Genomic DNA, 71,311 nt, shown 5'->3' with positions numbered 1-71,311 from the left:
GGTTAGGAGAGCTACGGGTCACACTGGGTAATTTCCAATGCACCTCATGGCACAACGATGCCAGCGGAGACCTTCAAGGAAGCATGCTTGTGACGATCTCTCTGAAATTACTACTGTAACTGGCGGCACTAAGTGAATATCGAATTGCAATAATGAATGTGCTCTGCATCCGGAAACTAGGACCAGGAGTGCGCCAATTTGCCAGAAAGGCCACCACTATGCGCACGAGTAATTCGTAAATCTTGCCGCCTTGGTCTAGATATTTGCCTTGCATGGTCTTGGCGCTTGCGTAGCAATAATTTAAGGTTGCCCAGGACTGTGTATATGCCTGGATCGTTATCCCCCATTGTTTTGCTCCAGAGATCCAGGGCTTTTCGATACAGGCTCTCTGCCTCATCATGCTTTCCTCGGGTTTCCAACACGACTGCAAGGTTATTCATGCTCTGCAGTGTTTCTGGGTCTTCCTCACCAAATGCGACAGTCCTTCGTCGCAGCGTCTCCACGTGCATTTCCTCGGCGTCGTCGAGCTTCCCTCGGGCATTGAGCAAGCAACCGAGATTATTCCTCACAGTTAATGTCCGGCGATCATTTCTCCCAGCCATTCTTTCCACCATCTCGAGTGCATTCCGATAGATGACTTCAGCATCGGCATATTGCCCTTTGTTGTCAAGCACGCAGCCAAGATTGTTCAGACTGATCAACGTCGGCCCAGTCATGCCGAAAATTTTCTGACGTCGGCTCAGGGTGGTTCGGTGCATGATCTCAGCCCTATTCAGGTGGCCCAGGTTATCCAGAGTGCAGGCATAGTTATTCATGACATCCAGCGTCTCAGGGTCTTCCTTGCCCATAAGCTTCTCCATGCCTAGAAGGACGGCCTCATACACCTGCGCTGCCTCCTGCTGCTTCCCGCTGCTGTCCAACAAATATGCAAGGCTGTGCAAAATGGTAAGCGTTAGATGGGCATCTGCGCCGACAATCCTGGTTGCTAATTCGGCAGCCTCTCGGTAAACTTGTTCTGCCGCAGACCATAGCTTTTCGCGGTCCAACGAAATTGCGTATTTGTATAGCTCGCTTACCGCCTCCGGTTGTTGCTTCCTTATCGCGTCGTCTCTGAGTGAGACAAAGTCTTGCACCCAACTTCCCGCATGGGACCGAGACTTAGAGTCACTCATTGGGGGCGTACGTGGAACCGCTCCCTGAATGTGAGCGGTGTAGTACAATGAGCGATAGGGAGTGGCCCTGGATCACAAGAATGATGTATTTTATAGTGTACTGCACAGTACCTGTGTGAACGCTATGCCACAGGATGGAACTGTAGAGCACAATGCAGAAAAGTGCCGTCGGGCGGGCTCGGAGCCAAGACGGTACTGAAGCCGTCTGCAAGACTTATCGACTCACCTTGTGTGGATGAGCCTGATACATGAAGTCAGAATTTGGCTTTCAGCATAGTACGTGTTCAGTCAAAGGTGGCGCTGCAGTACTACGCTATATAAAAGGGTACCAGCCAATCTGAACATTGCCCGCGAAGTTCCTTGGACGACTCAAAATGAGTAGATTTGGGAAAAACGAAGTTGTAGCCGTGCTTCATGTCATTCTGGCTGTTGTCATCCTTGTTATATCGTCCAAAATGCTAGCCAAATCTCAAACCAGGGAAGGAATATTCAAGCTTTCGGTATGATCGCCGCCACGCCCCTAACTTGTCAGCGACTTACAGAGCATGTCAAAAGCTCGACACGAAACAGATTCCACGGGATATACCTGATCCCATAAAAAGCGTCGGAGCACAAGTGACGAAGGCCGGCGCCACGCTAGCGGCGGAAGCGAGCGGTGTCAAATCTGCTGGAGCAGATCTGGCAAGTTCTGCTGTCGCCGCCGGTGCTACCTTGATCAGCAAACTAGGCCCGAAAGGCGCCGCAGCTGGTACGAAAGAGGCGTGCGGGAACTTCAGCGGTACCTGGGAGTGCATATCCTTTCCAATGATGATGGCGGTCATCCCATTCACTATGGTTTTCGCCACACTGTCGGCTGGGTTTTGCATTCTGTCTGTAAAGGTGGTTGCAGTTCCCTTCGTTGTTCCTCTGTTCAGTGTTGTGTCCTGGATGGCGTCTGCAATTTGTATGTCTATTGCCTTGGCTATTTTCATTGTTGCCTGGAGACTGCAAGATCGACTCCAAGAACATCTGCCCACGACCTTTAGCACTGGTTTCGCGCTGAAAGGAGCCATCACAAACTTCGTAGTCGCCACTTGTCAATTTCTAATCTCTTGCGTCGGTCCTTGAAGAAATGGTCTAGATAGTTTACAAAGTAATATGCCGAGATCAAAACTGCCTTGTCCTCGCTTGAGCATTTGTGGAGCCAAAAAGTGTGTCAAGGCAAAGGTTGCTGTTCACTGCTGTCGATAGCCGACGATGTGCCATTCGACAAGACCCGCCGCAATTCCACCACAGCCACGCAGGCTTATCGTAGATCTTCTTTCCATCCGTTCTCTCGCAACCTGGGATCAAAAGACTGCGTTCAGATAAAATTCAATAAGACGGATGCGGTTCTATTGCACAGTCATCAAACACCTGGGGAGTGAATAATGGATAATTGCTGCACAGTTGCCGCAAGAACCTGGGACCCTGATCACGATCGGTGTGGACTGTAAATACTGATGACCTAGGTTACGGCTTTCCTGGGTGACACTTCCACTAATACTCCAGAAATGATTATGCTTCGCTCCCGAAGACTTGGTACAGACATCCTGGGTGCAGTGGCAACCACCAGCGTGTCCAATCCTGGGTGTCTCGCTTTCCCGACTACATACGAGGTCCTGGGCTCCAGCCACAACACCTAGGCTTCGTCAATTGACACTGGAGCCAGTCATTGACCCAGGTCCACGACACCTAGGTTTCGACAGAGCATGAATTGACACATGTGCCCAGGACAATGCATATGCCCAGGATCTTTGACCCAGGTCCACCACACCTAGGTTTCGGGAGAGCGTGAAGTTGATTCCGGAGCCCAGGACAATGCATATGCCCAGGATTCTTGACCCAGGTTCACCACACCTAGGTTTCGGCAGAGCATGAATTGACACATGTGCCCAGGATCTTTCACCCAGGTCCACCACACCTAGGTTTCGGAGCCCAGGACAATGCATATCCGAGGACCTTTGACCCAGGTCCACCACACCTAGGTTTCGGCAGAGCATGAACTTGACACTGGACCCCAGGACAATGCATGTGCCCAGGATTCTTGACCCAGGTCCACCACACCTAGGTTTCGGCAGAGCATGAACTTGACACTGGACCCCAGGACAATGCATGTGCCCAGGATTCTTGACCCAGGTTCACCACACCTAGGTTTCGGCAGAGCATGAAGTTGACACTGGAGCCAAGGACAAAGCATTTGCCCAGGATCGTTGAACCCAGGTCCACAACACTGGAGCGCAGGACTATTGCGGAAATCCAGGATCGAGGCCCCCAGGGTCTGGCAAAGCGCAGACTGCCAGTTGAGCCCAGGACCGTCGCGGGCACCCAGGATCATGGGCACTGGGCTCCAGTAACTTCACGCTATGCCGAATTAAGTACCGCAGTCCTGGGCTCGACCGACAGCTTGTGGGCGTCATGATCCTGGGTATTAGTTGGTGTTCTGGAATCAGTGACAGCTTTGCTGCTTTTTGCCCAGGTACACGATTCTGGGTGTATGGTCCGTTACTTTGTCGGTGAAGGGCCCCGCCGGTACCCAGGACCTAAAAGCACTACCAATTCGGTGCTGACAAGGCTGAGTTTTAGACGGCCAAAGCCCAGGACCAGCATTAGCCAGCGACTAGAAAGGAGGCTGGACTACATATTGTACTGTGTACTGTACTGTACTGTACAGTACTGTAACGCAAGGCGAGACAAGTCTACACAATGCCCCGCTGTAGCATCACTTTACATCTGTGTAACGTGCATATATGTCCTGGTTTTGAGATGGTTCCTCCAGTAGGCTCCTGGATATTTTGTATTAATCTGTAAATACTTCCCCACTACATTGGCGGCGTTCAACAACCGTAGATGCCATGGCACCGTATCCTGTCCATTTCGCGCATCGGCCGCAATAGAAGAGGTTATGGCCTATTTGTACATACCCAGGCCAGGATATATCGTCCGTTGACATCAGCTTGGCCCAGGCGCCGCATCGTAAACACCTAATCCACCTCAAGATCGCCACGCCTTTCATTTGGTTTACCGATGAGAGTCTGTCACAATGAACTGATCTTCTGAGGATCTATGCCGGGTTGATCTTGCCAGAGTTGCACTTAGAAGGTGTGGTACGGTGGAACCTGTGTGCAGAAAATGTCAGCTTGCAAAGATACGGTACGGTACGGTGTCATCTGCCGCCACGGATCGTCGGATAATTCCACATCCAACAGGAAAAGCCAAAAGTTGACTATTAGCTGAAGTCTGCAGTCCACCCTGGCCAGGCGACGCATCGATGCAGCCTGACAACGATGGTGGCATCGATGGCTTAAGAAAACACTGTAAAACTCGCTACATGATGAGTTCGCGTTTGGCATTTTGCATACCGACGATACTATCTGCATTCGGCATTCTGTACAGTCCTCAAAGTATACGGCGGTGCATATTTACTCAACACCAGCTTCAACATCTTGCATCTGTGCCATGGAGCGAAAGAAGCCCTGGAAGAATGGCCTCTTGGAATGTGCTTCTTGCGGCATCTGCCTTTTGGGATGCTGTGGTCCCTGCGTCCGTATGCTGTGCTATGATCTCATCGATCGTGTAGTTGCTAATAATGGCCTTGTTCTAGTGCATGGGAAGACAATAGGTCTTATGGAAGCTTCCAGCACACGCACAGGTTTTGCTTGGTGCGAGTGTATGATGTTCCTTGGGGCGCAATGCCTCGGTGCAGCATGGCTGTATGTCAGTTCTTCAGACCTAATACGGACGACTCGCTAAGTTTCAAGGTACAACACGCTCAAGCGCCGTACGATCCGGAAGGAATATCGTATCGAAGGTGGCGCGTGCGGTGACTGCTGTGCGAGCTTCTGGTGTCCATGCTGCGCACTCATTCAGCAGCACCGAGAAGTCTTGAGCCACGATATCGTTATGGAGGAGTACCACGCACCAACTCCGATGGGCATGGAGACTCAGGCAGCAAAGCCGTAGCATGGTCGTACTGGTGTGCCTGCCGCACAAGCATACACTACCTTGGACACGGCAAAAATGGACTCCACCGACTTCTGTACCTATGGCGGCGGATCTCGTTCGCCTTTACCCAGGTGTCGTACCGTACTGTCACTGTTTCTCCTACGGCGGCGGCTTGTGGCAGTAGATATCTGTCCTAAGACCTACATCATGTCTTGTAGTGCCAAAATTTCGAGTGACAGCAATCCAATAGCACCGCGAGATAGGCGAATATTAATTTCGACAGCTGTCGACGATCACCACGATCCAACACGTTCAGATGAGGGGCGAACATTTGACGACCATTCCCGAAAGCCTTGACAGGCGCAGTCCTGGTGTTACCAATTTCACTAGAAGAGTGCACAATGATGTAGTTCGCGGTATGGCTCATGTGGACCACTCGTTCGCCCTACGTCGGCTGCGCGGTACCCATAACGAACGACATTGTAGATTTCGACGAGCGAGCGTGGCTAGTTGAAGAGCGAGCCCAGGTCCCTTTGCGCTTGTCATAGCGTGCGAGATACTTCGATATTGCGGACGCCTCGCAAGGCTGGAGCACCACGTGATTTTCGTCAGGCTTACAGTACCGTATCCCCTACGTGTGTCCAGCCGACCGGCCAGGTTGGCAGGGAAGCTGGATTTAGCTGCGCACTTTGCGCGTCGAAAGTGGCCAAAGGCACAATGGAGTCGTGCGTTCAGGGAAGAGGGTGTGCTGGTTCTTAGAAGTGGGTGTGGCCATGGCACGAGAGGGTGGTGCCGAAAAATGGATGTGAACAAGGGTCGATGAGGTGGTGTTGTCATGAGAGGGTGCCGCCAACAGAAGAGGGTGTCATCCCGAGAGAAGAGGGTGCCGTCTTGAGAGGGTGTTAACAGGGATGAGAAGTGGGTGCCATCATGAGAGGGTGTTAACAGGGATGAGAAGAAGGTGCCGTCTTGAGAGGGTACCGCCAGGGGTGAAAAGAGGGTGTCGTCTTGAGAGGGTGTTAACAAGGGGGGGAAAGAGGGTGTCGTCGTGACAGGGGTGTTTACAGGGATAAAAAGATGGCGTCGTCTTAGAAGGGTGTCAACAGGGACGAGAAGAGGGTGCCATCTTGAGAAGGTGCTAACAGGGATGAGAAGAGGGTGCCGTCTTGAGAGGGTGCCGCCAGGGGATGAAAAGAGGGTGCCGTCTTGGGAGGGTGGACTCCGTCTTGAGAAGGTGTTGACGGGGATAAAAAGAGGGTGTCATCGTGACGGGGTGCTGCCAGGGGGTCAGAAGCGGGTGCCGCCTTGAGAGGGTGTCAGCAGGGATGAGGGCCTTCCCAGGGGATGGGAAGGGTGTCTAGCGGCAGGTGCGACAAAACGGCGCACTCAGAATCAGAAGGTGGTGTCGTCAGAAACGTGCATCGCAAGAGGGCAGAGGGTGTCGCCAGAAGTGGAGGTTGTCCCCGAAAAGATGGTGTCCTACAGAATAGGAGGAGACCTCGATCCCTGACAGGACAATCCAGAAAGGGCTCCAAGTCTCCTACACTTGCTACCCCAGTTCCCCCCGACCGTCTGAAGGGTTTAATCATTCAGACCCAAATCACAGGCTACTGACAGAAGCCATGGGATGACGACATCCCAGCGCAAGTGAATCCTGCATCAACTAAAGAACGTTTTCACCCGGGCCGACTACCAACTGCTGATGCCAACAATCCATACGTTAACGGCTTCACTACATCTGCGGCCACGTACGATGGCAATTGTGGAAATCTAAATCCAATACATTACATTCTGAGTCCCTGTTTCAAGTAGGTGAGGCATCAGGTGAAAACAAAGCGTTCCCGCTCATTTTAAGTCTACTCGGCCTGACTCCAAAAACGCGGATAACTTGAACGTGACCTGCCTGCCTCAGTCATTTCCATTATCTACTTGTCGCTGGGACTCTCCTCAAATCCCGTGCTCACTGCCCCCGGTCCTCCGTTCACGTACGTCTCCATGTCCTCGAACGCTTTAGCGTCCAGACTGTAGTCAAAGAACTCCTCCATCTGCTTCTCGAAACCGTCATCGAGACCTTGACCTAGGTCAGTTTCGACTGAGAGAACAGCTGGTTCGTAGCTTTGTGGCCTTACAAGAATGGGCATCTACTCTTGCGTCGGCTTCGTTCAACTCACCCGTAGTACTCTTGTCAGTGTCGTGCGTCATAATGGCTCTGTTCGATGACCTCAAAGTTGCCGTGCCCTGCGGGTGACGATACATGTACACAAGTCTAGGTGCTGGTGCGGACAAGATTGACGGAGGGGTTGCGTTATATACGTAGCACATAAATGCCGCTGTACCCATTTCCAGACCACGACTTAATTCGGCCTCAGAAGCTGTTTCCAGGGACAAGCCTCCGACGAACTTCGATGCCCATCTTTCCGCCCCACTCTTCGTCCTCTAGCTGGAGAAGCTGGAAACAATTCCCATCACGAACACCCCAACAAAGAAGGAGATTGTCCTAGGGCATCCGGCGCCATACGACAAATGCCCAAAATCAACAACTCGCAGGAAGCCGTACCTTTCGGTGATAGAATTTGTTCCGCAAGACGCGTCCACTACCACACAAGACCGAATTTGTCGGTCGTGACGCTATATGTGACGGAATGAAAGCCTCGCATGTGCAAATCCTCCAAGGTCCGATGTAAACTGACGAATATGGAGAACCCTCGGCGTGTTTTTCGTCCTGCAAAGAGAGCAAAGCGTATTTCTATCGCGAGATGTCGGTCACAGAGCCAGCTGTTGGGGCAGTTCATGTCCTACCAGACGTTCCAGAGCGTACCAGATGCCAACATCCTTGACCTTGCGCTTCGCAAAGGTCTTCGAATATGGAGCACAGCCACGGGTTAGTGCATCCGGGCGTTTGAGGGCCATGACGACTCGGTCATGTTGGTGGCGAGCAACTCGTGCAAAGGCTTTGGTTGATGGAGGGGGACGTTTCCATTGACACACGGGAGGTAGCCCACACTGACGCGGCCGCCGTGGTTCAGATCAGCCATGACAGTGTACGTTACCGCCCAGTCGTCGGGCAGTCGTCCGGCGCTTGTTGCAAAGCAAAGTGCGGCCGGGGGTTTAAAGTGTTTGTAAGGGTGGTGGACCAGAGATGAGATGAGCGCAGGCCGCAGCAACGAGTCTTGTCCGCCAAGATACTGAAGTTGAACTTCAAAGGTCAAATCCGGTGCTATTCCATCGGTTGCGCGAAGCTAGCAAGTTTGAGCTTTTCGTCCGAGTCCAAGGAGCTAGCATACGATTCTTTATGGGGGCATCGGCGTGCCGTAGCATACAGCACGTCGACGTGGAGGTGTAGTTGCTTCGCGAGTTGAAGGCAAGGTTGCGGCAACCCCTCTCTGGGTAGCCTTTGAAAGCCATCGTTACTCGGTGGCTCAATTGTGACCGATTGCGGATGGTGCTCTCCCTCGCTTGGTATGAATCGTCAGTAAGGCTTCGAGTAAATGCTATACATTGAAAGACATGGCGAGTGGCAAGCTTAACACTTCAATCGCAGCTTGGCCGGCATTCTATGTGCGCTGCGACGGGGTTTCAAGAATCGATGAACGGCCCAATTGACGGCGCTTTGTTTAGAATGTGGCGGTATCGGACCAGATCGCGGTGCCTTGAGCGCAGGACGATGCGAACAGCGAATGTTCGTGGTAGATGCTGTCGTGGCTGGCCAATTACTTATTGTTGAACGTTGCTTCTTCGCAGACTGAGGTGAAGTACAGTGCAGGTGCGCAACGGGAGAGGTAAGAGAACAACTGGACACAGAGGGTCTGGGGCGTCGGTCCTAGACCCTTCCGCGGCCGTTTCTACCTAATTCTCATGTGACGCGAGTTTCGGCTCCTCGACACACTGCAGCGCCTTCCACGATGGAGGATGGACGGCCAAGTTGCGGATTGACTCTCCCGTCGACTCCAGGACCTCCCCCAGAATGAGCCATTGTCGGCGCTCAGACGAGGCTGTCAGCGTCGCAGGCAAGCGTGGACAGGGGTGTCTAGTACGATGGTGTGGAGAAAAGGGGGGTGAACGTTGATGGTGTGAAGCAAAGAAGCTGGTGGTGAGCTGAATGACAGGGGACATAGACCCTTGTCGACACCCCTGTACTACCCTGGTCTTACCCCTTGTCCTGGGCGTGCGACAAGTCACCGTTGCGGCGATCCAGAAACGGCTGCAATCCTTCTTTGCCTCCTCCCGCATTCCTCTGCCCCCATTCGCGTCCCATGCTTCACACCACACGTCCTGCAAGCCTTCATGCTTCACACCACTCGTCCTGGAAGCCGATTTTGCTTCACACCACGCTTCCTGCAAGCCGACTTTGCTTCACACCACACGTCCAGCGAGCTTCACACCACACATCCTCGAAGCCGATTTTGCTTTACCACCACTGTCCTGCAAGCCGATTTTGCTTCACACCACTCGTCCTGCGAGCTTCACACCACACGTCACGCAAGCCTGCGCAGGGGATGAGAAGAGGGTGTCGTTCAAACCGATACCTCGATACATGCGCGAGTGATCCGTGAATGGCTCCAGTGCTCCGTAGCTGCTGCCTAATTCCCCGATACGTCTCTAAGCGTTTCGTTGCTCCAGCTTCGGATCACACGCAGGCCTCTACGAGCCTTCGGCCCATCAGGTTCGTTCTACCATGCAGGAGGCTTTTCGTAGCCGTGACATTCCTTCCACCGATAGGGGTGAGATCTGGTATGAATGAAGCAATTGTCACGCCACTGGGTACAAATTGAAGTGCCCAGGTGAGTGGTAGCCAGGATTGTATGAAGCTATCGCGACTGCCTTGCGGAGGACATAAGTGAACTTCACGAGTGTTGTGATGATCTCGAATAGTGTGGACCCCTTCACCGCCACCTTTTCTGCTCACGTCGCCCTGGCTCAGTCATTTCCCCATGCGGTTCACCAAGTGCTCTCACTTCATTGACCAGCTTACAGTATTGTCCTGTCATTTGTAGATCCTGTTGGCGACGCCATTATGTGGATGCTGCTGCCCTGTAGGCTTCAGTGCCGAGCCAGTAGTCGTCTTCTGAGAGTGTCTCCTTTGTAAACGTTAGCGGAGCGCCGTGCCACTGTGTCTAACTGGCGGTTACCCCCTGTGATCATCAACTTCCGTGTACAGTATGGTAAGCATAGGGGCCATACAGAAGCTTACAAGGAGCTATCCAAGACACATACACTTCTAAGTTGTGCCTCATGAGCCGAGATTTGGCCACAGATGTTTGGAGGCATAGTATGTGGAGAGCTATCGAGTGCGAGTGCAGAGGAGACTCTTCTGGCTTTGTATATAAGTCTCCATGACTATCCATCATAGTAAAGGGCGCACGTCAGCAGTTGAACCTTGCGACTACAGACACAACTGCTCTCAGCTGGCACAATATGATGATTATAGCCTCCGTTCTTGCATTACTCATCGCCAGTGCTTACGCAGTTAGTAAAGCTCGTGTGCACAACAACTGCAGCTTTCCTATTTTCTTATCACCCGTCCAAGTAGAAGCCAATCTTCCCATTACAACTCTGCAACCTGGGAAAACCTACCAAGAAAATTATCGCCTGAAGATGGCCATGGCCGGCCGGCCTCCGACGGGCGTATCTATCAAGGTTTCGTCTGATCCTAGAATGGGCGATCGAAAGGACGGGAATGACCTCAGTGGCATTCCGTTGACGCAGCTGGAATATACATACGACCCTGCTATGTGGCCGGATTTGTTCTATGATATTTCGGATATCAACGACCACGAACCTCGGCAATTTTGTCATTCCGGGCTTAGACTTATCCCTGACAGAAAGACCTGTCCGACAATTACGTGTCATCCCGGGTGTGGCTCATTCTGTAGTCAGGCATACAATAAGCCAGACGATCTGGGAACGAAGGCTTGCAGCAGTGACACAGGAATAACTTTGCTACTGTGTAGTGGCCCTGGATGATCGTGGAACCCTCTATGGACAAGTCGGATTGAGTAGGCACAGGACAGCAGATAAGTGAACAGCCTACTGGGATTCAGGCAGCCTCGGCAAGGATGAGACTACGCGTCGTTTTCTTGCAGACCAAAATTCGATTAACGCTCTTTCGGCATAATTGAACTTGGCTGCGTATCGTGCTTGCTAGGAGTCCTGTATGGAGACGCTTTTACAACTAGTGGTGCTTGGCACAGGCCGCTGAAAGACGCGGATCGTTAATGTATGTAAAATCTGCTCACTTGGTCTTTGCTGTAATGCCATTTTACTAGCCGATAGGCCTTCACCCACACGCAGGTAGCGTGCTGTATCACATTTAGCGGCTGCAGACCGACATTCGGCGTGTCTGTCCAGGAGTGGGGCGGATTGCTCCCCTTGCACGTGACAGTGTCATCCTCCACGGACACGTAAGACACGAAGGCTGGTTTTCTTTGGAGTTAGAAACCCTCTCCGCTTCATTTTTTTGGTTGACAAAGATGAAGCCATCGCACCAGCTCCGCCGGCGAAGTTGTTCTTATCCCACTCACGCGACATAGAGGCACCATTCACCGAAAGGCAAACAGTCTTTTCTCGGAAATACCAAGTCTACAACTCTCACGTGGATGCATGTGAGTACCCCGATACGAGGTTAGCCAGCGACGAAAGGACCAACGACCAAAACACGACAGTGTGTTTGCGTTCCTGGGGCATGCTGATAGCATTGTGCTGACTCGAGCAGAGTTCAAACGGAGTGCACGATATGGGATTGAAACGAAAGGTTTCTTTTGTCGACCCCCCAACTCCAGGAGAGTCGGCCACAGCAGCATGCAGAGGTAGTTCGTGCTGCACGCACCCTGCTTGCTTTCCCTTGAAGGAACATGCTCTTTGCCAGAGATGGTTCTTCCTACGCTGGGTCCCTGTGACATCGCTCATGGGCTCAGAGGTGCTGCAGGAATTGCGACAGCGGATGGGGAAACGCAAGTTCCGTTATTGTGGTGCTGTGACACCCATGGGAGTCTACGAGGTGCTGGTGAACGTAGAACCCAGTGAGTTGCCGCTGTGGGCCGGTAACTTGGTTCCCGACACACTCTCCACGCTTTTTGACGCCGGCAATTGTGCAGCGTGGCAGTTGCAATGCTGCTGGGATGCACTCGAAGTGGACGTCGAGATTTGGCAGAAGTCATTGCGTGACGGAGATGGCCAGATCAACTTTGGTGATCTGGGCTTGGTCCATGATTTAGCCGCCGATGTAAGAGCAGCCGGTTTACCAGATGGGGAGATATGAGAGACGAAAGGATGAACGACAACAATTCCTGTCGCTGGTGCTCCATTTTTCCATTTTGGATGATCTCGATCCTCTCCCCTGACACTTCTGCCCACACAATGATCTTGTCATCCACCAGCACCTAAGCCGCTATTCCTAGGCTTACGCTCCTCCTGATCGCCCCCGAGGGCCGTTTCAAAGTTATAGTCGAGGCGACACTGTGGGTATGCGGATCCAAGATAGAGGCAAATCGCCTTAACAGAGCCTCTACATGATAGACTTTACTGTAGTAGAAAATCGCGTTCTACACGAGAGGGCCACCACGTGTAGATTTGAGCTAAGAGCGAAGCGGGAATTCAAGTGGTCGCTGGCGGGGTTTGCACAAATGAAGTGGGGCGACTGGACTTCAATTCGACCGCGTCGGCTGCCCGCCAGACCCCGCACCCCGCATGGCTGCGGTTACAGTAAATTAGCCGCCCGAGCAGGAATACAGTTCAGTTCCGGTCAGCTCAGCCCTTGGTGACTACAAGTCACCCGTCAGCGTAGCATGGCCATGTTGGGATATTGGACCTTTTTCTCTATTTTGTCCCCTGGACCCAAGAACCAGCCATCACTGGTGACACTAAGGGGCGTGATTGGAGCGGCAGCGACTGTTCGTGATCGGTCATAGCCTCAATCGAACAAAGTGAGGCTGGTGGTGTTCAAGCACCCGATGGAGCGAGTGGCGGAATGGATGGAGCCCTTGCAAGCGCCCAGCGAGTGACACGAGCGAATGAGCATGAAGAGCGTACGCGCGCCGGATGCAGCTTGTCCCTTACTGCCATCTGGTTGGACTGTGGAACCTGCACGGCCAACTGTGGAGACACAGAACTGGGATGGTACAAAGACACGCCATCGCCCACGTTGCTCTTTGACTTTATGCAATGGCAATCTCACACTCCTTCCTCTCTTGCGGACAAAACGTTGCTTGTTGCACACTTCAATCTCGCACGAACGTTGGACGATGGTAGCTGACTCCGCACTGGGGCGCATCCAGACGTTTGTCATCTTGACCCACCGCGATCGGCTTTGACAACATTGATGAACTGAGTGCGAGGCCATTTCCCTTTTGCCGGGACTTCCCTCCACTCCAGCCTACCATTTGGCAAAGGTCAGGTCAATGGAAACCACCGAGGCAGGGACGCCGATGGTTGTGGAATCTTCCGCATCCACCAATCCTACTTCTGCGGGCGACTCGGACGACGAGTTTTGTTGTTGCAACCACACTGGGTGTCGTACGTTTTGTCACAACCGTTGGTGTGGCAGGCTTTTGACTCTGGAGGGGTCCACGACCTCGCCTGTTGACGTTAGAGCTCTTGAGGCCGTGCTCAACGAGTTTTTGCCCGAGAGACATTTTCTCTACCTGGTGTCACAGCGACAGCGCGACAGCGTTCATCTTCACACCGTTTTGCTTTGCGTCGAGCCGGGCGAGTTGGCTCTGAATGGCGCAGAAAGATCTCAGCTGCAGGCGCGACTGAGTGCGGTATGTGCGGAAGCAACCTCTGCCGTTGATACGGCTCATGATATTTTTTCGAATTCCTTGTGGAGCTGTTGTGGTACAAAGGCCACGGAGACCTTGGATCTGTGGGCCGAGAGACTTGCGGACAGTCGTGTAGCCGGACGGCGCGATCTTTTTCTTCAACTTGTTCATGAGCTGTGTGCTTCAGGCTTCTCTATGAGCGAGAAGATACTCTGCACGGAGCGAGCCTTACGGGAGCCGGTGCCCTTGAAAGTGTCTCGCATTCCTTGGCGCCGTTCAGGTAGATTGGTCCGAAGGATCCGTGGAAAACGACGTTGGATAGAGGCTCTGCCGTAGAGAATGAAACCTCTGAAGCTGGCGCTTATCATTGTACTGCAATGGCGGGCACATGACCTGTTAGTAGAACTAGAAGTGGACCGGAGTACAGTACTGCTGTAGTTCACGGAAGCGGCAGTTGGGCGCGATAGTAGTTGGTAACAGCGTCCACCCATTCTATCGACAGTTTATTTGGTGCGTCAATGCCTAGAGATTCGTCGTAGCGGTAAGCTTGTCAAGACGCCCTCAGCGCGCCGAGAGATTGCCAATTTGCCAGTGATTGTAGTATTAATCTTTGGCGACTAGCGAGGAGCCTACCGTCCGCCTCTACCAACTAAAAAGCAATGGCTCGAGCTACAAATCCAAGACCACTCTCTGTGGGATACAGTCTATCAGATGCGCGATTTGATGGACATCCCATTTCAGAACCTCCTACGAGAAGCCGTATCTACTCCGAGGGACGGTCTATCGCCCCGGGAGCACCGTAGAACCAGCCGGAGGGGGGATTGTTCCCAGGCAAAGCATTCATGACGCCACTAATGGTTTCTATGACCGGGCTCTGGATCGTACACGTGTTATCGTGATTAATCCCGTAGGTTAAGCCGGAACACTTGTCCATACCGCTGGTACCCGCATCACATGTGTCTATGATGTGCTGTAGCAGCTTCTCGTCCCACCCTGACAGGAAATCACCGTGCAGACTGTAGCCTGTCGCATCGCCGTTGGAGAGGACGAAAGGTTGCCTGCCCTTACCAGGCTCCCACCGGTCCCTGAATGGCGGTGTGTTCCAGTAAACCTCGAAAAGTAGGTGTGGCAGATGGATCCAACCATCTGGACAGTCCAGCTTCCCATTCCTGGCGCTAGACGGATATACCATATTGTTCCTGAAGTCGGTCAAACCCGCGTCCGGGTTATAACAAGAGGGGAAATGGATGTCGGCTCGCAATGGAGAAGCATATTCGTCACAATTCGCATCAGGGAACCCCACCCCTTCAGCTTTGTTGTGCTTATTGGGCATTCCTCCGCTGGTACCATCAGAGTCGGCCTGCCACGATGGGGGAACATAGCTTTTGCGTGGACAAACCCACTTGACTGTGTTGAGAGGCCCCCTGGACGGGTCGAGATTACCGGTAGCGCCGCCGGCAGGGGGAGAGCGTGTATTCGCGTCGCCAACGACCATGTTAAGTCCGAGCGGAAACGCCTTGATGTCGTCATTGGTGGGCTCGAAGAAGTAGTATACCTGGGCGTAGTAAATCTCTACATCCTCATACTTGCCAGACTTGGGGTCCCTAAAGAAGAGCGAGGGAAACCAGTAGTTGCTGTTGTCTCCCTTGATATTTGCCGTGGAGCACTTGGACCTTGCGAGATCTGTGCCTGTGACGTTGAAGTTGAACGCGCTGCCGCCCAACACATGGTGCAGATGGGGTGAGGGCCGGCCCGGAGTGACGATGGGATCGGCACGACCAATGGTGAGCTGTTTGTTGGTGAAGCGGAGGACGGCAAAAGTACGCGTATCCTTCGCGACAGCAGCGGTATTGCTTGCGAGGGACGCAATCAAGGCGGCAAATCCGAGTCTCATGGCATGAGGAGAAGACAAGTCCCGGTCTTGCAAGGGCAGGCCTGGATTCACGGACAACTTTTGCAGGGGAGAAATACATAACGTCCAAGACTGCGGCAGAGAGGACATGCAGCGCATGCCGGCGACATCGCGCAGTGCCCTCCGAGCTTGCTCTAGGTGGGAAATGTACTGTAGTGGCTCCTCTAAGAGAGTGCTTCAACATGAACGTCGTGGTCCGAAACGTGATGCAATACAATACAGCATCGCAATAGAGGGGGAGTTTGCCCCCCTCGCCCGGGGGGGTGGGGGAGGGGGTGTTGCATGAGGAAGGTGGGTGTGCTCAAACCGTGGCGTTTTAGGAATGCGGTGTCCTCAGAAAGTGGCGATCGAGAAGGTGGTGCTGCCAGAATATGGCGTGTAGAAGGTGGTGTTCTCACAGAAAGTGGTCTGCTCGGAAAGTGGTGTGCTCAGAAAGTCGCGCTCGCCCAGGGGTGGTGCGCTCAGGGATAATGGCGACAGGGCTATTGCGCGTCCTGCATACCCCTGTCAGAGTCTTTCATCTCGCATGGGAGGATCAAAATCTGCTCTCACTCGCCCACACAAACCGGCCTGAGGCCATGCAGAGCCATTCGACTCCCAGTTGTCCTGACAGCCCACAGAGAAGCCTAGCAAGCGTACATACGTACATGCGTTATGTACATTGAATGGCTGCTAGGAGGCCTTCAGGAGCATAGCGAGACGCTCACCCGTGCTGCAATTAACTTTGCGGCTACGACCACGTACTTGTCGGCCACATTGTTTACGGTCTTAGTTTTGGGTTAATGTACTGCAATAGCGTTGCGTGAGTGCGTCGACTTCCACGTCTTGTCGGGCCGCGTCGGAAACGAGGTGTCGGATATTGCTGTAAGTAGAGACCCTGGTTGCTACGGTAGCGATTGCTGTTGGTGGGCTCGCAGTCTTGCAGCCAAGTCCAGTCACCGCCACTAAAGAAAGACGTTTACATTTGGGTACGGAGGGTACAGTAGAGTACTACAAAGTTACAGAGCGACCATTTGGCGGCCGCTGTAGCTGTGAAGTCGGTGCCAGCCAATCAGCGGAAGACTCCGTGTCAGCAAACGGCCAGGGCTGCGTGGTCCATGATATAGCTTCTGCGGATTTACATCTTCAAATGTCCCTTGCGTGGACTCGGTGCGGCTGGGTACGCATCGGCTAACCGATGTGCACTGATTCTGTTTATCCCTGCATCTGTGTGCGCTTTGCAATAAACGCACTTCTATTTCCCTCTCGGCGTTCTCATAGCAACCTGCCAGTAGTTTTCAAACACGCCAGCCAAATCCGTGCCCATTCACACCGGCTTTGCTCGCAAGACTGCAGGTCTCAAGTGCCGCCAATGGGCCGCTCGGTCCCTACTTCGGCATCCCATTGAGCATTGGCCTCGCCAATCCGGTCGTTTGCGAGGCGTATCGCCGAGTTGAGCTCGTCGACGTGGTATTGGATGACAGGCAGCAATGGTTGGAGCGCATCTGCTAACCCGCGGAAAAAGGCAATCTCCTGGCGCATGGACCCGTTCTCCCGGGTCAGCTCAATAATGCGCTCCTCCATAGAAATGGGGGCTTTCTTCGCTTGTGTTTCTTCTGGTGTCAAGTCGCACGCGGTTGAGAACCCCCGCAAGGCTTGAATCTGGATGTCCATCGACCCAGGCGAAGGGGGATGGCCGTCGGGGGAGCGCTTCTTACGAAGCTTCTGCCAGGCCCAGTCCATGTACGAGCGGGCAGGAGGGAATTGCTGGTGGTGAGTCCGGCGAACTGACAACCGCATCGCCACACGAGCATCCAACGTTGGGACTTATAATTATAATGTATTTGTGCGAGCCGACAACCAGCGTAGTCTAGGGTAAAAGCTAAAAGAGGGCAATCGGCGAGGTGAGAGTGGCGAGTCCGGGCGTGTATTTATGCTCCGCCTGCTACGACTCCCCGCTGTCCTCCCATCCGCTGCCCTCCGCCGCTTCCTTGACAGGCTCTAAGCCTAACTCGCTGTAAGACTGCTCAACGGCGGGTGCATAGTTGCTCTCCGTCTGCGTCGATGTTGATGTTTGTGTAGGTGTGTCACTCCTCGCCTCAGCTAGGTCATGCTCGAGACTAGCTACGAGCTGTCGCTGTGCGTCGATAATCTGCTGCTGCGTACGATTCCACGCAGATGCTTGCTGTGCATCTCGTTCGTAGTCAAAGATCCTGCTGCGTAGCTGCTGGATATCATTGTGCAATTGTGAGATTGTTCCCCGCAATGCTTGATTCTCCAGCCGCAGCTGATCGTTTCCTCGCGCCTGCGAGTCCAAGTACGACCTTAACTGACCAATCTGGGCACTGTACTGACCGATGACAGCGGCGCAGACTTGAATGATGTGGGGATTCTGGGGGAACGTAAGTGGTGGGCTCGCCATCGTCAACGTTCATGTCCAAGCAAGCCAGCGGCACTTTTGATTCGAGGACTACGCGGACTATTTATCCCCCCTGGGGACCCCTCCACAATGCATCGAAAGCAGCTTTCGGCGCCTACCTACACCCCTTGCCAGGCCCCCAAGGGAGTGTGGTGCCCTGGGGTAGCATTTCTTGACTGGTCCCATTCAAGCGAGTAGGGCGCCAGACGGACGCAGAGAAGGGAGAAATCTCTTGCAGGGTATTTATGGGCGCCGGATCGCGACACCGCAGCCATCTTAGCCGTGCCTCGCCCGCAGTTCTCACAATGGCTGGCGCCCATGCGTACCAGGGACCACAGACTAGCTTCATTGCCGGGTACACGAATGGCAGCAGCTCTTCGTCACAGCAGCCCCAGGCGCAGCTATATCATCATTCCCATCCGAACGCTCAGCTACAGCAGCACGCCCTGAATCACGCTGCACAGCAGGGACCGGGCTCGACGTCCCACCAACCACATCCTGGAGGCATCTCGCAACCACAACAGCCGAACCAATTATTGCAACAATACTCTGGTCCCTCGCAGCGGCAATCGCACACGGCGCAGCAACCCACCACAGATCCTTATCAGCATCCCCATTTCGGCCCACAACAGCCTCGCACTATCACGCAGCCATCCACTGCTGGACAAGAACAGCGGCCTGCCTTTGCTCTGCAGCAGCAATTGAACCTCTCTGAGCAGTCAGGCCTTAGGCAAGGACAAACTTCCTATCCCCAGCAGCGCACGGGCTTCGCACCACAGCAGCAACATCCCAACATCGCGGACCACCAAGGTGACAACTTCGTCTCACATCAGCACGGGGCTGCTCTTCAACAATCATCCGGCCTCATCTCCCAGCAACATCCCGCCTCTGGTTTTGCCGCACAGCCATCCCATGGCACAACGCAGCAACTCACTGACACCACCATCCAGCAACAACCCTATATCGGACGGCTGCAGCAGGATGCACCTCAGTCACAGTCCTTCGGCCTGCAGCCGAATCGCCAGCCTGAGGCTCAGTTGTCCAGCTTCGCACCGTCTCTTGTGACAGTGCCACAGTAGGTCATGGGCATCCCGATACCCAATGAGGGTGCTAAATGGTCTACGCAGAGGCCAAGTTTCAGATCCGTCCGGCCGGCCACAGGCTATGTACCAGTCCGATCTTATGTTACGGGCGCAGGGAGAACTTCAACGTGGGCAAGAGGTACATCCTACCCTCGGGAGCAATGAGCACGCAGGGGGGCCCCAACGCTCTTACGATGCCGAGGCGAACCCATCGGGAGGCCAGAGCATAGGCAGCCACCAACAACATGCGCCACCCAGTCATGCCGCTGCCGCGCAAGGAGGCCAACAGACTAATGTCTTGGGTCAGCGAGAGCGTGCTGATGCTTTGAGTGCGGAAGTCCAATCACTAGACCGCAACGAGCCGATAGACCACCTCCTCGCGAATCTACAAGGAGACAACCGCCCTCGGAAGCGCCAACAGCCTGCGTACGGGCAGGAGTACGAGCCTGACAACGGACAATCCACACAGTAAGATGGCGAAACTGTCATCCGGTCGGGTGCGAGCTAACTATTCGGAGCGAGCTGATAGCAAGCGTGAAGGAGTTGTGCAATCGCTTCACTGCCATGGAGCAGAACCTCGAGAGCCGTCTCAAGTTGCTTGAGGAGGCGAGCCAAAAGAATTGTGACAGCAACGAACGGCTTGAGAAGAAACAGGACGACTTGGCCAATCATGTCCAGGAGATGTTCAATGACATGGCCAGCCGAGTTCAGGAAAAAATCAACGACACAGTTCATACGGTTTTGGAGAAGCTTTCCGGGCTCCAGAACTTCTGCGACCTGGCTAAGGACTAGTGAGAGAGTTAGTTCCAATCATGTTACATGAACGCTGCTAACCTGCTTTACAGTACAAATAGCGGTTTCAGGATGTAAGTCTTCCGCAATGGCGTAAAGTACCGAGGACATGAGCGACTAATCGCCGCTTCAGTATGGAAGATATGAGAAGCACGTGCGTTTGTCAGCCCAGGCGAGCGAGTTTCCACTAAACGTAAACGAGCAGGCTCCGCAACCTTTTCCATCTGAACGAACCAAATCAGGCGGCAGACGAATCGTTACAGTCGGTCGATCAGACCCTGGACACCGGAGGCAGCCTGGATCCGAGTCTGCTTAATTTGCAACAACAGTGAAAGTTTTCCCAGCGCATCACCGCTGGTCTATTGTATTGTAGAGGAGCATCAGTCGTGAACGTTCGGCTTTCCGACCCGTCTCAGTCAACAACGCAGGCCAATACAATGGTGCATGCTTTAATGATGGACGCAAGACTATTCGGCAAGATTTGTGCGATGGTGCGTATGCATATGCGTAGCTAAGCCATACGCCCTGTGGCTGCCAGGCACCCAAGGGGAGCAGAGCAGGATCCCTGCAATGCGCTAGGTGTGAGGAGTTGCGGGATGGGGCGTTCGGTCGGGGTTGGCCGGGGTATCCAGGGCGAAAACAAAGGGCGACAAGGGCGCTCGTAACTTTAAATAGACATGGCGCCCCATTTAGTTGGTACCGTGTACTACTGCTATTGCCCTCTGTTTATGTTGCATTGAGCCTGGCCCACCCCACCAGCAGTAGGCGAGAGCGACTTCAAACCGAGAAAGCGGCGACCAATTTTACACGGCAACATGTTTCTCAGGCGGAAAAACGCATTTCGAACCACTCAGGTCGAACTAACCACAGAGTCCCAACTGGTGTGCTACTTGGACCGAGATCCTGACAGTGACTATATGGAACTTGCCACTATGCACACGACGCAGCAAAACGCGGCGTGGGTTGGACAGCACCGCAAGCACAACAGCCGTCAGCTGGCTGTCATACAACCTGTGACCAATGAAGAGTTTACAGACTTCAAGGTTCTGGCGGGCCTCGCTCATCCCAATATTGCACGGCTCCGAGCGCTGTACCACAAGGGCGGTGTTGTTCATGTCGTTTATGAGTATGTCGAGCTTGACATCTTCGATATATGCCCGTTGTCAGAGCCCGAGATCGCCGAGGCTATGTCTCAGGTGAGTGCATTGTCCTCATGCACGGACGGAATGCTTGACCATGGTTAGATTATCTCGGCCGTTCGCAAACTTTTTGCGATGTCCATCAGCTTCGCCATTGCTTGCATCCGCGTGACCTCTGCAGGGACAATCAAGATTGGTGAGGGTTCTGGACCCAGCAACATGGGACAAAACGGATCAACGGCCTAACTTGGTTCTCGAGTGCTCGATTGGACGTACGAGTCTGTCCGTGAACCTAGCATCCAGGAAGCGCTCCGCAGTCATATCGCGATTTGGCTTCACGAGACTATGCAAAGTTTGGGCTGCGGTCGCCAGCATTGGACATCAGACGCCTTGGCAGTCTTCGAACAGCTCAACGCTGGGCACTTACCGATGATTACCGTAGGTTCCAAAACCTGCCACGACGGGTATATCACTGAACTGGACACAGGATCCACTTTTCGCCAATGTTCGACCTTTGCGAGAAGCAACCCAGTATGCCATCCGAAGACGCCTGGCAATATCATGAGCATGCTGGTGCCATCGTCACGCGGTCTGAAGGACCAGTCCACTCGAAGTTGCCGCAATGAAGGCGTTCGTCATCCTGAGTCTTATTGCAACCGCTTTGTGTGCCCAAGAGGGTACATATACCTGTCATTACACAGTTACTCTTGCCAAATCACGCACAGCGACCACTTCCGATGCGTGTGACGAGCCCAGCGTCGTAACATGTGTCACCACCCGCACTACCACGAGAACAGTCGAAAATGCTGCTACGCATACTGGGTCAACGGCGAGCGCATAAAGCCTGACCAAGTTGCCCTACTTGGAGACACCTTTTGTGGTGGCCTTCTCATACCCGGCGTGAATTGGCATTAGCGCCGAGCACAGAGTGCTCGAAAAACATGGATGGGTCACTGGCACAACTGATAATTCCGTTCTCTTTGTGTTCTGTCGATTAGCCTGGGTGGATATTTAGTTGTTCTTTCCCTCAATATCAAGTGTTTTCTCTTGCGAATCGTGATCCCTACCGAGAGGCCAATTTCACAATTGTCCAACATCAGACGCAACATGCCAAGTAGTGGCACTTGAGAGTGATACCAAAATAGTATACAGCTAGGTTCGGGAGTCGATCGCCGTATTCCTGCGCTGTTCAATGTGATTTGTATTCTCTACCGGGCGTTGATGAGACCTCGCCTTGGACTTACAAGTTCTTGCCGGGCACGTTGTACCCCAAGCAGACTTTTACTATTCTACCTAAATCTGGCATTTACAACTTATGCCATATTACTAAAAACTCATTAGTATATGTAGCAGCGAGAAAAGAAGACACAGTCTAGCTAATGCTTGGCTTTGAATGGCATCTGCGGCCACAATCATTGTTGTTGGCGACGGGCTTTGCCACCTATGTGTAGGCGACGGGCTATGCCATCTATGTGAAGCATTTTGACTGGGGATTGTAGAAGAGACACTTGGTCTCCAAACATCTGTGGCCATCCATGGCAGAGAGGTCCCGTATGAGGCCCTCGACTGCGCCATGGACGAGTTTAATGTTATAAAAGTTGTGCTCTTCGTGGCGCTAGTATGATTTACAATCTGTGAATACAGCTGAGAATGAGAGACAGCCGTAGTATTTGCCCAAGGCTGCGACGGTCTCGTCAACGTGCACATACTTGTGGCTTTCCATTGCGAGTCGGATCTAAGAGGAAGTGAAGTGCTCTCTATAACGCTTTAAATACAGGCCGCAGCAGTCAATAGTTGCTCACGGCCAATTTCATCTCCTCGTCGGAACCTCGGAATGCTGAATATTGTACAGTAGTTTGGTACTGGTACGTGGACACTTTTGAGCTGATAGCGTCTCACACGCGGCGCTACAGAAACATGCTGATGCGGCCATGTTGTTGTCCAACAATATCGCTTAAGGATTTGGCCTTTGTGCTATTACAATTGTCACTCTCTTCTCACGCAGAGTCTCTCCTTGCCTCACTCGTTTACCTGTATGAAATGCCTGCTTTGACCGACGGACCGCTTAGCAAAAGAATCTTGTTCCAAACGCCCTGGTCGCCCAACGTGGCCGTTCAGGAGATTTTGTGTTCAGTACAGACGGAGCATGGACAATTCCTCGGTGTTAAGATCGACTTACCCATGGGTGATTCTTGGCCGGGTAACGCCGATGCATTGCACTGGTTGTACCATGACAAAAATGGCCTTCGGCTATGGCAGGAAATCCAGCAGCGACCACGTGCTGCGGATGTCAGCCCCCCAGAAATAGAACGCGTTCTCGCGCATTACGAAACGCAAGACAATAGAGTTTATTACGCTATCAAGTGGTGTCACTACGCCTGCCCGACGTGGGAGTTGGAGGAGGACCTAGCCAGCTACAGCAACCTCATAACGCAATACTGCCTTGATCTGGTCCGCAATGTCGTCCAATAGCTCATACAGTCGGGATTGGTCCACATAATACAGCCAATGACTTCAAAAGGTAGCGATCTACTGTCTAAGTCTCTCAAATAAAAGCCTCGAGATGTCAACTACTGCAGCCCTGCCTGCGGCTATGCTGCTGACCTGAGAAACCGCATCCACAGGCTCCTCTTCTATCTGGTAGTCCAATTGCTTGAGTGTTATTCGCTTTGCAGACTTGGAGACGGCATGCTTCAGCTTGTCCCGAACCCACGGTGTTGCAGAAACCAGGACAAGAAGGCTTTCGCCTTCCTTTTCTCCGTCCTCCTCAAAGTCAAAGTGGCATCGTGTCGGATCCTCGAAGATACTTTCGTCATTCAAAACTTGCACCATGTCAATCTGTTTAGTGCTCGTAGTCACTCTACCCGTGTACGTGGTTCCCTCTTCCGATTCCGCCTTTGCCGGGTCTCTCCGCTCGTTGTCATTTTCCCTGTTGCGGATGTGCGCATCCTTGTAAATCAAGATTCTTATGCGCTGTTTAATGAATTAGTGGCATTATTTTGCACTCGGCGCGTTGTTGACTAACTCTTTCTGTGCTGTCTTTTACCAGTGCTTTGTTGATTTGAGCGAGGAGCAGATCCGATTCTAGAAGCATTAGCTCGAATACAAGAAGCTAAGCATAAAACTAACCAAGGCCGTGTTGAACCCAAACTAAGCGTATTCTACGAGTGCAACTAAGCGGGTTACGTCTCGTCAAGCCATTGAGATAGGTAAGAATAGGCACGATTCCAAAGCCAGAGGCGACCAGAAACACTGTGCTGTAGCCGTGACAATCTACAGTCTGGCCATGTGGCCCCGTAAACGTAGCCCAATGTGTGCACTCAGTGTCACTGTTCGTCGAGCGAACCCAAACACTGCGACCCGGCTTTGCCTCCACGCCGTCTGTATCGAGTTTCCGCCATAGCCGGCGCGTAAAGCCCTTTCGAGGCTCTATGAGGAACTCCAGCGTATCCGCTCGAATGGCCGTAGAGGAACTTAATACCGCAAAAGGGTGACTCGACAGCAGTTGCGCTCTTGGCACCCAGAGTTGCACATACTGGCCTGGACTGACACGCAACGGTCTAGACAGGCGAACAATGGCATGCACAGAGCGCCCATCTCGCCGAAACGTTGCGGTTGTCCAGTGGCATCCGTGAGCTTTATTCCTGTAGACGACCATGCTACCCTGGACCAAATTGAGGAAGCCAGACAGAGCACCATAGGCGTAAAGATATCTCGGGTCAAGTCCTGGAAGAGGGAGCAGGTACCTCAAAGTACTGTACCCAACCACCGTAGCGAGAAATTGATGGACTCGAATATAGAGCTCGTACACACTCGAATCAAGGACCCATTCGACAAAAAGCCTCGCGGCCGGCAGAATGATAATTGCTAGGTGAGATGTTACCGCCTGCATTAGTTAGCAATATACGACAAGAGAAACCGTGGCAGGCGAGCTACAAGTAACGTATCAAGGTCTAACCGTAGCTCCTTCTTTGCCAAAGTCTGTTCCCACACCTGTGTCGCAACATGAAAAAGAAAAAGCACGGAGCACAAGACGCCACAAGCGCGGTGCAGCGCACGAAAATCCGACAAACCCAGACCAAACAAGTCGGCCAGATACGAAATATTTGGCGATAAGTAGAGCGGTATGGCGTTCACCAATGCGAGGTAGGCCGCTCTGACGGAGGCCTCTCGAGTTGACGCCAGCGAAACACGATGCGCAGCATCCTTTTCTACGGAGATTGTCAGGCAGATGCAGCAAACGTTGGCAGCAATGTAGAGCAAGGAACACAGTGTTGCAGCTATTCCCCACGGGCCAAGTAAGGAGTGGCGTTGAAGAAGAACCCCATACACAAGCCTGTTCCACACAAGTGATGATGCCGCACGCATGCGCCTACCAGAAGGGCGGTGGGCGATGCAAAACAAGGCCACAAGCACCGACGGAAAGACTATGGCAAAGAACTTGACAATTTCCATAGCCAGCAATGACCACAAGCATGTTATCTGGATAGTGCAGTCTCTAAGTGTTGAGAATTAGTTCATATCGTCGCTGAGTGCTCACATGAGCTTTTTCGACAAGGTCCAGGATCGACTCTTGCCAGAGCTCGTCTTGTTTGGGCTCCGTGAATAGCGCATGCTAAGAACGTCAACCTGGGAAGACTCGAGCTGGCACTGCCTCGTACCTTCCGTAGCGTTTCTGGTGTGAGCTTTGAGTTTTTGGCTTGCACCTCAGAGGCAGTGAGCTCCACGAAACCGATGACTTTCGCGCAGTTGACCCATCGGTGACCCTCTAACCCCGGACCCTTATTCTTTTGCAGGAGCAAGAAAAGTAGATCTTTGAACGAACATATGTCTTGTCTCAAACGGTCTGAGTCCAAAGCCGTATAACTTCTGCACAGAGCTTCTCGTTGCGTAAGCATCAGAAGGTTGAGGTTAGGATTATTTTACCTAGCTTAACGACCCCTCGTCGATTCACCCAGACAGTGCGTGGGAGCAAATTGCCGTGAACAAGCTGATGGCTGTTCAAAAACATCAATCCTTCCAGGAGCTAATGAAATTAGTTCAGTCCAATAGTGCAGAGAGAGGCATGTTCCAGAAGTAGCCGTACTTGACCGAGAAGAGATGCTAGCTGAAGCTCGCTCGGGAATTCAAAGCAATTGATGATATGTTCCCACGTAAGGTCCATATGTTCGAACACTGTATAGGTCTTGTTTGAGTCTGTAAATTTCTTAATTATGGTACAGACATTTTTGTGTTCGAGCTGTTTGCGGATGGTACTTTCAACCTCTTGGTTCGTGAAAGCCTGGATAATAACCACTGTCCGTGGAACGCGTTTCCGTATTGCCACAGATGCTTTCCCTTCCAAATCATTCAGTTTGTATAACTCGGCATATTCATTCCAGGGTTTTCCTGTTTCGGTCGGTTCAGTGGTTGTCGAGCGAGCAGAATCGATGCCAGGAAGTAGTCCACGTGATGATTTGCCTTTGTCCTTGAACCCTGTCACCTTTTCTACGATCGCCTTTGGCTTGGGGAGAACGTGCGAAGCAGCACTGATCTCGTTGACGGATATTGGCGTTGTGGGTGGTGACTGTTGTGTTGCGCCGTGGGTGAATAGCTGCGTTATTCGGTTTGACGGCATCCCTGACAAGTTTGCGCGGTGAGGTAAACTCCGGCAAACGGGAATCTGTACAGTACGTTACAGACTGCGGTCTGTCAAAGCGAGATTCGGCCCATTTATGCGGTCGAAACCGGCTTTCTCTAAAAAGCATTGAATCATTTCGGTGTTTTACTCTGGATATTGCCGTGCTTGCAAGCACATGCTCGATTGAGCGGCGAACGGAATGGAAGCCGCCTCATTTGGCGCTCCAGCCGATCGGAGCCCAAGTTTCAGAGACAGAGGACAATACAACTTAACGAACGCTCAAAATCAATACGTCTAGATTCAAAAATTTTACGTCTAGGATGCCATCAAGACGATCAGACCAAAATCGCCAAGTGCGTGCAAAGGACACAGAGACTTACTGTAGGATTCGAGAGCGATACATATCTATTGGCCATGACGCAGAGTTATGGCTCAACAACTTTTCCTCAAATCCTCTGTTTCAAAATCTATCGTCGAACCATGCCCGGAAGTGTGTGATACTGTTGCTGAGGCATGAGGAATACGCCAGCCACCTTGACCGCCTTCTTGCGAACGAAGGGCTCCGTTCCGGTTTCCTTCTTAAAGTGATGCATAAAGTTCTGTATCAGCAATGCAAAGAGGTGTGTAACCAATCCAACCACCAGAATTGTGATTCTAAGAGTCCTGTAGGAAGTCTTGAACTACTGGAGGTACATGGAGAAATTTTGGCTGCAATTCATAGCACAGGGAAACCCAGAGATCGTCCAGCAAATAACGGAAGAGGTGGTGCTGCAGCTCGAGATGCGATGCCCACGATATGATTCTGGTGACAGGGATCATATCGACCACCTATTATATGCAGGAAGGATATTTCCTTTGCAAGACAAGGCTTGGCGGGAGCAGTTGTTTAATCGGCTTTGCAAGCTACCCTACTTCATTCCCTCATTTTTCACCTTTTTCGCTGATATAAATGTATTGGCCGAGTACAGCCGGTGCATATTACGCCTGGTCGGTCGTCCTAAAATATCGGTAGCGGAGGCATTGAGAGAAGCGTTCAAGGGGAGCGATTCGTTCGACGCTGCCAAGTTGAGATTGTGGATCTTTGCCAGGGCTCATTTCCAACAAATGCCAGTCCCACCCCAAAAGCCTGACGCACAGCTGCTGGCTAAAGTTCGTCCAAACGGAAGCAACCAAAGCGCATGGTACGAGTTCGCATCGTACGCGAAGCAACTCAAGTTCGAATCCGACCGAATAAACAGCTTGGTGCGTGCTGGTCGGCCGGAGACGTGTTCCTTGTGTTTGTTGGGCGAGCCTCCTTCTTCCAAGTCCGTACTGCGGCACCGCTGTGGCTTCCCAGACGAGGCGTCATTCAAGCATGACAAGATCTTTCTCACCTTGGAATGGTTGTGTGCGGCGCCTAGTACCTCAGGCTCATTAGAATCATTCTTTGCCGTTTGGTCCCCCATGCGTATTTTCCATATTGGTGAGACTGAAGCTTTGTGGGCCGGCGCAGAGGAAGTCATATTGCAGCAGGCCAACGATCACGCAAACCAGACGGAGCTAGTGCGCACCACGGATGAGATGATGGCGGACGCAGAGCCCTGCACCCAAACTGCGACGACACCAATACCTGGGAGTGCAACAGCCGCCGGACTCCGCAAACGCAGAAGAGAGGATGACAGCTTGGGAAGCTCGAAAAAGCTGCAATCAGGAAACATTCTGTTCAAAAGGCTCGATGAAACTGGCTGGATGATCGAGCGCGAGGCCAAGGAAGAGGACGTAGATAAAACGGCCCGGCTCTTGAGGGAGAAAAAATGGTACCTTTTTGGCCCCAAGCTGAACGCAGGCGTTGTGCATTTATTGCCAATTGGAGCAGCAATGAATTGTTACGAAATCGCCAAATACTCAGATATCAACACCATTGTTGTCACGAGAGTACCAGAAGTGTCGAACGCTTTCGTGCAAGACTGCAAGGCTCTCTACACGGGGGAGGAAGTGGAACTTTGAACGGTATATTTGTTCCGAGCAATTTAATGCAGTGTTAGGCGAGTCAAATGGTGGCAGTTGAGGCACCGCTATAGGGGCAACTATAACGCCAATGCACAATTCTACGGCTTTGGCAAAACAGAATATTGGGGTCAGGGTACTCAACATCATGTTGTGCTGGAAGGTCACGGTCCTGTTGCCTGTCCTGACATAATTCCGTGGCGTTCGTAGCTGGCCGGGTGCCGGTGGGTAAGACACGACAGGGAGGTTGGAGGGGGCAACCGCAGTGACTGTGCTGCTCGAACCCACCCCAGTGACTTTTTAGCGGACATGGTCGGCTAAGAAATGATCTGTATGCTCGAAGAGAGGAAGAGAACTTTGGAACGGGATTTGGTCGTCCACAATTATGCGGTACGTGAGGAGAAGAGAATCCAATTGTGCAAATCTGCCAGCCCATTTGCAAGGTCCATGGGCAGTTCCCGAGTCATTGATGAGCCGAGCGGTGGCGATGAAACTTCAGCCGCACATAACGTTTGTTGGGCCATGAAACATATTGTTGGCTGGTTATGTATTGGTTAGCAGCCGTTGTTTTGGCACCATCACACACGCTCCGTCAAGAAGCTTTGAAGTGTCCTCGTCAGGTGAATGAATGCTCAAATGCCGTCCGGAAGACCTGACCGTCTACCCTTGGGTGTTGACTCCATTACACATCCTAAGTACATATCTTCTGATTGGGTGCCTCCATGCTTACCCACTACTGCTGCTGGTATGTACTGTAACTTGCCACATGATCATCTTTTGAGAGCCTCATTGTACTCTACGAGCCATTTCCACGCATGAGACATCCTCATGCCGGCTTACCCGTTGACTGTTCGGTGGCCTGCAACATCAGCAACAGGTGGGAAAGGACTGGGATTGGGAGGGAGAAAGACCGCTGCAACTTGAGCCACTTTCGTAAGCAATGCATATTTTACTGTACAAAAGAGTCAAGTGCTGTCTGCAGGGTTGTTTCTGGGGTTTCTTGAAAGACCGGCGGGGCTGATCAGAAATGGGCTGTGATCGTTGGACATACTGCAGTGTAGTGTACAGTACAGTGCTGTACAGTACATACATACGCTACAAGAGGTGATGTGCGCGGTCCCTGGTGCCTATAGTGGCTTTCGGCGTGTGGTATGAGAGCCTTGCTACGAAGAACATATTGACTATATAAGCCGCGTCTGGTGTGTCGCTCATCATTCTTCTTTCTTACCTTCACATCTTAACTACATCATGTCTACCAATCCGCATGGCATTCTTACCCCGGCTAACAGTGAAGAGCCGGACCTTCTCAGAAACGAGGCTGCGAAGAAAGCTGCCGAGCAGGAACGAGTAGCCAATCTAGCGCAGAGACGAAAGGATGCTACTTCTGAGATTGAACGAATCCTCAAATGCCCAGATAATCAGCCCCGTGAAGCGCTACAAGTTAGCAGCGAAGCGGGTGATGATGAGGCTCTCAAAGCCTTGAGGAAAATAGGATGCCTGATCCTTCCAAAATTGCTTGAGTATTCGGATACGCCAGACGACTTAAAGGCAAAGAAGACGGCGGAGGAGGCCTTTTCAAGTGAGTTTCATAGCTTGTATGATGTACGCGGCTCTGACATCATGTCACAGAGCTTGCCAAGGCCGCACATAAAGCAAACGTTGCAAGCCACTTCATCGATGACGTGAGGGACTGGGATGGACATGAAGACCTGGACCAAAAGGCAGAACCAGTCAAGCAGGCGCGACAAGCGGCTATGCCTGAGATCCAACGTATTAACGCTTGCTCGGCGGACGAACAGACGCAAATGCTCAAGATCAGCCAGAGTCCTAGCGACGACGAGAGCCTGGAGGCGTGGCGGAAGATTGGGTGCTTGATAGCACCTAAACCGCTGAACTACGACGAGGAGGTAGAGAAGAAAGAAAAGGAGGCGGCTGACAACGCTTTCTCAAGTACATACCCTGTTTGAAACACAACATCAAGCTGCTAACGTGGGTACAGAGTTGAAGAAGGCCGCAGAGGACCTGGGCGTGGAAGAACGCTTCCTCAGCCAAGTTGAGCTTTGGGACGGGACGGAAGATCTCCTCGCGGAAGATGATGATAGTGACGACGAGAGTGAGCAGCGTATGGAAGAGGATGTTCATCCAGAACCGCCCCCAGTGATTAAGCAAATCTATGACCAGGCCACCGAGGCCATCAAGCAACTGCAGATTGACCCGGATAACTCAGAGGCCATAAAAGCTTGTGCTGAGAAGAACACGGATATCGCCAACAAAACGAATGAGCTTCCAGTGTCAGAGACAACTGGTACGGTCACAGACTCAACATGGACTATCAATGTTTCTTGGTTGCGAGAGCAATATAAAGAGGCCAGAGTGAAATATGATGCTCTCATGGAAGACAGAGAGAATCAAGCTATGAGAGAGCAGATTGCCAAAATCAAAGATCTCGTAGACAAGGAAATAGCGAGAAAGTATTATCCAACTCAATGGGGTCTACTGTCCGCGGACGAATGTATAACCCTACGAGACAACGAGGGAAACACGTCCGAGCCAACGGAACTTAGCTACCCCTGGGCCACCAAGAAGGTTGGAAATAACTTGATTCTCGGTTACAAAACGCATGGAGGTAGGGGACATCAAGTACTAGTCGAAAACTTTACGGATGGACGGTACATTCGTCGCATCATGGCTGCCGGAGAGGTCGGTCTGAGAAAGGTGACCGAATATCGTGACGATCGAGACGCTCTTGATCTAGCCGCAGAGCAAAAGAAAGATTGGGGAATAGCGCATCGCAAATTGGTCAAAGACGTGCTTTGGGAATCACAAGCAAGAGTTCAGCGCAAAAACCTCGCGGCTAACACCAAAAATGGCGATATGTACGCTGCTGTGACGGTTCTCGAAAACGGTCAGCTGGCCCTTAAGATATGGAGCTTCAGCACGCTGAGCCGCGTCATTGGCCAAGGAGATGCGCGTGCCGAAGTCAAGCGGTGCTGTCTCCGAGACCGCATCGAAACGCCTTGGGATGCCGGTCCCGTTGAAACGTATTACGACGAGTCCCGGGTCGAGCAAGACCCCCAGAGAAGGGCAGAGCTGCGAGACCAAAACTCAGCTGCGAATTCTCAATTTTCTAGTAGCGCACTCAAACGCGGGAGTGGAGGCAGGGCTGCAGGTGGTCTTTCAGCAAGCTTCGCGCCCAATATCAAGGCTGAGGCAACGTCTGAAGGAGGTGGTGTGAACAGGGTGGCGGGTAGTGAAAGTGTTGAAAGCAGAATGGACAAATTGGAAGGAAGAGTGAGTGAATTAACCACCTCAGTGATTCTAATGAATGACACCTTTACAAAACTTTTGGAGGCGATGGGCGGGAATGGGACGGAAAGGGATGGCCGTCGTCGCTAGATCAACTTAGCCGCTACTATGCTGTATGTCGTACTAATATGTGCTCGCAACGGTAAATCGTGTCAAAAATGCAACGTAGGAACGTAGATCTGACGTTTCATCCGGCCTAGCACTCGTGCCACATTCGCTAGTTCTGCCTGTTATGGCCCGTAGCAAGACAGTACCCTAGTGCTGCTTCGATAGTTCCGGAGGCACTTCCAGTGGCTGGCCTTGCGTGTCAGAATTCGTAACATCTTCGCAAGTGGCAGACCAATATCCCTGCACGATGGACGAATTGCGTACCAGCTTTGTTGCTGAAGATGAGGGCAAATGTCGTCTCACAACGATTTGGCAGAGAGCATGTAGAACAAGCTTATTTCCCGCTACTGTATGCAACAGACCTACGGCTTTGTACTTGTAAAATTATATGCGCTTTAGGAAGTACATTTCAGTATCTCGTGCAAAAATTCGGCTCTAGGGCACGAATTTGGGTCGTCTCCTGTGGTAGGAAGTACACCACGGAATTCCGTCGAAAACCCTCGGATTCCACACATTGACAACACCCAGGCTGTTCGTCTTGCGTTAGATTGCCGCAGAGGCCGCACTTTCTCGCAAACGGAGTCCACCTGGCGCTCCTCCAATTCTTGACAGTGCCAAAGGCCCAGCACGTAGGTTCGTTTCAAACCAATCCTGAGGAGATCTGTGGTGGTCACGAGACCACTGCCCTCTATTTCATTGACATGCAGGAAGACACGGGAGTCTAGAAAGTAGTAGCCGTCTGGGGTCGGGAAATGATTTCGAAGCAGACTAGACAGTTTGTTCGTCGCAAATGACAAAGCAATACCATGGTGATTGACGCCGCGCATGTAGATGTGCAGTGTGTCTCCCGGCCTTCGCTCGTCATGGTATAGTGATTTGATGTCTTTCCCCACAAGGACGATGTCAACAAGGGTATCGTCATGATGGGAATGATGTGACACGACTGCTAGCTCAGCGCAGCGCAGAATGTCCGAGCGGAGTAATTGAGGTTTGAAGAAGCTCTTCCAAACCCTCTCGTAGCGCATGCGTTCGTCGCGCTGTAGGTCAGTATTCATCATGGTGGAATGTAGGTGGTAGATGGGAGGCAGACCAGCCGAGGCCACTCGCGACTATTAGCAACGCAAAGAATGTGCACAATAAAGCCCTTGGAGATAGAGAAGCCATTTTTGGCATTAGCAATACGACTAGACACTATGCTGTACAAGACGTACAATGGTACAGGGACACTACGGTCACAGATCTTGTCTGGTGTCCCAAATAGAGCAAGCAATATCGTACATGAGTGACGCCTCATATGTCAAGGAATTGCTCGCTTTCGATGATTCAATAAGAAGTATGAGACACCGCGGTATGACAAGGCTCGCATGCCTTACAGTACCATTATAATGACAGAGCTGGCATTAAGTCTCGTGGGGATGACGTTTGACCAAGGGGCTTCTGAAGCACACTACCCTTCTTCAACCTTTGACACGTCTTTTCAACTCGCGAAAAAGGTCTGCCACCGGGCACAACGCCAAGTCTTCCCGTTCAGGTTCAAAGCAGCCATATACATCTATGTCTAATGTGACATGGCCCCACGGAAAACGGCAGCGCAGCCTGATCACTGGTTGTTCACCTTGAAGCCCTGTCCATAATTTTTCTATTGTTTGAGTCAACGAAATATGCTTGAGCATTTGGTTATAGCGAAAACCAATGACGCAGGTTCGTCGGCTGCCGATCCTGAGGACGTCCGCAGTCGTCACACTGTGCTGTGATGCACAGTCTGTATGCAGCTGAATATTGAACTCTGACAAGTTGAAACCACCAGGAACGAACTCGTGCTTCCGAAGTAGGTCACAAAACCCTTCATCGCAGCTGAACTGTCCGAGTTTCCCATCACTCGTAACGACGTACAAGTAGATGTGCAACGGTTGTCCTGCTTCACGTCCTAGTCGTATTTTGGCATCATATAGCGTTTCAATATCCAACCCTAATAAGAGGATATCTTCCATAAGAATGTCTCCGCCCAGTGCATCGCACTTGGGCTTTGTATTCGCTTGGAAATCAGCAAAGCTCACTCCAGGATTGAATATGCTATGGAAAACCCTGTCGTGGCGAATACTTTGAACTGCCTCCAGCGTTAAGAATGAGAAGATCCTATTCATTCCCGCTAGTGCAATTCGACCCGCTGATAAATTATCCAGACGCTGAGCGAGTTGTAGCTTGAGCTCTGGCGGGAGAGCCTGCAGCCTTGGTTTCTCCATGTGCTCGTTCTTTTGGATTTCTTGAGACATTCTGGTGATGCAACATCCCGGATGTTCTTCCGCGGCGTTACCCGGCTGTGGCCGTGCCTTGCTTACCATTTATGCGTCTATACATTACCGTAACATTCTGGCTGTGGCACATGAATGTGAGGCACGATGCCGATTCTGGCTCGCATTGTACCTATGGCTAGATTTATGGGCCCTACAGGCGACGCAAGCGTCAGCAGGTTGAGTATTTATATCCGCCGAAGCCAGCACATTGCCGAGCTGTGTTAACCGTTACTCCACAACAGCAGCAATGGCAACGCGAGGTGAAGCAAAGTTGCGCGCAGCTGAGCTCGATGGCGAGCCAAGTGATTCTTCTGAGTGTGAGTGTGCTATGTGCCTATGACAGGAGTGCTGGAATGACGCAATCAGCAGACACGGAAGGGACAGACTCTTCGAGTGACAGCAGTCTGAAAAGGTTCATTGCTTCTGACGACGAGGAGTACAAACCAGATTCCTCAACGGCCGGCGGAAGCGGTATCACTCAATGGCTGGATATTATTGACGACGTGGTTTTCGCCCTAGATGGGCTTCGATCGCAAATTGAACACGCAAGCAAGGAGTGTGGATGCGGGCAGAACGTACTTCGCCCATACCCTGTCAAGCAGGTCGAAGAGTGCTTCCTGAAAGGTCGCAGCAACGCACCATCCCCAGACCCGGCTAAGTCACAAGCGGACTTGAATTTGAAGGGCGAGTCTGACTCGGACGCACGTTCCCTTCGGTCACGCTTAAAAAAACTCGGTCTGTAGTAGATTGGTATATAGTATATATCATAGTTGCACACCGCAAGCCCCCCAGAGAAGCAGATCCTGTGTCCCCTGCTAGAACTATATAGCCGTGCAGTTTGCAATCCACATTTTCTCGCATTTATCAATGCAACGCGTCGCGTGACATCGTAATGCGTTGATCTGCGGATTTGTTTCGCCAACTCTGGAGAGGGCGGAGTAGATGGCAGTGAATCTGCTTTGTTCGACGGACAGCTCTTGCTGCAAAGCCTCCTTTTCGAGCTGTAGCGCTTGGACCGTAAACACGTGCTGCTGCGAGGCCTGTATTGATATGCGGTGCAAGAGTTCTTCCAGCGGAAATGAGTCTGCTGAGTGGCTCGACTGAGGCCGGGGGACCGAGGCTGTCGAATACACGCTTGAAGTTGGCCTCTGAACTGAATTCATTCTGTTTATGCAGTAGGTGAAAATGCCTCGATTCTGCCAAATGAATAACGTGATGAAGCGTAGTGTACAGTATGTATGCTAGGCCTCTGTTATTCGAGTGCATGTAGCGCCTATTGGGTAATAAAGTGCGCCTAAAATTGGCTTCTAGCGGCACCTTTATATGGATGGAGTCCTGCCGCATGTGAAATACTGCAGTATTGCACGGCACATCTATCTCCATGTTGCTAAATGGTGTACGTGGTTATCGCCTGCCCTCGCAAGCGAAGAGTCAGTGCTCGTCACTGCCGATACGCTACAAAGAAATGGTAATCGCGGCAAACGAAATTGACATTTGGCACTCTATATATGCCGGAACCTGCACATGGGCTCTCCTAGCTGGCTACATCGTGTTCCCCTCCGCCTATGGTGCAATACAACGGTCTCACATGCTGGATGAGGCCGGCCAAGTTGGAAAATATATCCAGACCGCGAGCCATAAAATACCTTACATCTGCCTTGCCTCAATATTTTGCGGCTTGTCTACACTAGGGCTGGCATTCCTTTGGTGCATGCATCGAAGCAATCACCTGTGGGTGAGCCGCCGCATTTTTCTGTTAGTTCCGCACCGGTCTGCATTTGAATCGAGCTAACATTTTCAAGGCCAGTTACAACGAGTTCGTTGATGGGGCTTGGTTCCACCCTGTTGAATATCTATTCCATACGCGGTGGGCAGTGGTCCAGTGTTGCGATTACAACGGCGAGCGTTATGGGTGCATGCCTCGTTCTCGCGGGAACATTTTGTTTCCTCAGTGAGTGGGCGATTTGGAAGTTGAGGCAGGGTAGGACATGAGCCTGAGTTGCTAGACAACCATTGACTGCACGCTTTGAATGCGACTACGGTGTTGTACGCATGAGCGCAGGCAATAATTACACCGTGACCACTTCGTATACTGGTTGCTCACGGTTTATCTCGTATCTGGCAATAAATTATATGGCATTGGATCTCTTATTGTAACTACTAGGAACCTCGCAAAGCTCTAAATCAAATCTTGGTGGTAGGACGGATGGGCCCAAACATCGCTTGTAACCGCGTGAGAGTCCCTGAACAGCACAAGCGAAGGGGCTGTACAGCGTCTCAATGACGGCAAATGCTGTACAGTAGCACCTTTCATCAAATAGTTCCCCTTCAAAAGGTTGACCTGCTACTTTACGAAAGACAGGTAAGCATCTTGATTGTCATTATTCAGGGCAGTCTAAAATTATCATCGAACCAAGTGTGCTGTAAGCCTTGAAGGAGTGTCGTCGCAGCTGCGAATTGAGTGGTGCCGGTTATGGCTCCATGGACCTTCTCTAATGGCGCTACCATTTGCAGCCGCGGAGGCTGTACATGATCCTGGTTCCACCTGTAGCCTTCTCTCGGCACCCTTTTCTGGCAGCACCCTTTTTGGTGGCACCCTCTTCTCATCCCCTGGCAACACCCACTTCTCACCCTTTGGCAACACCCTCTTTTCATGCCCTGGCAACACCCTCTTCTCCTCCCATGACAACACCCTCTTCTCGTCCCCTGACAACACCCTCTTCTCGTCCCCTGACAACACCCTCTGCTCATATCCTGGCACCACTGACAACACCATCTTTTCATACCCTGGCAACACCATCTTTCCAAACCCTGGCCGCACCTACTTCTCAGCCCCTGGTGACACCAGCTCCTCGTCCGCTGGCGACGTCGTTTCTGGACACACCCTCTTCTCGTCCCTCGCCACATCCTTCTCTGCGGCCACCCTCTTCTTTGTCGGCAGCAGACCTTTCTCAACCAATTCTGCAGCTGTGAGCGGAACCGCCGTCCTCCTGCACACACTCTTTTTGCAACACTCGACCCACTTTTGCCAGTGTCGGTGATGGCCGAGCTCCTAGAATACTACAGAAAAGAGAGTATGGGGGAGGAAACCAGTTTCGCTCATAGCTGTACCTGGTGTACGATTTCTCTGTAGCCTTACAGAACGCGCTTTACGGCCCCGTAAGCGACTGGGTTACAGTACTATGCTTGGGCGCGATTTAGAGCGGGTTGGGCCAGAATTAGGAATGCGAATGCTTGAAAACGTCTCCTTGTATGGCGGTGGGTTTCGGCAACTGCTGTACTACACCTTAGTACAGTAACTTTCTTACCCTAATACACAGCCCTTCCACCCTGAGGGTGGCTCCTGAGTAAGGAGTCATCTATGGCTCCCTAAAATCCCCGTACTGGGACTTATAGTTGGCGCCCGAAAACGCTTCCCGCGTCATTTCACGCAAGTTGCTTGTATTCAGATGATCCCGCATCTTTGTCGCAGCACAGCACTAGACGGGACTACATGACGCGGCGGAAAACAATGACTGTTAGCCGCGTACACAAAGCACACACGAAGAAGGAGAAAGAAGCAGCTCGGAAGAGAGGCCCTAGCTTGCTGAACAAGGGCTGCGGTCTTGGACGGAAAGCAAGGGTCATTTCTGGTGCATTTTACTATGAACCCACGCACCATCGCCTGATGGTCAAGTGTCATGTGCCGAAAGGACAGCGCCTTCCGGACCTGAATCGAGCGGTATGCAACATTCTTCCTCAAATGTATCAGATTCTAATCGTCCTATAGTTCCAGAATGCACTCGAAAGCGATCGCGACGCGCAACCCATGTCGCCCATCTACGTCGAGGACGGAGCTGCGTTGGCATTGTTGGACATGAGAGACGGCAGTAGCACTATCGATGACAACTCGTCGCTCGGTTCGGTACCGCGCGCAACGGCTGTCTCAGACACTATCATCGCAGAGACACAAAACGACGACGCAGATTGGGACATGCTCGATGGCCCAAATACACCAACGATGCAACCTGATAGTGAGATCGGCGCGAATACCGCGACTTACTTGCCCGATGTACCCTCCGAGCTCAACTATACTGGCGATGTAACGGCAGCACCACCTGAGCAACCGCAGACTCAGGACAGGATCATCCCCACGCCAGCCCCCTATAATGCGAGTGTATGCACTCCTTCTCAGTTCCTCGATGGCATGCTTGCGACTGATCCTTTCGCTTTCTCAACAGTGGGGCAGGCAGAATTTAATATGGAAGTGCATTCTCATGTTCACATGGCCAAGGGTAGGCCTTGGCAACTCTCCGAGCGCGTGCGGTTGACGCTGATATGTGGGTTTTGAGGCTGCACCTCAGTTAACTAGCATGGGTATAGCTATTTGAAAACAAATCACTTCCTCCGCAACGGCTCTTTCAGGAACTACATACCACATCACAAGATTCAGTTGCCGCTAGGCTTTATGTCCCCTACTGCCGGCAGTGGCGGCTGCACTTCCCCATGCGCAGTGTTTAACAAATTATCGCCCGGCAATTCGCTACAATATGATGGTAGAGATGAGCAATTGTTCTCATCTTTATGAATGTAGTGATGATGTTCATGTATGATTGTTGAGTCGCGGTTCTTTCGTCTTGCTTTGCAATCCGAGCAGATACCGTACGCGACGATATCTCTCCGTCCAAGGGCGCAGTAAAGCAGTTGACGCCAGCCGGCAGCGACAGCGTCATAATTTGTGCGCCGAGTATAGTTGCATTTCCGGCAAACGTGAAGAATTCGAAGGGTGGAACGCATGTTGGTTTCGTGCTGTCGCGCGATGGAGCAATTGTGGCTGGCTGGTGTGTCTTGCTGGCCCAGAGCGGTCTATTATATTGGGATGGACCAATTCCAGCTGGTAGAGCCAATTAAGGCTGCCAAATGCATGCCCGCGTAACAGTATAAACGCTCCCTTGCCTGAGTGCAAGAGCCTGGTGTATTTCGGGTAAAGCCATGTCTTGTAATCACACTAGTTGGATACGCCTCTCCAAGAGAGATTATGAAGTCAGCTTGCAAGTCACTGATCGTCCCGTCCGTTTACTCAACGATGTATGTAGCACAGACAATGCAACTCCAAGCTTTGTCCTGCTTGTCGGCAACCAACACAAGGCCACTGCATTGAAGACACTGGGTATTGATCATAGAAATCCACAAGGCTATCGTAAGCATGGAGATATACACCTCTCTCTGGTTCAGCCAGAAAGGCTCCAGATGAGCACACAACCCATTTTACTAGCTGAATGTGACGTACCAAAAAACAACAGGCTGTTGCCTTCGTGTCAACGGCCGCGCTGCCACGAGGTGGTCGAGCAAGCCCTCCCAGCCAACTGGACAAGGACACGACAGGCAAAAGCTTCGCACATAGCAGACCTGGTTTATCATCGTCTTATATTTCCTTTCATAGACGCTCTGTGCCTGTTCGTGGACGACCTTGGAGGCCTACAGGATGTTGCACGCATGCTGGGCGCTTGGCTAGACCATGGAGAACCATCGACTAGCCAAGCTCTACCCAGCCTCATCCTCGTTAGCCATGATGACCTCGGTTCAGAGGCTCTGACGTGCTTGGAAGTTCTCGTGCAATCCGAAACAAGGGTTAGTCTTTACAGTCGCTTTCAACACATCTCCTTTATCACCCTTTCGTCTTGGTGGCATTTTCGGCGTAGCACAAAGCATCGACAGTGGCATTGGGATAGCTTCAGAGAAGCGCTTGAGACGTCGCTGCAGCATGCGCGCGAGGTGCGCAGCGCTGAAAGTCTCTTATTCTCTGCGACGCATTTCCTCAGCTTCCTAGATTGCGCTACTCAGGAGGTACTTGCACAACATACCCTATTTGACTTCGTGAAGGCTTCTCGTCGGCATAATCCCGTAAATGCCAATCTACAGTCCCATCTGGCGGAGTTTCTCAAAGGTATACAAACAGTGGAAGGGCTAAAGACGTTCGCTATACCTTTACTGGCATCAACCATGATCCTCGACCACTTTCCGCCTGGCATGCACAGTCAGTCCCCCTTTCGCACACCCACAAAATGCTGTAGCTAATAAAATTAAGGGTTTGACCCGCGGCTCGTGTACGCGACGCTATACAGACAAGTCTGTCTTCGCGTTTGCCGGGAGGCGGTTCTTTCACAGGACGGATCACGTCACCTTGTGTTGCCCTCTGCGTTTGCTGCGCGGGTGGAACAAAGCCTGGTGGAGCAGTTTGACAAGTGGGTCCTTTCCGGGATGGAGTCTCGCAGTTGGCACCAGCTGCAGCTGTCGCGGTACCGAAATGAGTGGGAGGCATTGCGGTCAGATCACACGTGCTTCAGCTGTCTTTGCCGGCGTCCAATGTATACTCTGCCTTGCGCACATATGATCTGCCAGGAATGCGTCAAAATATTTGGACGCAAGGTCGACGGCAAAGTACGACTAGAGCTCTGCCTCCTGTGTGGACGAGACACTGTAGGATTTCAGATTGGTATCAAGCCCGACACTGCCACAGTTCGGATATTGAGCATAGATGGAGGGGGAACCCGGGCTCGTGTACCCCTAGGCTTCTTGCAGGAAATCCAGGACTGCGTTGGCCTGCCTTATCCAGTGCAGCATAATTTCGATATAATTTTCGGCACCAGCTCTGGTAGGCAGTGCCCCTATCATTCATTCTCTCCAGCTGACATACTACCCTAGGAGCCATCAGTGTTTGTGGCATGTGTATTAACGGCTGGCCAGTGGAGGATTGCATTGCATCATCCGAAGCTCTTGCAAGGCTCGTTTTCCGCCCTCGTCAAGTATCTCAGCTGCCCCTGGCGTGGATTCCCCCCGTTCATGCAATGTGGCAGCTCCTGCTATCGGTCGCGCTTGATAGTAGATATCCTGCGAAGGGCCTTGAGAAGACTTTACAGAAGCTATTTGGCTCGAAACGAAGCATAATGGATCACTCCATGGCAACAGAAATGGGACAGTTCATCGGCATGCCTGTTACGTCGACCGTTGATGCAAGCACGTACATCATCACCAACTATAACGGTGTTGGAACGCGGAAGAACAAAGCCGGTTAGCAGCCTCCATGATTTAGTATACGAGAGAGCCACGCTGACGAATCCAAGACTACCATGCGCTGCAACCGAAATGCGGAATCAACCGCGTGCCGTTGTGGCAGTTGTAAGTAGTTATTTGTAATTCCCCCTATAAATGGTGCTGATTGTGTTCTTCAGCTTGCGAGGATGTACCGCTGCTCCGCTGTAGGTGTCGCCAACGTCTATGGCACACAAGGAAACTGACATGGTCAAGCTACTTTACACCCCAATATATACAGGGCATAGGCTATCAAGACGGAGGGCTGACCTACAATAATCCGGCGGCTATTGCCATCGATGAAGCAGCTGCCCTGTTCCCTAGTATGCCAAAGCCTAGTATTGTCCTTTCACTTGGAACTGGTTTCGCAAAACAGTCGCCCACCCGGCCTTCCAGAATTCGCCGCGTCGTTGGCGACCCTTTCGTGGCAAGATTGCTACGAGCCTTCATGAAGCAGGGAGACTCCGACCGAGCTTGGAGACAAATGTTGAGTCACCGGTCAATTGGAGAGTCTGGAGAGCTCTTCCGTTTCGACATAGAATACAGCGACAATGGCCCTAGCCTAGATAACATCAAAGACATTGAGTACTTGGGGGCAACGGCTAAGAAGTCAATTAGAAACTCGCCCGAGCTGATTAGGCTTGCTCATTGTATTCGTGCCGAGCTATTTTACTTCGAGTTGGAGGACAAACCGAGACTAGTCAATGGCGTATACGAATGCGTCGGTACCCTTCTCTGTCGACTCGCGCCCGGAACTGAGGGTTTCAGAGCCCTGATGGATCGGCTTGATGGTGTTTTGGCAACACTGCAAATCGGCACTAGAGTTGTCACCGCCGGCTTCCGAAACCGGACGTCCTACGCGGATGGTTTTCGCAAACACATTAGCTTTCATGTGTCGGCACGGCTGACCCCGTTTAGTATCACCTTGTGCGAGGGGCCGGCCGGTGAATGCCACATCAGTGGTTCACCGTTTACTCTTGATGGCCTGGTCAAGGCACAGCGTCTTGATGCGGGCTTTGGCACTGCCGACCATAGGGATGTTCAAGCCATGCACCGCATACCGGGCAATGAGCGGGTTCCTAGCAGCGTAAAAAGGACATGCTCTGGAGATCCCAGCGAAAGGAATAAGCGTCGTAGATTGTGATTACAGTACAGCTCGGGATATTCGTGTATTTTGTCAAGATTTACCAGATTCTCTACGAGCGAATCAATACATTGATTTACCTGTGAGACCTGCCGCAAAAATGCAAGCCTGGACTCCCGTGTCTCTAGACCCTGTGACGGGCATTTCTACGCCGCAGCCACCATGCACATTCGCAGATTCCCGCTTACTATAACGCCGCGCGAGGTGGTAGGGCTGTATTATTATCCCCCCCTTATGTCAGCTCCTTTGAGTCCCTAAGCCTGCGAAGGAAGCCATCAATTATACCTAAACGCTTCTTTACATGTCATTCAGGGATCGTCACGTAAACTCGTACTTGAATTCCGGCATGATATTGTAGAAGGGAGGCTTACGTTCAGTGCCGAATACTTGACGAATGCGCGACCTATCCCCCGCCGCTTCCAGGCACCCGGTGTGTGTATATCATCGTGAGGCTCTGTCACGTCTCCTGAGGCTTGTGAAACGTACATAGATACCCCGCTGCGCAAATCTATTCCAGCACATCATATATGGTAATACGAGCGAGTAGCAAGAGTGCCGCATCAAGCTTTTCTACATGAGAATGCTGTCTTGAATAATTATATACTCCGTCATGGCTGACCTTCGCTCGCCCTTTACTGGTAGGCTCGAAGTCTGCAAACTATGATCTAACAGCATCTTTACCACGGCAGGTAGGTTCGTCGATGGCGGCACTGCGGAGCTGTGGGAATACTGTACAGCACCTTACGGAAAGGAAAGAGACTAAGCTCTGACACAATTGGATCCTGCGTCAGAATACCTTACAGCAGCGCAAGACGGAAGCACGTGCAAAAAGTCGACCAGAGACGCAGCCATAACTACTGTACTGTACATAGTGGGTGGGCCATCATATTGTCATGAATGCCATATATGGCGCTTTACGCCGTCAAGATTCTAGAGTCCGTTTCTTCCGCCAGCATTTCATATCGACAGGATCAAGCTCTTCTTTAAAAGGTGTAAGCATTAGAGGACCAGAGAAGACCTCGCAAACCTTGACTGTTATGGAAAACCAAATTAGGCTGCTAGCTGTTGAAGTATTTTCTAACAGATCTCTGGAGGTGCTAATACAAGCATTTCGAGACATACAGTCGCGGTACCCAAAGTATTGGGGAATTGAAAATGTGCCGGAGAATGCAGCTGCAGCAATTTCCAGGAGCTTAGGTGACCCACTGGCCCCGGTCTCAGAGGCGTGGGTGGACTTCATCCAAAATCATGACCTGTCTTCTGCCGACCTTTCCAGCGAACAATCGGCTACAGGCACTGAAATAAGTGATGAGACTGTGGCGAGATACCTCGCTCTGCTGCGTGCCAAGTTTGGTGAAGCTATAGAACCTGTCCGCCGTTTGACATCGGAACCAGTTCCACTTTCTGGAGGTCAGCTTGATCACCCCACCTTCACACCTTTCCTGGAAGAGAGCGGCTGCTGGTCCTTTGCTGCGGCCTACATTGATTGCATACACTGGTTTGGTGGGGTGGGGAATGATTCAGGAGCACCGCAGCTCATCGACACCCTGTCCAGACCAGTGAGGATGGCTCCAAGACTCTTGCAAGCTTCAAAATCGGGACTAGCCATGTTGCTGCAAATGCGATGTCTGTTGCGCGGATGCCCCAGTCCAGACCAGGAAACGTTCGACGCTACCAAGTCAAACTTCCGCATACGACTACTCGTTGAAATTTTCTGTGATGAGTTAGATCCCACCGACAATGACCTGTGGATCGCCAGGGATCGAAGGGCCGCTCTAAGTACAAGTCAATTTGAGGAAAGCATGCACGATATAAATCTAGCAGCTGCAGCTGCGGTTGAGAATCGGATAGCCGGCGACATGAGCGATGAACTGATGCGGAATTACAACAGCCCGTTCGTGAATGCAGGCGGGGGAGGTCTTGATCATCTGCAGACCCCCCCTTTGTCACAAGAAGACAACATACAGGACTCGGTTTCAAGTACAGATCATGCAGAAAATGACAGCAACGCAAGTACTCCGCCCCCGTCCTCCCCCAGTACGCAAAGCCAGCCACCTGAGCTCCAGGAGCGAACCAACGCAGCCAGCACTGATCGAAGAGATATACTTGGCATCTTGAACGAAGCAACCAGGTTCAGTCGGGCTCACACCGTGTCTAGCGCAAGTTCGCTTGCTCTGTTATGGTCGTTGGTTTCAAAAAGCAAGATCACAAGTGTCCTTCATTACAGATACTGCTGCGTCTTGTACTATCACAAGATAAAAACCCTGGAAGGCGACACGGCGGTTCGAAGAGCAATCAGAGCATGTTTAGGAGCGCAACGCAAGATTTCAGCCAAGAAAATGGAAAATATGAGAGAGAGGCAGAAAGAAGGACAGTTTTGGAACGATCTTTGCAGCTTGCGGCAGGATTGGGGCCTGCGCAGGTTTGTCCTACTATGCGCGGTCCCTGCGCGAGTCAAGCTGCGTGACAACGATGCCGAACGACAGCAAATGCTTCGCTGCATAAGCGAACAACTCGCACAGCACGGGTCTCAGCTACACACAGACCTGGAGAGCGCAGCCGGCCTTTGCGAAAAGCTGCTCCAAAATTCACTGCCCGAAGAGCGTCTGATGATTGAGAACTACGCCTCCAAGTACTTCCGAGACGGCATGCAGATAGATGATTACCATGCTTTCGTAAGCCTTGACCCACATGCGAGACGGCCTTTACTGCAGAGATAGAACGTGCCGTGGACTGTTTGACTATATCAGCGAGGGACCTACGGTTTGACCCAGAGGATTCTAGTTACAACCAGGCTTAGTGCCTACTGCAGTTCTCTCACACCATAGGAAGAATATAACTCTCCTACTATAATGTTTCCAACGTTCGTCATTACTGTACTGTAAACGCAGTTTAGCAAGCAGAGCTTTAGTGAGCGTATGTAGCAAGACAGTGAGAGGTGATCTCGTAACCCCACCGGAGTATTTTACTGCTTCGGTAATCCAATCAATCCTGCTCTACTTCGGCATTCCAAGCATGTAGGTGTCTGTGAGGATCTACACAGCAGCATCCAGCGGGGACGGAGGTGGGAATGGGACCCTAAGTAGGTAGTCCAGTTTCTTCTCCTATACAGCCCATCCTCTGCAGCACAACGCAATATGGCTGCGCAGTAAGGCATTGTGCTCCAGAAAGCAGCCGAATATAGTCTGAATCCTACACGGCACGAGTGCGCTAGATGATTCAGTGTATCGACCTCTCAAGACCGCAAAACCACTGCGAATGATGGAGTTCAGAGGTTCCGCGACCATCCAGCTAGGTCTATTTTTCTTCTCAAGAGCTGAGGCAAGCTCTGAAATTGCTGGCACAGACGCGGGAATTAGCATGAATGCGTTACGGAACGCTCTTGCCACTCTCAAAGTGTACGACAATGCCTTAGACGAGTTGGTGGACAAATTCCAGAGTGGAGCCGCTCTCCCAGTTGCGGAAAACGTCCAGTGCTCGGGGACGTTCGACCACATTTTTAAGCTTGCGCAAATTGAAGAAGACAGCCGGCAATCTCTCAGGAAGCTTCAAGACGAGGTCAATAAGTTGAAGGCCGAGCGGAAAACTCTTAGTGGTCAGGTACAGGAAGAGGGAAAGAAACTCAGAACAGTCATCGAGAAAGTGGCGCTTCATCAACAGTACTTGGACGCGGCCTGTCTCGACAGAGTGGTACCGCAAGAGCAGTACGACAGGGCAGAAGAGCTGTTCGAGTAGATTATGGTCTCATACAGTACTATTAGTCGTCTGGCCAATGAGAAGCGAATGGCTACATCACTGCCTGAATCTGCTCTACGGATGCCCTAAACAATCTCTGAAGATGATATATCAGGCCTCGCTCTCGTGCAAGCAGCTTTGAAAACTGCCAGGTTATGGCATTCTTCGATTGGCCTAACAAGCCCCATGGGCTGGAAAAATGGGAGCAACTCCGCCGCCTCTTCGAAACGCAGCTTGCAGACTCACAACTGCGGAATCAAGCGCTGGAGGATCTTGCGCTCCGGTCCTCGCAAGATCTAGAACGCGAACAGGTTTGCAAGGAAATTCTAGAAAGAGAACTTGACAATCACAAGTCAGCACTCTGCGAGAAGAACGAGTTAATTAAGTCGCAAGAGGCAGACTTGAAAGCTCTGGCGTGTACAATTCAGGAGCATGAGCAGCTCATATCAATGCTATGTAGTCGCTTGGAAAATTTGGACCGTGCCCAGAGTAGTGGCACAAGTCAATCCAAGAAGCGGAAACTTAGCTGTTCACTTCGCGACATACGAAAAGCCCCCTCAGAGCTTTAATATATCCACTCGGGTGTGGTGATACTGTTAGCAATGTATCGGAAGACTTCATGTATTGCAAGACTGCCTGTGCATGATAATCCTTGGCCGATATCCCGTCGACGATGTAAGAACCTGAATATTCACCCCAGGCCCGCCACATTTACACTTGGACATCACTTTCTTTGTGATTGACCTACCTCGCGTGTGCGCATTGGGTTAGAATCGAGTCGCCATATTTGCGTATCTAATCCCTTGTAGAGCCCTGAGCTAGGGCTGAGTGGCACGGTAAGCGAGCCAACTTGGACAGCTGGCAATCTGGCAGCCTGGAGGATTGTACAACGTGAACAGCGGGACGAACCACGCACGACATATAAGTACTCTATCCCCCACGAGGCTAACCATACACCTTACTCTGGCAGGCCTTTCAATGAAGAGCGCCTTCCAGCCACGTCTGTCTACACACCCCAAAGTACCGCCTGTATATCGCATAAGTTGCGACCTGCAACTTGCTGGCCTGAAAAGCTCTTGGGACTAACTGCTCGCTGAGCGTGCCTTCTCCCTGAAGCCGCCGACAATGCGAAACGATGTCTCTTACAACGCTTCCCCCAGAAATTGGAGCATTATGCCTGGCGTCACTGCCGGATTTTTGCTCGCTACAAAACGCTATTGTAGCCCACACTGCTTTGTACAGGATATTTTTGGGGCAAGAGAACTTCATAACGGCTGAAGTGCTGCAGAATAAGCTAGGCCCGGGGCTCTACATGCATGCGATTGTGCACCAATTTCTCTCTAGCAGAAGAGAGTCTTCTACGAAGGTACCGGCAACTGGAGCGAGCGTTGGAGTGAGCGTTGAGAGCCTGCCCGCTGTCAGAGAAAGCTGCCGCAAGCTTGACTGCCGGTACTCCCTGGCGGCATCATCGACGAGGAAAATACTTTACCTCAACAAGATCGTGAGAGAACTGTGCCAGTTCGTCATGGAAGACCGTTCCAGAGTCACGGAGGTGTACCCTATGTATAGCACGGCCCGCTTCAGCGACCCTTCGCTGGCTGAAAGCACACGGGTGCAGCAAGCTATATATCTGTTCGGCATCATGACTATGGCTTGGCACAATCACCCGGCAATTATTTACAACACCGGACAGCCTGCCGGCTCTCTGGAAAGAGATTTGGATTGCATGTGGCGAGATTTCATGGCCCCGTGGGAGATGTATCAAGTTGCGGCAATCATGGGTGTATTTGAGCGTGCAGTCCGACGGCATTATTCCCGCACTCAAAGCGAGACTCCGCCTGGGTTCCACGTCACCAATGGCAACAGCGCGCCAACAGACGCTTCAATACAAGGCATTTTGGCATCAGGTTTGGAAGCTATACACTACCTTCTGTGCGGGCCCAACTCGCTCACGGCAAAGGGAACTGGGCCCAGGACAGTAAGCACGCATGTTGAAGCTGGTGGTGTGTTCTTCGACACGACAGCAGAAATACTGCGTTCGATCAAATCACGGCGATGGCCTCTTCAATACTGCCAATACGACCCGTTTGTGCAAGGCGACGAAACTGCCTTCCGGTCCTGGCGCACGCTCAACGAAAAGCATGTCGATATCCTCGATAATGTACCTGGGGGCTTGGCTATGGGGCCGGAACTTCTATTCTTAGCCGATCACTTCGGTTTTTGGGGTACGATATTCTGGGACCAGGATCGGTGGGATGATATCATACACACTGTGGCTCGGTCACACCTTGCGTACCTTCTTCATGCGCCCTTTGATCTAGACCCTGTCGCCGTCGAGACTCTATTCTTAGAGGAAGCTATTGCACTAGAAGAAATGTAGGCTGTATGTAGTAGGGTTCAAGGGGTTCTAATATGTGGAGAATGTCAAGGTCAATCAGGTGTCGATAATGCGTAACACGCGAGTTGGAGTTACTGTACTCAGTGTACTGTAGGAGAGGAGCGCATGTCAACACAACCTATGCGGTCAGTTTCGGCCAGCTGTTTTGATCAATTTTGGCGAACAATCGTTACATATACTGTACTCGGTACCCGTCCTGGGAACAAGAGTTATCCTCATGTTTCCAATGCTAAGACGCAACACGCAAATCTGACAGGGAAGCAATGCTATGTCTCTTTCATCGAAGGCAAGATATGAACAATCTGCTAGTCAGCTTCAGACTTCGGTGTTCACAGCCGCAAACCGGCGAGTTGGGCAGCGGCAATCCGAATACAAAGACGGCATAATCCCCGAAGACGCTCAACAGCTGCCCCCGCTGTCGTACGGCGACCATGGAACCGGCCCTGTCGTAATACCACCGTCCCCCGTGCCTTCACCAATTGCGCCCGGCTTTAAGATTGGGGCGGCGGATCCGCTCTTGTCGTCCGTTACCACTGTCCCAGCATATCACGGGCTAGATGAAAGGAATCGTGCAGCTGAGAGTAGGAAACACAGGCCGTTGTAAGAGCAACGGATAGCTGACTGCGTATAGATCGTTCAGAGCCTATTTTGTTTCAGCGGCCGGGGCATCTACCAGACCTAACATACGATACGACGGTATATTCCTTAGCTTTTGGTTCAGGACAGGCCTCTAGACGTCCTTTCCATACCAGCGTCAAGCGGGTTGCAATATTATTGCAGAGAAACAGCGCACGGCAATAAAAGTGTTTATCTGCGTTGTGGGGGGTAGTTGTACCTCAGAGATAAATATTCCTGTCTCCACTCTCGCTGAAGTGAGGCGAGATAGCATCTATATGTCTTGTGGCCATGCCATCTCGTAGCTCTCGAGTACATGTACTATCCCTTTGGACGTTGTGTCTGAGTTTCTGCCACGATCCAAACATACCTCTACTTGCACAAAGTACAGCATATCCTCGCATGGACGTCTACGTAGCTGGTAGATCTGCCGAGCGGGCTGCAACAGAGGCAGGCTCTGAGGATCTGAGCGCCACGGAAATGCAGGCGAAGCTGGATTTGGCTGCGCGCGAATCAGCGTGCTCAGAAAAAATGGTGTAGCCAGAAACGGTCTTGACAGGGGGCAGAACGTGGTCTGGTCAGAAGGTGGTGTTGTCCCATAGGTGGTGTGGCCTGGGGATGAGAAGTGGGTGTTGTCCGATGTGGTGTCGACAGGGGAACAAAAGAGGGTGTTGTGCAAAGAGATGGTGTCGACAGGGGTACTAGAAGTGGGTGTCGTCCAGATGTGGTGTCGACAGGGGACGAGAAGAGGGTGTTGTGCAAATGTGGTGTCGACAGGGAATGGGAAGAGGGTGTCATCCAGATGTGGTGTCGACAGGGGACGAGAAGAGGGTGCTGGGAAAGATGGTGTCGACAGGGAATGGGAAGAGGGTGTCATCCAGATGTGGTGTCGACAGGGGACGAGAAGAGGGTGCTGGGAAAAGATGGTGTCGACAGGGAACGAGAAGAGGGTGCTGGGAAAGATGGTGTCGACAGGGAATGGGAAGAGGGTGTCATCCAGATGTGGTGTCGACAGGGGACGAGAAGAGGGTGCTGGGAAAAGATGGTGTCGACAGGGAACGAGAAGAGGGTGCTGGGAAAGATGGTGTCGACAGGGAATGGGAAGAGGGTGTCATCCAGATGTGGTGTCGACAGGGGACGAGAAGAGGGTGTCATCCAGATGTGGTGTCGACAGGGGACGAGAAGAGGGTGCTGGGAAAGATGGTGTCGACAGGGGACGGGAAGAGGGTGTCGACAGGGGACGAGAAGAGGGTGTCATCCAGATGTGGTGTCGACAGGGAACGAGAAGAGGGTGTCGTCCAAATGTGGTGTCGGCAGGGTGTGAGACAATGGGCTGGGTATGAGGAGAATGTATCGCCAGGAACGATCGTTGTGAGAGACGAAAAGAGGGTGATGTCAGCGATGATGCTGCCGTGGGACGAGTGACCTCGATACGTGACAGAGAGATCCAGGATCGGCTTCAGCTCTCCCGCATGCTCTGCCCCAATTCCAGCGAGACTCGCTGCGGTTTCAATGTACCCAGATCCGATCAAAGGGAACTGCATTGTACGGCATGGCAACATAGCATGGACGACCTTTCAACACGACCAAAGTCTCATACTACGGACCTTTTCATGTGTCTATCTTCTGATCGAATTGCTTCAACGAAGGTCAACTGCAGGTTCTGAGCAAACCAATTCTTGGACTTCGTTGCGTCCATATCGCCGCCAACGGCATTAAAGAAGCTTCATAATATCACCGCCGGCCACGAAACCTTGACCTGCGACTGTGCGACCTTTTGACTCTTAAACCAGGAGCGGGATGCCTGCACCACCTTTAGGGTGTTCTCATTCTTACGCATCGCAGTTAATGGACTCTTTCCTCACGCGTGCAATGATGCTGGCATGTGCCTAGCCATTAGGCCCTGAAGAAGCAATATCGAGACAAACAGTTAAGTAAGTGAGCCCATGGGGGAAGCGGATGCATTAGATTCCCTCTTCAACATAAGCGAGAATATTGTCATGACAAGTTTATTTTGGATGGGATATTCCTGTAGTACCCGCGACAGGAGTCGCCATGTTCAGTAGCCATCGCCGTCAGTTCGTCGCAGCTCAGAGACAAGCTCCGCAATCTGGCCCAAAGTAAGATGGGACCTGAACTCCGAGGCTTCATGCGAGCTCACAGCGGCTAACGCTTGACTTAGTTGTCTCTCAAGTGACTCCACCTTCTTTCTGGAGCTGGATAGCAGCTCCTTTAGAGAAGAAACCTCGCCTTGCAGCGTAACCAGCTCGGAGGCGTCTTCACCTCTCTGAGTAATCCCCGTCCCCTCTTCGTATATCCAGCAAGAGCTTGCCAAATTTTCTTGAACTGGCGCTCGGTCAGAATTAAGTATCGGCAGGGACTCTGAAACTGCCGACGAAAGCCCTAGCCGCGGTTGGCAGCGTGTCGCAACCGCTTCAAAGCTACGACCAATCCCAGACTTCAGCTGCTGGCAGGCCACCACACCATGCTTGCTCAGGCACTTGGCAAAGAGATGTGCTGCTTCCGGCAGGAAGTTCCAGGCGTATACATCGCTTCTAGTCGGGTTCAACCTCACCTTCTCCGGCTCGATTGCGTATCCCGTCTTGTGTCCTTACTGTCGTAAGCCGGTGGCTCTCGCTGGTGACGTAACACTTACTGATATGTGAAGCCAGTGCTTCGCGGCAATCAAGGTGGATTCGTTTTCTTGCTTCACGGTTTCGTTTGCGTCTTGGTTTCTCCGACATGGCTTGCCCGCTAAATGAACACTAATGGATGAACTGTCTCTGATATACTTACTGCACGTGCGAGCGGTTAGATGCAGCAGGCAGCCTGACCGGGGCCCGAACCGGACAGGTCCGCAAACGGCTGCTCCGGCGGCGAAGTACTTAAGTCAACAAGTTGAGCACGCCTTAACTACGACGCAACCGCCCTGAGTCCTGCGAAAATGGCGGCAAGAGAGACACACAGATGCAGCGTATGCTCACAAGAATGCATAGGGCAAACGAATACCGACTACGAACCTCTTGTATCACGCTTCGATGAGTTGATATTTGAGCCTCACAGCCCCGGGACGTGGTACCTTTCTGCCCTATCTAGGGTTTATCGTTGGCTTCTTCTGGGTTACGCCCTATATCCCAAAGCACAGTCGCTACTTAGCCGGACCAGCGGTCTATGCACGCTCATCAAGAAGCTTGGACAATGCGCGGTCAAGCCGCCAACCGCCGCACCTGGAGCCTATTTTGCCATTTGTGTTTCCTTCCTGGTGTTTGCCAGTGCAGTGTGGGCTTGGCGGTTACTATATCATAGCTACATAGGGTTTGTCGTTCGACTGCTGGTACTTCCTGTGAGGATAATTCTGCCAGCTGTACGAGGCATAATTGGGCTCCTTGTATTGACGGGATAGCGGAATGACACTATCATGTCGAGACATTTGTTGAGATAATGACAAGTCCACTTCACCCCGTCTTTGCCCAAGCAGGTTTTGCAAGCCGGGTTGTCAGTGTGTAATCATGAATGTTCCTGTTCAACTTGCTGAGAGCGACCGACGCAACTGAAGAAGCTCCAACCAAAACGTCGCCTACTGAGACGACCTTACTCGGACCAACGCACGCCCTGGAGAGCCCGAAAGCGCCCCGTGGGCATTTTAAACCAAAAGGTGTAGCCCCTGACCGGCAAACCAGTATCTTTACTGTAGTCAATTTGACAAAGTGAGCGGAAATCAAACTACAGTATCATATTTGGCTTTGCCAGTGGTCATAGTGTGCTTGCAGTGAAGCCATTTGTTGCGTAGCCAGCGGCGCCTACTTAATATCCCGCCACCACGATGTTCATCAAGAACCTTTGCCTGTAGCTACAGCCTGTGTCTAGCATCTGGCGGTTCCTGTAGAAAGCATGCAGTGGGGAACAATACTTGCAATCTACGCCTTGATGGGGGGAGTCTCCTATCAAAAGGTCACCGCCCTGGCATGCGGACCGACGCCCTCAGCAGATCAAACCGCGACAGAGATGCAATGCACGCCTGTACAGTCCCTGCCGGCTACGAGATCAAGGGCATCGTCATATCCTCTACCAACTCATGAAGTGGTGCTTCAAAACTGTTACCCAAGGACCACCAAAGCCGTAAATGACACGCTTTTGCTAAATTATGCCCTTAAGTTCTGTTCCAGCGCTCTGCAAACGTACTTGGAGCCGCACGAGAGCCACGTACAGTGTTTCCGGGACTTACACGAAAGGTTGACGTATACTTTCAACATCACGAACAATGCCAAGTGCCCTAGTGGTCGAATTCCCTGTATACCTGGCGCGGAAGCACAGTCACATTACGATATGACCAGGCAGGACGAGCTTGAGAATGCATGTCAGAAGATATTCTGGGAAGCTGGGTCACGATGCTGGACGAAGAACGTAGGGCGAGGTGGGACCGTTACTGTCGAGTGTCTTGACTACAGTTTCCGTGTGGTCTAATGCCAGCCCCACCTTGGCTCCAACAGATCCTCCCGCTATTTTTTCGTCCGCCCTATATTTTCGTATTGGAGATGACAGAGTCGGGAGTCTGCACATGTGTCCATAGGAATGGATAATCATCCATATCGTCTTCGTTCTGCATTCGACCTGATATCATCCTTAGATAGGAGCCGAGGAAGTGCCTTCGTGTCAACATACTTCTGAGTTCCTCCCATTTGGTCGTAAGATTCTTCAATTTTTCTTTAATGTCTTCCAACTCGGTGGTAAAGACCTGTTTCAAGTCTTGAATACTCGCGAAGAGGTCTTGTATTTGTGCTTGGCTCGGTACCAGGTTTTGTGGATTTGCTTCGCCGGGTATATCAGGCATCGGCATTTCTGAATACGTTAGCACTATGATCCGAAGGATAAATTCAGTCTGTACTATTCTCTGAAGCACACTGCAGGCCCCACGAAGCGTACTGATCTGCTCGAGCTCTGGGTTGCCAGAACGGCAGGGCACGAGATGTCCCTGCAGCGTTGTTTTGTTTTCTCGGTGGACTTGTAAATGAAGATTTTCGGTACTCTGAACTCTTGGGCGCAGTTGCATCATCTGCCCAAGCGGACGGGTACGTTCCATTGTAGATAGGTGACCAGCGAGGAATGCACGACGCCCTCAACGATTACGCATCCCAAGTATGTTGCCGCGGGCTGCACCCTACGCGTTCCAGCGTTGCACTATTGCCCCTCGCTGCTCGCGAGGAGCGCTGGGCGGGCAACTCCGCAAATCCGCTTTCTGCTCAGACACTACAAGATGCCGTCCCAAGCAGCCTCAACTGAGCCCTTGCAGCGCCATGAGCAGCGGACAAGGACGAGTCACCATGTCAGGGTTCCTGACATGGGTAGCCCACCATGACATGGGTAGCCCACCATGACATGGGTAGCCCACCATGACATGGGTAGCCCACCATGACATGGGTAGCCCACCATGACATGGGTGGCCCACCGTGACATGGGTGGCACACGATGCCAAGCGCTGCAACTGTTTGCTCCTCCGCCTTGACGCGGGCGATGGAAATTGGCCATTTTTGTCTTCTGACTTGAATCGCGAGCGGAAGTTACAACCCCCGAGGGGTTGGCAGCAGGCTTCGCAGCTGCTGCAGTCCTTTACCGCCGGTTCCTTGATTCGTCCGGAGCCCCACAGCACCAGCCAATCTCACCACATGCCAGACTTGGATGCCGTGACTACTATGTTGAAGACATGTGGCCTATGGCAGCCAGCCTCCGGTGATACGCAATGCTGGCATAACATGCCCAGGCGTGACGGTTCAGCACTTGAACAAAGCCGTGCGGGACTCTCTACGAAGACGACCATACAAAATTTGTGTGTTCAGACTGCTCCTCATCGAATAACGGCACAAGGCTGCAATATCAAGCCGCTCATTCACGTGAAATGTTATCAACAAACACCCGCCTCGATAGGATCAATGCAATTATCAATTTTCAACGACAGCGATTAGATAGAAAATCCAACAGTCGTTGCCCAAGTTCACTAGGGACCTTCTGCCGGATCGTCAGCCAGGACTGAACATGTTCAGTGCGACAGAGGCTTCCAGACAAAGATTAAGTGCATCCAGAGATTAAGCCCGTTTCCCCAACAGACCGCCTTCAGAATTAGGGCGTCAAATCCGCAGTCAGCAGTGCTAATCCATGCGTCATGTCAATCCCTCTGAACTAGAATCAATTTCCGACCGTAGCCCGACTCCATTCCAGCGCACAGACGGCCACTGAATGATCCCGCGCCTGTGCCAAATTGGACACCACCGTGCGACCATTTGATGCCCATGCGATGATGCCTCGGAAGCCATGGTTCCAATGGCGGAAGTCCACCTTTCGGGATGGCTGTTGTTGGCTGTCCTAGTTGCCGCTCGGTAACGCATGAGGTGAGTGTAAGCGTAATCCGTTTACATGATTCCATTGCCTTGGTGTGCGCGCTGGAGCTCTCCCTCTATTTACATCCTCGCCACGATGGAGACCAACGCGATCGGTTGACGGAATAGCCGGCGATCTCGGTCCATGCTGCTCATCACTTCTGGGCCTGTCCTCAGACCATGTCTGAAGCTCCACATGTCGAGTCGTCTGTGAGCATGCCTCTGTCGATGATGCGTCCTTTGTGCTTGTTGCGCTCTGCATGACTTGCAGTCCAGCCTCGGCTATACTGGCTAAGTTTGAAGTATTCCGGCGGAGTCCAATGGACGATCCTGTGGCCACATCGTTTTGTGCATTTGAGGCGCATTGCTCGGCCTCCAACGATAGTACGGGGCCACGTGCATTCTTTTCGGGGTTTGTCTTTGCCTGATAATTCATGCCCTCTTGGTGAACTGCGCCACCAAGTGTTGGCCTTGACATTTTTACTGCAGTCCCAGTCCGGGAGGCATCAAGTAAATGAGACGATGTGCCAGCCACTTCCTCGATGATCGTTAAGCCATTGTCCGGTGTAGAGATTGGTCCTGAACTGCTAGAAGTGGGTTTGCCATGCGCATCAGTGCGTTGCGGCTCAGATTGCGTTACGCCCACGGTTGCCGGCGAGAGCGCCGGCTGGTGAATCGATGTCGTAGTGTCCCTAGCTGCAGGCGGCGTGCTCTCCAGGTATTGTTTCTTGAAATCCTCCATCCATCTGCCAGCGTTGGCATAAACATTCCACTGCTGTTCACGTCTAAGATGGTATTGTTGCAACTCCTGACCCTTTAGCGGACTGCCTGCCTGGGCCCTTCTGCGCCATAGGCTATCCAAGACTTCGATCTCGCGGTGACTGTGGTCCATGACATGGAGCGCTTTCGCATAAGCAGTCTTCTTACTTTCGACCCACCGTGTAACTTCTGTGTTTGGCCTGTCCCGCAACGCCGCGGGAATGCGAATGCTGGTATTTGCGACATGCTGAAGGATGTGGTCAGGCAAGGAGGCCCCTGACGGTGTCACCTGAACGCCTACTGACTCGGGGTTAGGCAACGCCTTGTATTCAAGTGTGTTGGCATCCGTTTTGGTAGAGCTGCTGGAAGCTGCAAAATCTGGTTGTTTTTGCCCTTCATTCGGTGTGCCACCCGGAAGAAGCCTCGATGTGGGGATATTCGGTATGCCTACCCGACTACTCTCCACGTTTTGGTGGGTTGGTTGTTGGCAGATGCTCGGCCTCCCACCCAGCCTGATACGAGCCTCTGGTGGACTTGCACTCGTGACGACAGGTGTTTGTTCGACAGCACGGTTAGATTCATGATGACGAAGCGTCTGCACACCATCCTCAGCTAGACAGAGTCAGTGAATCATCAGAAACCTGCCATGCGGGAGAATGGTTGTCGCCTGGGCATCTTCTGCCAAATTGCATGCTTACATTTGGCGTTGCTCGCGGCGAGTGCCTTTTCGCGCTCGCTGAGGAACTTCCGTACTTGACTCGCGTGTCCGATGAGCTTTCGAACGGCCGAATCAGTGATGTCAAGCACCCTTAAGTCCCCAGCTGGCAGCCAACGAGCGGTGACCTTTCCTGGAGATTTTGGCAAGAATGTCGAGCCGTTGAAAAATATCACGGGATAATATCTCTTCGACACTAAAGGACCTCCCTCTTCGTAACCGTCTCGCCACCGAAACGATTTCTTGTGATGATCGTACACATAGCAGCTCGGCACGTCATCTACCAGGCCAAGTGACTCCATTGTGTAGTCGGAAGGGACACCGACCTCGTGAAGCTTCTCAGTGGGCAGAAGGAGCACCGCTGACGGGGTACCGGTCTTGCCCCAAGATGCGAGGTAGACCTCGCCAGCGGTAAGACTTGGTGCATGTATCCCCAAGGAGCACTGCGTCAAATTTGCTGCTTGGTCCCGTTGACCCCAGCCAAACCGAGTTCCATGGCCTTGAATTGGATGTGCTGACGCTGTAGCGTTTTCTTCGCTGGTTTTGTCTTGTCTGCCGAGCCGCTGCTTCTTCTCCCGCCGGGGAGGCAAAAACCCAAGCGTGTATTTCCGTTTACCCTTTCCATGTTAGTTCGGAATACTTCTCGAGAGTGACGAAATACTTACACTGGGAGCGCTATATGAAGTATCATCTTTCGGCCTGGCCCCTTTTTCTGTTGTCGGATATCAGCCTGCATTACCAAAAGCATCGAACTTTGCCCTGATGCATACTCTTGCCCAACGGTTTTTGCAATACTTCCTGCATCTTTGCCTCGCCCAAAATTTTCATCACCCCTCGGCAAAAGCTCTCCCAAACCTCTCCAAGCCTACCGTTGTACGCGACTTCCGCGTCCTCGCGCCTAGCCATGTAGCTGGCTTCGAGCTGCTCCAATTCACAGCTGTAGCCGACGATCTTCTTTCGCAGATCGGACTGATCTGTAGCGCTCTGGTTTGCGTATCGTTCCAGGGCCTCCTCAAGCTGAGCGTTGACGTTTGCTAGCTTTCCCTCATGCTCGTATTCTGGCGTTGGCACGGTTTGAAGATCCTTGGAACATTGTGCAGCTAGGTCTTGTATCTGTTGCAGCCGTTGGTGTATGTCAGTGCCTATTAAGCTTGCCATGCTGGGAAGGCTTCAGTTAAGCGGAATATGGAAATGCATCGGCGGGGAGCGAGTGCATAGCTTGACGCATGAGAGCTTGATTGGTGGCTGCTTATATAGGTACATTCCGTGGCAGGGATACGGACGGTAAGACGTAGAGATGGCCGTACTTATGTCATCTCCTCCGATAAGCTGTACACTTGGGCTGACTGGCTACTGTAATGGCTGTGCACAGTGGATTGTGCCTCCCTATTATAACGGGCTGTGGGGACGGCCAATACTGTCAAACGGAACTCCTCAAGCTTACAACATTCGCAGGGCGGATAATGCACCATCCGTTGGACACCAATTACGGCCCCTTCATTACCGCCCTGTCACGCAATGTCCTGGTATAGGGCAAATAAATAACGTGTGAGAGGACGTACCGCCTAGAAGCATTTTACTATACAGTCACCCTTTTCGCCTGCCACTGCAGCAAATATCTGGTCTGCGTAGTTTTGTGGCTCGATCAGCCTCCATCCGTATGATTGCATGTGCTCATTTCCTCAACCAAAGGCTGGCTTCCAATAGAGCTCTCCGTAACAGTTCAACTCGCTTGCGACGGACAATCGCCCAGCGGGTATTGTATCATGTTCGATTTGCACAACTTCTCGACATCTCTCAATTGGACCCCTAGTTCCTTAATCTCGTGCCTTATTTCTGAGAGCTGGTGGAGAATTTTTTCGTGCTCGGCTTGAATCACGTCTTGTAGGACAACCGGCAGGGGCGTGACAGGGCTGTAGGTCCAGTTAGAGACGAAGGATGGTGGCGACGGGTTCGCAGCATTGACTAGCACGATTCTAATCAGAAGGTGTTCTTGACATCGCACGATAAGCAGAAGAACAACCTACGGTTGACCGACGCAATGTTCTTGCCTTTGTCACTGCGTGCAACCCGCTCAGATTTGTGCCCCACGGTAGGGCTTGGAAAGGCGGGAAACGGCGAGTCAGGCCGGCGAGGAGGGGGCCAATCCTGTGACATGTCTGCGAGCGGGTGGTAGCTGATGGGACGCTGTTGCAGCGAGATACGCAAGATGGCAGACGGCCACAACAACGTACATATGTGCAGCGTTGGTGGCGAGGTTTGCAAGGCCGCGTCTCAATGGAGCGGTCGCGCGGTTGATCGCATCAGAGGATCCGATGTTTGGTCTGTCACCTTCTGCGGCGCGCGGCCTCTCTCAAGATTTCTCTGGTCGCCTCTGGGGAGTAGCGGGTTGGAACGTAAAATCCGGAAATGGGCATCGGCAGAGAGACGGTACGGTTCCATAGTGGTGGTGAGCCACGCTCTTGAACTGGATGTCACCCCTTGTCATACCCCATGCCGGTGTGGCGGCGCCACTTGATGGTACGCTTGCCAGGGTGGTCACTCTGCCCTTGTCGCGTTGTGGATTGCGGGCCGCGCGATGGTGTGCTGGGAGGCAACCACCAGAGACGTCTTGTTCTGGATAGTCGTCAGCGTGGGAGATCCGCACAAAAGCAATTTTTGCGCACGCTACGGTACCATCGACTCCGCATCAACCGCACCACTGGGAGCGGTCTTGAATCGGCTGAACTTGGGCTGACCGAACCTCCCCAGGATTCACGAATGGCACTCGCCGAGCACGGAAGCTAGCCGGGAGCGAGTATGTGCGTGCAAGGCCGTACACCAGAAGTCTTCAACGTGTTTCCTTCGTTCGAGCAGCTCTTCAAAATCTTCGGGGACAACGGGTACGATACTGTATTGGAGTGCCGATACCTTGGAGGTTACCATGTGACACCTTATAGCATGGTAGGCTATGTGTACGCCGAACCTGTCTGGAAGGTCGCGAGCAATGGCTGACATCATCGCACAATTACTTGATCCTCCGGGTCCCGTAAAGAAATAGAACAACCGGCTCTGCGAGATAAACAATTGTTTTCACATCTTTTACGTGCCACCATCTCAGATGATTCCCTTACTCTCATTTATCTGCCTGTCGTTATGGAGCTTGTGGAAAGAATATGTTCGCATTCCTCCTCGTACCGCGGTGTCCGTTCGCGGAACTGACACCAACGGCACCATAGCTAGGCTCATTAGAGCGAGGTTGCCCGCGTCCATACAGGGCTCCATCCATCCGTATCTGATTGTAGCTATTGCTTTTCGCCGCTAACGCTGTTTGGCTGTCACTGCTTAGATAGGAGCGTTGGTGACGTTGCTTTCTGCGATTGTATCGACGAGCACCGGCAAACATCGCGGCACCGAACGCCATGCTGAGCCCGGCAGCACCTATGGCTATGCCAGCAGTTTTGGCCCTCTGCTTGGGAGACAAATTGCTGCTGTTGGACGCAAATGCATCGTTATCGGGATGGCTGCCACATAACGCTGTGGTGCAATGAGTTCCAAGTCTCGTTTTGGTGCTTGCGTTGGTGCCGGGCGAGGGTAGACTATTCGTAGGCTGCGTGTCAGAACCACCGTCCTCACTGGTGGTGGTGGGCATGGCGGACGGTGCGGCAAATGCGTCCGATCCGTGTCGCCCCGACGAGTCCGTGGTTCCAATCGTGTGTCGAGAAGCGAAGCTCTCAGATGATGAGTGTGGCGCGTTCAACTGCATGGTGGAAGTCATTGATCGCGTAGAAGCATCCGAAAAGGAATGCGCTGGCCTCTGGCCGATGACGCTCGTACTTCCGTTGTACACGGAACTACTCGACCAGAGATAGTCTGTTGATGTGGTGGCAGTGGTGAGACTCTCCGGCTTGAGAGGTTTCACGACTGGCAACCCATAGTAGAAAGTTGACGGTGTCATCGTGGTTGTCGTGACGGGTGGCAATGCTAGACTCTCGGGATCAGTGTACGGCTGGTGAGCGCCGGAATCCCCACCTGATGTCTGCGATGAGGGACCGTTGATGGTCACGGTCTCGTCCGCGAGATTGATGGTGGTCATGTCTTGGTCTTTTGCTGAGCGCGTCCGCGTAATTTCGGTTTCCGAAGGGTAAGAGGTGTCCCTCGTTGTGGCCGAAAGCCCAGCACTTTCACTAACAGGCCATGGACCACCCCCCTCCGCTGAACTGACGGGAGGCGTCGTGGCCGAGGGTTGTTTGGAGACTTTCCATTCTGTTGAAGTTGTCGCTGTCCTAAATGTGGAATGATCGGATTCCGAGTGCGGGTTGGTTGAGGGAACATCGGAAGTCGAACTGCTTGGCATAGTAACACCGCTGGAAATTGGCGTTTTGCTGGCGTCGTCTTTCGTTGTGAGCACAGGGGTGACGACACTATGTGGCGGAGTGGCAGTGGTTCTAAAACCAAGGTGACTGGTGGTTCTTGTTGTGTGTGTGGTTGCGGCGGTTGTGAAGTATGATGTCGACGGCTCGTACCCAGAGGTCTTCTGCACGGTAGATTCTGAGACAGGCGTTGTTGCGGGGGTTGTGAAGTATGCTGTCGACGGCTCGTATCTAGAGGTCTCTTGCATGGTTGTTTCCGAGACTGGCGTCTTGGAGACACCATTGTGCGAGGACGGGACGGTAATTGGTTGCGAATGGCGGCTCGTGGAAATTGAACTGGGATGCGTGGGACTTAGACTCCTGACCGCCGTTGTTGATTCTCTAGGTCTGCGGGACCACGTCTCTCTAGTACTGAGGGAGGCAGAAGCATGAATAGAGGTTGTGACTGTCTCTGTGTTTGTGTGTTTGCCCGTTGGCCGTCGGCTCGTTGACTGTCTACTCGTTGTTTGAAAGCCTGTTTCAAGGGTGTCCGTTGTTTGTTTGCCCGGTGATTGCGTGTCGGTTGTTTGTCTGCCCGTCGCTTCCCCGTCCGTCGTCTGGCTCTCAGTCGTCTGCCTGTTCGTTGTTGGCGTATTCCCGGAGCGGGTCTTGGTTGACAAAGTACTCCTCGGAACTGTTGAATTCGTATAGTGCCAACTAGCCTGTGGCCGCGCATATCGCTGGGCTTGCTCAGCTCTGAGGATATTTTGACTCGCGGACGTTGCGAGCGCCATAACAACACCCAACACTGTCATGGCCCGCATCGCTAGTTCTGCGATGCAGCTTAGCGCTGCACTGCCGCTGAATACCCAAAGACCCACCTGCGCTCACAAGGGTCGTGACTTTGATGTGTCGTTTTGGTCGATCCTATGGGCACTGCGTCAAAGATATTTTTACGAAACTTGCCTGGGTTCCTGCCTCGAATGCAAATTGTTCGCTCGCCCTGCTTCTGAACTGTGGTTCACATGCTTGCACTGAGTGAGTTGCGCACGTAAGATGTGTGAAGGATTTCATAGCCCCACACCCAGTAACTGATTACTCTCGGTGAATGGATAGCCAACGGGGTAACTATCGGCTCAGAGGTCTTTCACCGTACACTCACACCGTCGGATTCCTTCGACCACGAACAGTGCGTCGAGAGAGTGTGGGCCCAGGCAGAAACGGTTTAAGACAAGGGTTTCATGCCCCTTTCTGCAGACCTGTGGCGTCAGTCTTGGCTGCGTGGAGTGGTGATGGCCATGGGTGGGTCTGTTGAGTTGCCAGGGTCAGGATGGGCCACAGGGGGCGCTCTGGTTGATACTGGGGACGGGGGCCTGAAACCGCCGCGGGTGAGGTGGAGGGGGGGAAGGGGTGGTGAGACCGAAGCGGCCTACTCTTTACAATTCCTCTCGCTAAACGTAGGAACAACTCGCGACGCGTATGCATCCTGCCTCTATTCTAGGAGCAACGGGATCAAATGATCACTGGCAAAAGCAAATGAGCAATTCTGTAGACGAGCAGAGTTGGTGGTTGCGGATCTTTCGGTCAACGACATGGCTTGACAGTGTGGAGTCGCGAGGTTTTGTCCCGTTCTTGGTTGGCCGTGATCTATTACACGATAAAAAAACTATGACTGTTTTAGCACTTCGGTTCGGTCGCAAAACAAAAATGACGCCGGAAAGCTTTGCGGAAGTTTTCGCCTCGAACTGTTACGAGCTTTTCGTAAGCAACTTACGAGATTGTACCAAACTTGCCAACGGAACATTCTATCTCAAGGAAAGGAAAGTTCTCTTGTACACCGGCATATTCCAGAGGAGATTTGGAGATCGACATGAAGACAAACTGGGACCGGAATATCTGGATGACTGGACCCGGCTTTGCGTACTCGCTACCGTTGCCTCCTCTAAGGAAAGAGGCTCCGAGTCCGTAGGGCCAAGCAGTCAGACGCAAAATGAGTCCCACTTAGCGAATATAACGCACAATAGCCTTGGCTCTAGACTTTATCGAAGCTACTTAAAGTGGTTACATTCCTTGGACTCTACGGCTGAAAATCTAGAAGCCAACATCACTCTGCAATCTGCCGCGATTTGCTATACTGACGAGGCGGAGATGGTGCGGCAGATCTCAGCAGCGTCTTCCAAATATGGGATAATTTTCAACCTGCCGAGAGGCTTTTGTATCAATTCTGCCTGGAAACCAAAAATCCGAAATGTAAGTATTCTACTATTAGGGTCCAAGGAGTATAGTAACGACCGCAGATTGAGACTCTAGATAGAGTCAGGGAATTTCCCAACGAGCTCCAAGCAGAGCTAGGCAATTGGCTGGGAGAGGCGGACCCTCTTTCACTACTGATGGGCATAAAGAAGGGGCTCGCCGTTCCGCCAGACATCATCAAAAAGCAGCAAGAACGCTGGGTTGTAGACCAATTCACTTCGCTATTTCGGGATTGCAGATGGCTAGATCATGTATGCAGCGAAGGCTTCAACCCCGTGTTGGTAGGAAACTTCCTACCGGGAGGATACGTTGTGTTGTACTTACCGAGTCGTCGTAATTATGAGCCTCTGGCAACAGCAAACGACGACAATAGCATCGCATGCCTGGACGAACTCCACAAGCAAACGAGTCCAGAACTTTTACTGGCATCACTAGGCTCACCCAAGGTAGACATTGAGACTCTCGAAGTCAGGTGCCCCGAGCGAACTCTCAATATAGGTCCAGTGCTTGAACTGGCTTTAAAAGGACTGACTACCATACCAGACTTCAATGCGATCTTTACAGGGTTCCGGGGAGTAACATGTGTCGCATATTATGTGGAACGTATATTAGTCGAACAAGAGGACAAACTAAATGGGATAGGCGGCGACAAACTGCGGATCGTGGATTTCCCATTATACCATGCCAGGCAAAATCATTTAATCTTCACCATTGCCAATTCTGTCATCGAGATTAGCCGGGGAATAAGAGGTGGTCCTTTGGCAGAAGAAGGCTCTTTGATGAGCAGATTAAGGATAAATGAGGGTGTAGGAGGTTGAACTAGCCACTATATCATTCGCGTGGTCCTGTCCGTGTTTGATCATGGCTGAACGAGCTTCCACTCAGTACCAATAACCTTGTCTTGCGAAGGAGCCAACACGCGTGGGAGTAGATTTATAGCAAGGAAAGACAACACAGTCTCGCTCATACTGCCTCAACTGTCGTTTATAGCGCCAAGAGCTCGCGTTACTACTGTCATATCGCGGTCAGGTCGTCGCCTTACTCACTTGTCCTTGTCTCGATCGCCCTCGCGTGCAGCCAGAGTAACCTGCCGTACAGTCCCGTCTAGTAGCATTCGTATGCCCTCCACCGCTATCCGGTAGCGCACGAAACAGTGACGGGCCGCCATTACTTGAGGCAATCAAACCAAAATGCGATATCACTAATCCAGCGGCTATTCGCAGCCTTGGTGATGATGTTTGGTCGACTGCCGCTGTCTAAGCGGTGGAATGAAGAGACGACGAAGCTGTAAAGGTGCGCAACGGTGCCTAGATAAGGTTTATATACACAGAGTGCTGGTTACCGTCGCCTAATTGGCTAAGGAGAGACAGCAGGTGGTCTCTGAACTGTTTTGAGTATTACGAATTGGTACTGTACAGTAAGACGCCATGGCGTCCAAAAAGTTTTAAGCTGACGCAATTATCCTCAGTGGCAACGCGCCCAGCAAGAGTTTACTGCCCCGTGGAAATCGAGCTTGGCTCCGAGACATGAAATTTGCCACGAGACTTGGCTTGCAGATTTTGAGTTGTGCATTATTATGACTTAGCTCGGGTGACCGCCGGAGCGTCACTCTAGATCACACAAATGGCACCCGCCCGATTGCCGCTGTTCACTTGTACTCGTTGCGCATCGAGTGAGATTGGCGTAATTGGCAAAATCGGGTCGTAGTGTTGGCGCCGAGTTTCAGTCCCCAATTTACATGACCATAATAAAAGCGGGGGCAACCCGGTCCGAAATTTGAACCAGACGACTTGCGCGAGGAGAGTTTTGGTGGGTGATCAAAACCCAGGACGTAACACTCTCGTTCTATTTCATTGTCTCCTGAGGGTGCGGCCGCAAACAATTGCAGCCGCTGGCGCAAGTGTAATGACAACCCACCATCATCTAGCAAAGGACATAGATTCCTGCAGCCAATTGCCCCTCGAACCTTGCAGGCATGTCTCTGTGGCGTCGATAACAGTGAAAGTCAATACACCTGTCTGCGAATCGTACTCAGGACAGGTATCGGTAGTGATCTCTGTTATGGCCCCCCACCAATACCATGCATCTGCGTCGGCGGGATCGTATTATATGAAGCAAATGTGCTTCTCGTAGAAGCGAAGCATCTTCGAGTGTCAGCACTTGAGTTAATGGTCCCACTCGTTGCATGAACACAAACCTTCTGAGGGCATTTTGCGTACGTTACGGCGGCGTCGTGGGCCGATACTTCACCCGTGTCTATAGTCTTGATGTATACGCGAAGTCGCCCGCCTGCATCGGTGTCCATACTATCAATGGCCACGAGGTCTTCCCAGGTCTCTTGTGCAAGCAGGAATTGCCTTCGTGACGTCGAAGACCTGACAGGCTTCGTAACCTTCGCTCGAGACCTGGTTCGCATGACGAAGCTGCAAGGAGTTAGCGTAGTTGCACCCAAAACTTGATACTGGAATAACGAGGGACGTTGCACGTTACTTTGCTGTATAGCCGCTTGGGACAGTGACTTCTGTGAACTGACGGTGTTGGCGAGTATCTGGCGTATGTCGACTGTTGGTGGATCAAGCCTGCACACTTTAGGCATTGCGCATGCCATTCGTACTGTAACCGAAGTTCTTCGGATGGAGTACATGTCTGTGATGAGGAAATGTTCCAGCGAGAAGGAGCATATTTGGGCTTCTTCGGCGCTTGGACGGCTTGACCTCCAGCGGATGGGGGTCAGCTGAGTGGAAAGCAAGGGAACCTTGTCGTCCCGCATGGCCACAGCACCCTCTCCCATGCCCACCCACCCTCCATTACATATGCCCTGTGGTTGATGAAGAGCCTATTCTTACTTCTTCCGATCTCATTGACCAGCCACCGGGGACTTGGCCGCAGATACTGTACACGGAATGAACTCACAGTCTCTAGAGGTGTGAAGCATGTAGGTTTGCAGGACGTGTGGTGTGAATCTCGCAGCACAAGTGGTGTGAAGCATGCATGGTTGCAGGACGCGTGGGGTGAAGCAAAATCGGCTTGCAGGACGTGTGGTGTGAATCTCGCAGGACAAGTGGTGTGAAGCTTGTGGGCTTGCAAGAAGACTGGTGTGAGGCGAAATCAGCTTCCAGGAAGTGTGGTGTGAATCTCGCAGGCTGTGTGGTGTGAAGGATGAAGGCTTGCAGGGCGAGTGGTGTGAATCCCGCAGGACGAGTGGTGTGAAGCTTGCATGGTTGCAGGACGCGTGGTGTGAAGCAAAATCGGCTTACAGGACGTGTGGTGTGAACCATATTGGCTCGCATGACGTGTGGTGTGAAGCTCGCAGGATGTGTGGTGTGAAGATCGCAGGATGTGTGGTGTGAAGCATGGAGGCTTGCAGGACGTGTGGTGTGAAGCAAAGTCGGCTTCCTGGACGTGTGGTGTGAAGCTCGCAGGACGAGTGGTGTGAAGCAAAATCGGCTTCAGGACGTGTGGTGTGAAGCCAAATCGGCGTTCGGGCAGTGTGGTGTGAAGCTCGCAGGCCGTGTGGTGGGAAGGATGAAGGCTTGCAGGACAAGTGGTGTGAAGCATGTGGGCTTGCAGGATGAATAGTGTGAAGCTCGCAGGACGAGTGGTGTGAAGCCAAATCGGCGTCCGGGCAGTGTGGTGTGAAGCTCGCAGGACGTGTGGTGTGAAGCCTGTAGGCTTGCAGGATGTGTGGTGTGAATCTCACAGGACGGATGGTGTAAAGCATGCAGGCTCGCAAATGTGTGGTGTGAAACTCGCAGGACGTGTGGTGTGAAGCAAAGTCGGCTTGCGAGACGTGTGGTGTGAAGCAAAATCGGCTTCCTGGACGTGTGGTGTGAAGCTCGCAGGACGAGTGGTGTGAAGCAAAATCGGCTTCAGGACGTGTGGTGTGAAGCGTGCAGGACGTGTGGGCCGTGCGCCTCTAGACGAAGTGCTCGGACAGACTCGGGGAGCGGTACAGTACAGTAACTGACCTGCAATAGTCCTTGACGCTTGGGTTAGGGGGCGGCGGGGTGCTGTCAAAGTGAGTGTAAAGGTGCCAAAGCCGACCAATTCTTCCAAGAGCTCATGTATTTTTTTTTCTCAACTTCTCGTTGCGCACGTTCATCCCTGCGCCTTGTACGAGCAATTTGCCCGTGCTGTCACCAGCAATGTGCCAATAAACGAGTGCGACATCATGCCTCTCCTCTGGACCATACGCTGTCCTATTTTTGTTCTCAGCGGCTCCATTCCATCGATACTTCTTCGTGACACTTGCCCATCAAACAGCAGGAAGTATCGCTGTGCGCCGGCCTCAGCAGCGCCATGGGATCTACCGCGCCCCCATCTACCAGGTCAGGGCATTTTTGCATGCTGATGAGACTGCCCCTGGACATTTTGCAGCTTGTATTCGCAAGAGTAAGGCGAGCCGGCTAAATCTCGACCTACACATCCTGCTAACGGCCCCAGTTACACAAACCTGATCTGAAATCTCTCTCCCTGACTTCAAAACCTATGCACACGTTTATTGCCAGAATCCTCTGGCGATCGATCATGATCAGGCCGTGGAGTGAATATCACTTACACAAAATTCCCGATGCATTCCCGTCACCGAACTTTGCGCGCCTTGCCACAAACGTCCGTTTCCATACGAACATGCAATACGCTACCTTGTCTAGATGTCCCCACCTGAAAGACGACGCCAATGTATGGGACTCCGACGAGGGCGATTTCGATCCTGACGGCGACGTCGAGCTCGAACCACGTTTCAAGCAGCTCTCTCAAAGGGCAAAGCTTTTGCTAGACGAATTCATGGACGGCCAATTGCGAGGCTTCAGGTGAGCGTCTTTCGCCGCATTAAATCTAGACCACCTGACAAAATACCTAGTTGGAATCTGGGTACATGCGTGCCGCCGGAAATTCTCGATACGAACGGGATCCTCCCACGAAAACATCATCGGATTCGGTCTTTGAGTTTGACAACAGACTACGCCTGCAGTCAGCATGAATATTTCCATGACCACTGTAATATTGACTTGGCCTCATTCCGCAATCTACGCGACCTTTGCTGGAAAGGGCCACGTCCCGAAGATCTCGACACCCTTGCGATCGCCATTCGGACCAATTCGCAACATTTACAGAGCCTTCAACTAGACTTCGTGGATTGGCAAGAACTGCGAGAGAACCTGGGCTACATCGGCGATGAGGAAGACGAGAACGGGATTGCCGCACCAGATATATTCGTTTACGGAATTCTTGGATTGAGTGACCGGTCTCCACGTCCTATCTTGCCAGCTATCCGTACCTTGGACCTTTCACACGTACCCGTGGCGGCTGCGATGGTACGCGTGCTGAACTTCAACAGCTTACAATCCCTCACCTTGCGAATGTGCCCCGGTATGGACGAGTTCCTGAAGCGGATTCTGCAAAGTAAGCTGCGCATTAGACTAGAGAGACTCGAAATACAGGAAGCAGAGGGCCGCGGCTCAGCGTTGGGCCATGTCTCCGATTACCTGGACGCCTTTGAGGGACTCACGGAGATTTGCCTCGGTCAAACTGGTTCGGCCGCACCATTGGATCTCTTAAAGCGAATTCGTCGGCGCCATGCAACTCTCAGGCGATTAGTACTACATCATCGAACCTGCGCCATGGTACGCAATTTTGAAGAGGCGTGCGACTTGCCCGACATGGGTATATCGAAGTTTGAGCTATCCCAGATGCGAAAAGAGCCTGCACTGAATCCTTTTTCAAAGCTTGACCTCGAGTTCCTAGGTCTGAGCTGTGTTCCCGAGCTCCTGGTAAGTAGTGCCGACGTAGACGATGTGGACGAACTAACGGCGATGCCCGCTAGCAACATCTTCTGGTCCCTTTTAGGTCGAAAGCGACATTGAAGATACTCCATGTGCGTCAGTCAGCGTCCGATCTCCGCCATTATGCATCATGGGCCATGAAGCCCACTGAGCGATCCTCGATTGGCTACCCGAACTCCGAGCTCGGCTTTCGAGACAAGTTCTACCAGTTCTTGAAGTGGGTATTCGGGCCAGATGGGATCAGCTCACTGCAAATAGTTCTTTTCGGAGACTTTGCATATGGTGGCAGAATAGCTCAGAAGAATGTTCTTCTCTGCAGAGATCCTGGCAGCGACAACCACTTCCGCGTCACCAACGCGGTTGATGCAGAGTGGATAGAAGTGAGAAACGGGTATCGAAGTGCGATAGAGGCTTGCCCGACGGAACCAATCTTGGGGGAGACATGTGGCATGGCATAGGCGTCATTGCAGCTGGATTCATCCGTGTAGTTGAGCAACTAAATGGTGATGCCCGCAAGTCAAACGTCGCCTTCACCACGTCTGCGGCCGCCGCCCTCGACTTTGAAGCAGTTTGCACGTATGACCTCCGGTGAGCCATTGTACCTTCTCGAGGTTCGACGGTGCGACGCAGCCACACGATAAATACAATCTACAGGGTGGTAGGCATGACAATCGGACTTTGGAGGATACTGAGCACCATGATTGGAACAACTATGGACAATTCTGCAGCTGCCTCTATGCGAGTCTCTAGGCAGGATACGAAGCGCGCTTCTAGCAACTACCTTGCAATACAGTACAAGTTTACTGGGTGCCTGTTCCCAATTGGCACGAGGCACCGGGTGGAAATGCAGAGTGGCCTCTTATCCTCCATCCTCTCGGCCTGTTTCTCGAGAGACGTTCTCACCATTCCCCTGTCTCCGAGGCATTTCTCCACGCCCCTACTCACCGTCGTCGCTTTCTCCTTACCTGTGTCTCTGGATCCTCGAGCGTTTCAGTATTCTATCGCCCAAGCATCCGTTGCACCACCTTCAGGATGGTGAACGTTATATTGCAGGCTTACGCTTCCGCTGTATGTCTTTGTCCGTGAACTGCCGTGTACGACCCTTTAGGAAATCCACTCGCTCGTCCATGGTCATTGATATTTGGCTACCAATGGGAACCATACATTCCGCCAGGGTACGGTAGTCCTTCAGGAGTAGACGGACCGTTATCATCATAAAATCGATACCGTGAAAAACAAGTGCACCCTGCGACGCGTATTCTGCCTTCGACCCTATGAAAGACACAGGGTGCTCGCGCCAATGTCGCAGCGGGTTGAGGTGGTGCGATGTGTGGTAGCCATCGTTGAAGCAATGGCGATTGCTCTACCCAACGTTAGCCCGCTGATACTCAACCTACAGTGGGCAGCAACACTTGCCGATACATCTATCAATGTAATACTGGACCTGTAGTCAGAGCCTGGCCTTTCCTTGTCGACGAAGGCGTGCTGACCCCAATTCCCGACCATGAGGCCCGCCCTAAGCCCTAGTAGTGGTAGGATAAATGCAACAAGGGTAGCCTTTGCGTTCAGACTGTATAAATGCCACAGCGTTGCGTACCACCCTAGTTC

The 71,311-nt window shown here is 52.1% G+C and overlaps 5 protein-coding genes across 5 annotated transcripts; 3 read left to right on the top strand and 2 right to left on the bottom strand.

The window, feature by feature from the left end:
• Window positions 1-15,213: 15,213 nt before the first annotated feature.
• PLICBS_000038 (uncharacterized protein) lies at window positions 15,214-15,785 on the bottom strand (the record flags this gene model as incomplete). Its single annotated transcript, XM_065599477.1, has 2 exons — window positions 15,214-15,231; window positions 15,291-15,785. The coding sequence occupies 2 exons, from the start codon at window positions 15,783-15,785 to the stop codon at window positions 15,214-15,216; spliced, it is 513 nt and encodes a 170-aa protein (XP_065455549.1).
• Window positions 15,786-17,141: 1,356 nt separating this feature from the next.
• On the bottom strand, window positions 17,142-17,525 carry PLICBS_000037 (uncharacterized protein; the record flags this gene model as incomplete). Its single annotated transcript, XM_065599476.1, has 1 exon — window positions 17,142-17,525. One exon carries the CDS (start codon window positions 17,523-17,525, stop codon window positions 17,142-17,144), a length of 384 nt encoding a protein of 127 aa, XP_065455548.1.
• A 2,051-nt stretch (window positions 17,526-19,576) lies between these two features.
• On the top strand, window positions 19,577-20,075 carry PLICBS_000036 (uncharacterized protein; the record flags this gene model as incomplete). Its single annotated transcript, XM_065599475.1, has 2 exons — window positions 19,577-19,585; window positions 19,824-20,075. The coding sequence occupies 2 exons, from the start codon at window positions 19,577-19,579 to the stop codon at window positions 20,073-20,075; spliced, it is 261 nt and encodes an 86-aa protein (XP_065455547.1).
• A 932-nt stretch (window positions 20,076-21,007) lies between these two features.
• PLICBS_000035 (uncharacterized protein) lies at window positions 21,008-21,460 on the top strand (the record flags this gene model as incomplete). Its single annotated transcript, XM_065599474.1, has 2 exons — window positions 21,008-21,271; window positions 21,320-21,460. The coding sequence occupies 2 exons, from the start codon at window positions 21,008-21,010 to the stop codon at window positions 21,458-21,460; spliced, it is 405 nt and encodes a 134-aa protein (XP_065455546.1).
• An 8,608-nt stretch (window positions 21,461-30,068) lies between these two features.
• Window positions 30,069-31,183, top strand: PLICBS_000034 (uncharacterized protein; the record flags this gene model as incomplete). Its single annotated transcript, XM_065599473.1, has 4 exons — window positions 30,069-30,399; window positions 30,450-30,770; window positions 30,820-31,125; window positions 31,176-31,183. 4 exons carry the CDS (start codon window positions 30,069-30,071, stop codon window positions 31,181-31,183), a joined length of 966 nt encoding a protein of 321 aa, XP_065455545.1.
• Between the last annotated feature and the right edge of the window lie 40,128 nt (window positions 31,184-71,311).

Source organism: Purpureocillium lilacinum (genome assembly GCF_023168085.1).
Source record: "Purpureocillium lilacinum CBS 284.36 DNA, scaffold_1, whole genome shotgun sequence".
NCBI classification, from domain to species: Eukaryota; Fungi; Ascomycota; class Sordariomycetes; order Hypocreales; family Ophiocordycipitaceae; genus Purpureocillium; species Purpureocillium lilacinum.
The sequence above is the reverse complement of the archived record's forward strand: the minus strand, read 5'-3'. Positions and strand labels throughout refer to the sequence as shown.